The sequence below is a fragment of the Aptenodytes patagonicus genome, chromosome 20 (genome assembly GCF_965638725.1).
Source record: "Aptenodytes patagonicus chromosome 20, bAptPat1.pri.cur, whole genome shotgun sequence".
In the NCBI taxonomy this organism is placed as follows: Eukaryota; Metazoa; Chordata; class Aves; order Sphenisciformes; family Spheniscidae; genus Aptenodytes; species Aptenodytes patagonicus.
This window is the reverse complement of record NC_134968.1, coordinates 1,066,772-1,124,476: the sequence shown is the minus strand read 5'-3', so window position 1 is coordinate 1,124,476 and position 57,705 is coordinate 1,066,772. Positions and strand designations below refer to the sequence as shown.

Here is a 57,705-nt window from a genome sequence, read left to right as displayed (position 1 = left end):
AAGTGAAAGGGCCCGGCCAGGCTGCAGGCAGCAGGCGCTGTCTCAGTGATACCATTTCCTTGTAGCCAAGAGTGCAAGAGACTTTGGAACGAGTGTGCACAAAGCTGCAAGACTTAGAAGCAAGGGGCTGTTGTACCTGTCCATACTTGACAGCTGCCTTTGCAAACGAAAACATTTGTTGTGGATCTAGATCCTGCAGGAACATGGCAGTCCTGCAGCATGAAGCCCCTCAGAGAATTCAGTCCACTAATTTCTGGTTCTTGTTTTGGATTCTTCTCTATCCAGCTATTTCCCCCTCTTATCTTCATCTAACCTCCTGAAAATGTTATATTATGCAGGTGGAGATGATTAATTTCCAGAATTAAGAAACTCAAACACACCCGAAGATTATAATGCACAATACCTTTGGTTGCCTTTGGAAATAACAGTACAAAATGTGAGCATCTCCACAGTCCCCCCTACAGGCCTGTTTTTTAAACACAGCACCATTTCATTGAACCTCATTCTTAATAAAATTCTTCTCCTCTTCACTTGGTAATACCAGGCTCCCTGTCTGTCTGTGGCAGCCACTGTTGCTACTAAATGAGTTGAAAACAGAGACGAAACAACTTCAGCGCTAATTAAACACATGCAAGAACAATCCAGGAGGTTTTGACTTAATCTGCATTTGCTGATTTCATGTGGAATTACCTCAAAACCTTTAGGCAGAATTATGTGAAACAGATACTTCCTCTCTTTCTCTTCCTTGTCCTTTGTAAAGAATTAATTTCCAACGTTTTTACTCTTTATCTGTTAATTTGGTTTATTACCCAATCTGGTATCACAACGTTACCCCTGTGAAAACTGTATTTATTTTATTATTATTTAAGCTGTTCTTTCCTTGGCCTAACCGTTTCCCAGGTCTGAGCCTTGAATTTAATTTTGAGACTGTATTGAACAGCTTCTGTCACAAACCCTATTGTATATTTTCTGAATTTGCCACTAGAGGATGCTGTGCAAACCGACACGCTGTATGGACTGACATGCTGCATTGTCAGCTTCAAAAAAAGCCTATCCCTTGTGCCGAACTGTAGGACATATTTCTGCTGTGTGGTTAGCCAAAGGAACAGAACTATACTGCACCACAAAAGAGCAGAGTACGGTATTCCCTTGTGTTGACACTGCAAATGTAGACTGATTTCAGCTCACCCCATCTTGTTTTGATGGGCTTTGATATTACGATGGACAAATTATGCTTGGGTAAGTCCTGCCTAATAACTCCATCCAGCAAAGTCAAAGGAAAGGCAGAGGCGGGTGTGCTCGGCTCAGCGGTGGACGCAGCCTCAGTTCATTACTGTTAAAATGCCCTGCAGAGACTGAGGGCAGCACACCCGGCACCGAGGTTTCTCCCCTTGCCCACTTAAGACTTGAGACCGCAGAAGAGAAACGGGAGACGTGAGAATGTTCCTGACAGACAGCCCAGAAAACAATTGGCTCCTTTCTGGGATCAGAAACATTCTTTCTATTTAAACTGTCGTCAAATAAGGTATTTCATCCCAAAATCCATTATAGCTGGCTAATGCTGAGGTTTAGACCTTTTTTTTGAGGTAGTCTGCTCTGGTTGATATGAGAAGTAAAATGGAGCATAAGGCAGAACATGAGTCTCTGTTAGCTTGTACAGGAGCATGAGAGTCCTGTTGTGACTCAAGGGAGAGGTATTTTTGCTTTGACTTTACAAATCTCCTTTGTTTTCTAGGGAAATAGTTTCTCTGACTCCTCTCTCTCTTCTGCTGTGCTGAGGATTCGGCTTTGGATTGTAACATGTAGACAGTTTGGTGCCTTTTAAAATAATACATTGTTATCCAAAAAGGTGATATTTTACCTGTCCTGAATCTGTTTGCAAACCAAAGTGCAAGTGAAAAGCTATTTGACAAAATAAAAAATGTTAGTGATATGTGTGCTGTTCAGAGAACAATGAAGGCTTGTGAGACTCACCCTTATTTGTTACAGGGCAGCAGTTGAATCACTCACCTGATATGCGGTAGACCCTGTTCAGCTACTTTCTCAGCCCATTGCAAATCAAAGACTGAAATACAGATTTGTAAGTTTTAAATGAATGAGGTATGACACCAATTTTTCTTCCTCTAACGTAAGTGTGTTACATGAAGTGGAGCAGTTTTAGTAAGAAAGATTGAACCGTGCTGCCACCCCTCCATCCTCCACCCATCCATCCAGAACGCTGTACAACCATGGAGCTAGGAATACTGTCTTATGAAATAAGAGTACACACTTCTTTTGTTTTGAACCATCAGATAAAACACCTGAGCCCAGATCTTCCAACATGTCAGGAGGAATAATCCTATCCATTGAACTTTGTGTTATAAGGAGAACTTCTTTGCATACTCATCACTCATTTCCTGATCTAATCCTTTGCTTTTATTGAACAAGATTAGATAGAGCCCTAATCTAAAAGTTGGGAGAGAGGGCTGCCTGAATATCATTGTTGTCTCATTCAGTGACCCAAAGGCAAATGGTTTTGATCTGCCAAAATTTTCATGAAATTTTGGGTTTAATTAATCCTGATTGTTTCAGTTCAGCTGCTGAACTGGCAAATCAACTACTTGCATATCCCTTGCAATGTACGCTATGAAAAAGGGTTTCACCCATCCTTTTTTCTTCCCTATAGGTGTCACTCTTGAGTTTAATGTGAGGGTATTTGTTCATCTCCAATATTTTATCCAGACATAGTCTGATTAAGTTAGGATACACAATTTTCTTTGGAGCCATGTTACATAATACACCCAACCTTAATTTCTCTGTGAAGTTGTATCTCATTTGTTCCACCTAAATTTAAATACAATATTAATATACCAAATAGATTGTTGGACACACAGGTTTTTTTGCATTGCAGAAAAGTAAAGTTTTATTAGAGGCATTGTTATCAGCAGAAAGTAGATCACCAATTGCACCGCAGATAAGTGTATGTAGATACAGTGATTGCAGATGAAGAATAACGTAAAAAGGAAGAAGTAGATAATTTTAGGAGAGTCCTAGGAATTTTTCATCTCGACTTCATGAATAAAATATGTAGAGCAATCTGTGCGTTGGGTAGGTACACACTGCATGTGCTGTGTGTATTAGCGCGTTGTAGGCTGGGCTGCTCAGATGGCAGTAGGTAGGTCAGGGAAGACCAACGCATCGGTGGTATCTTAACACACTCTTGACTGCCCTGTGGAATGAAAGAAGAAACTATTACTCTGATGGGGAAATCAAGAGTCTCTTGCAGCACTGGCATTTCAGATGTATCCATTATTTAAATGTCCATCTGTGTTAGCGAGAGCGTGGGAAAGGAGCTTAGCCTGTTTCTGTAACTGAAGCTAAGACACCTTGAAATTAAGAGATTTGATTGTGAATGGTTTAATCTCTGTTGCAATTGCAAATGTGGAAGCCATAACACAAGGGATAATATTAACAGGAAAAGAGATGAAACACAAAATATGAAAGCCATGGGGACAGGATAAATTAGGATACTCTTTGGAAGATGTTTCTTACCTGTCTTGTCACCAGATTGACCATGAGAGTAGGAGTTAGAAGAATAAGAGTGGGAGGATATTACCCCTCCTTGGAGAGCTCCTTGAGATGTTCTGTGCAAGGAAAGGAGTTTTTAATGAAAGGAATGATAAATACATTCATAAAGAGACATACTGTGACATAATGTGCAGTGCATGTAACTGCTCAGCTTTTCCTGGACCTTGCAAATATTTCTTTATATTTTTTTATTTCATTCCCTTTAGCTATATTTTCCTAGAAAGTTGTAGAAGCAGAAATAACAAAAGACTGTGGAAGTATAATTCTTCTACTCTCACAGTCCAGCTGTGCTTGCTCATCTGTTGACAGAAGGCAGTATATTATTACCGTTTGGTTTTGCATGGTGATTCCTCTCATGGAATTCACCCTGCACAAACAGGCCAAGAAGAACTGCTTAACTGAAAATATGTCAGCAACTATATGCTCTGTGTTTCCCTTTGTGTTTGATGTGCTTATTAAGTTTATTATATATAAAATTCAATGCACATGCTGTGAAAAAATCTGTTGTATTTAGATTTCAACTACAGACTGCTAAAACATTCTACTCTGTCTTCTGTGAGTCCCAATAGAAAAAAGACTGTGATAGAGTTTATGCCCTTATTTGCAAACAGAATACGTACACAATGTCTTGCTGTCCCTCCTGCAGCAGTGCCCGGTACTGAGCAATCTCCTGTTCCAGGCGAGTCTTGATGCCCAGGAGCATTTTGTACTCCTGGTTCTGACTCTCCATCTCACAGCGGATGCTGGCCAGCTCCTCCTCTACGGAGTTAATCTGCCCTTGGATTTGTTGCAGCAGGCAGCCATAGCGAGATTCGGTTTCTGCCAAGGAGTTTTCCAGAGAGTTTTTCTGGAAGTGGAAATGCAGGAGTTTAGGCCCCGAGCTCTACCCCTCCCTGCCCGTTCCGAGGAGGGAAGAGCCCTCAGCGATCCTGCCCTACGTACCGTGCTGAGCTGTGCCTGCAGTTCGATCTCCAGGTTCTGCATTTCGCGTCTCAGTTCAGTGAGCTGGTGGCTGCTTGTCTGGATGTCCTGGCTGCTGGAAGTGACCTGGCGGTTGACTTCTTCAATCTGCAGGAGTCAAACCCCAAACGCACTTTCTGAGTGAGAAAAGCCCCTCAGGGAGCAGATTTGCTGACTGAGAGCTAAGATAGCCAGGGAGCCTCTCCCTTTCATCCTGTCCTCATCGAGGACAGCCTAGTCATTGCTCCATAGATCCTGACGTTCCACCCACCTTTGCACATCAGACCTGGCCTGCTCCCCCTCTGCCACTGCAGTCTTTCCCCAGCAGCTCTTCCCTTCCCATTCCCTAGCTGTGCAAGTGAGGTGCAGGTGAGCAGCCTCCCTCTTTTAGCCAAAGGCATTGCACGCCCAGTACCAGGGTGTCTGGGTTTTCCTGCAGAAGGAGACTCCACTTTGTGCATTGCTCCGTACCTTGACTTCATACCACTGCTCAACCTCTCTGCGGTTCTTCTCGATGATCTGCTCATATTCGTTTCTCAGGTCGTTCAGTGTCTTTGTCAAGTCTTCGCCAGGGGCAGCATTGACCTCCACGCTCACGTCGCCACCAGTTTGAGACTGCAGCTGTCTCATTTCCTGCAGAGAGTCGAAAGAGGAAAACAAGGAGCACAGGTCATTTCTTCTGCTGGGGAGAGTGGGCAAAGCAGTATCAAGGTACAAAGGAATGACAATCACAGGACATAAGGCGGAATTTACTTGATATGTAACTTTGGGAACCCTGAAGAATCAAAGGACTATGTCTTGGCCATGCTATTTATCATTGGACCGTACCTCCTCATGGTTTCTCTTAAGAGCAATCAGCTCATCCTTCAAGGACTCTAGCTCGGATTCCAGTGAAGACCGAGTACGAGTGAGATCATCCAGGAGATTTCTCAAGCCATTAATATCAGCCTCCACAGTCTGACGGATGACCAGCTCATTCTCATACCTGTACCAAAGAAAAGAGAAGCATTACACATTCGTTTCATTACAATGCGTAGGCTTGGTCATACCACTTGGGACAGGGTATCATCACCTGCACTCATGAATCTCGTAAAATTGATGACATGAATGGTGCAAGGTTCACAGAGAGGTACTCACTTCATTCGGAAGTCATCAGCAGTCATCTTGCTGTTATCGATGTCCAGAAGCAGTCTGTTATTGTCCACAGTGGCAGAAATGATCTGCAAAAGGGGAAGTTGGAGAGGAGTCTTTCTGTGTTCTAGACATCCAGGACAAGAGGAAAGAAGACCCAAAGCTTTGGTAGGGTGGTGTTGTGGGTCTTGGAATTGTTTCCTGCAGTAATGCAGGGGCCACAGAAAGTTGTTGAAATGCCATGCCACAGGAAGTGGTGTGTGCAAGATTTTGACTTCCCCAAACATTCTGGTGAAAGAGTATTTTGATGGAGGAAAGAATGGAAGAACATTGATGCTGGGAGATCACCGACACCTCTGGGTTTGTGCGCTCTGGGTGTGTAAGGAAGTGTAGCCTTTGTCCCTGGTGCTGTAATTCGTCTCATTATAAAAAAAGCTGATTGTAAGGCAAGGCCTTGGTCCTTCCATCTGGTATATGTAGGGGTGTGCAGAGGCAAAGGGAGTCCAGATCTTGCAGTCCAGGTGCTTTGGCTTTGCACTCCATCCAGCTGAACTGGGTGGGAGCAGAGGGAAAGACTGGAAACCACACATGCCTGGTTTGGAGCCACCTGTACAATGTGGGATTTCAGTTACGTGCGCCAGCGTGTTTGGGCCTGGTGGAGCACTCCTTGATGCCTCGGGCTGTGCCCCAGAGCACATCCCTTTCGCTTGTGGGGTGGTGTGGGGGTCTGCTTACCCAAGAGATGGGAGGCGCAGCTCAGCAGGTTTCTGCCTGCGGTACCACCAGCAAGGCCACCCAGTAGCTCCCTCCCAGCCCTTTAGAGCCAGTGCCAGAGGGAAGGAGGAGGTCCTTACAAGTGAGCATATTGTGCGGGAGATGGAGCCACGTTAGTCGGGGCTCTCCTACCTGATTTTGGAGTTGTTCGATGGTCTGGTAGTAGGAGGTGTAGTCCTTTGAAACACTGGGAGCTTGTTTCCTGTACCACTCCCGGATGTGGTGCTCAAGCTGAGCATTTTCTTCCTCCAGCCTTCGCACTTTGTCCAGGTAGGCAGCCAGGCGGTCATTGAGGTTCTGCATGGTGACCTTCTCATTGCCGCTCAGAAGGATGTCCCCCCCAGCACCAAAGCCTCCTGCAAAACCGCCACCAAAGCCTCCTCCCAGGCCACCACCAAAGCCACCACCAAGGCTGCCAGCGCTCATGCCCCCTCCGTAGCCAATGCTGCATGCTCCCCCACCATAGCTTCCACCGCCTATCACAGAGGAGGCATATTGCCTGCAGGAGACGGAGGAACTCCTGCCACTACCGCCACCACAGACGCCTCCACCTCCGCCGCTCCTGTAAGAGGTACTGGATGTTCTCTTGATGCTGCAGCTCATGGTGGAAGTAATCAGATATCCAGCCCCAAATGCAAAGCCCGCTGCACAGCTTGACACAGACAATCAAACTGCAGCCTTCTGTCCTCGCTGATGGCTATTTATACCTTGTTGGGTGGGTGTCACCTGTAAGGCAGTCCAGCTTCCCATGAAGTTTGCCAGCCTTAGTGCTCATACCAAAAGTGATGTGCTAAGGGGAATTTCTTTTGGGGCTTGGGACAGCCCTCCCCATAGGTATTGTCTTTGCATGCTGATTCACACAAAGCATGCACTATAATTTCAGGTGGGTGGCTGTGTGTTAGATTTTGTTTCAGATAGAATGTTGCTGGCAACTTAGTGAGTGAGACTCATTTTAATAGTTCCTCTTTGTTCTTTGTAGTCATTTTTTGTCCTGAAAACAGGTGGTGAAAGCACCACCTAGTTACTCTTTTAATTTCAGAGATGGAGAAATATGAACTCAGGCACCCTGTGTGTGAGTCTTGTTTCATTTTGTCTGCAGAACTGTCAGTAACTGACACTTTTGGAAACAGAATCTCTAAGAATTTAGTTCCTTCCCTACAAAGAAAGCTCATTGTGGGTACTGTCTTTCAGAATGCTTTGTGGTAAATCTCAATAGAATAAGCTTTAAAGAAGCAATGATATTTCTGTTTTCACCAGACTCTGGTAGTATCACTTCCAGGAAATAATCCTATGTCTTGCACAGATCGATGGACATGCAATGATGTAATTTTAAAGTTGTGGGTTTTTAAAACTTTGTGCAAATTTCCAGTCACTCAAAGATTATTTTAAACTGAAATAGATGTGTAGAATCTATAAGGCATCACTGACTCTGTCTTGGGAGAGGAGAACAAAAGGATTCAGCTTTTCAACTTAGCAAAATGGAGGCTAAGATGATTATCAGCTTGCTCTTGAGGAAGGAGATACCAAGGCTATTTAAAATAAAGGACAATCCTGTTGTCCACATAGGAAGGGGCATAATCTGGTTTTGAGTGTATTTGGGCTGGATACTAAGGGGAGCTTTTTATCTATGAGAGGCATAAGGGTCTGGAAGGTGCTTCCATTGTGGGAGCTTTGGATGGAAAAGAGAAAGAGTTTTGAGATTGACCTTGATCAATCAATTGATGGTAGGGATTTTATCCTTGTACAGTAGAGACTCAGCTGTGATGACCCTTTAGATCCCCCTTGCCTTCTATTTTTTGTCTCTCTAACACTGCAGAGGTCTCTAACGCTGCTGCACAATTGCAGCATTTCTGTAAGAGAACAGGATGTGATGATCCCTTCTTTGGAAATGAAATTTTGCCTTTAAATAACTTTTGGAAAACATAAATTTTAAGTCTGAACAACAAGGGGCCTCTTTATGTGAGAGTTAAACTTTGATGGGAATTCATCTCTATTTGGAAGTTAAAAATCACTAGTTCATTTTGTTGTTGGTTTCTTCATTTACGATCTTACTTATACACAGCTTGCAGTTGTGGCTGGAGCAACATTTTCACTCTTAGCCACGACGATTATGAGACCAATAAAAGTCACTAATGCATGTTATGGCTGACTGAAGAATCATGGAAAGCCATTTACCCTCTTTCTTGATACCCCTACACACATTTTCATAGATATGCTGAAGATAATGTAATACTTTGATCTTCATAATTATGATTGTTCTTTTATTGGTAGCTCTCTAATTATCTGCACGTCAGAACCAGTTGCTTTGCATATGTTATTGAAACTGAGTCATCATTATTAAAAAATAAAAATTATTTTCTCACAGGGTGTGATTCCTTAGTCATATTTTCCTCATTAGATTGTTGAAATGCACCTTTATTCTTCCCTATGATATGTTTATTGCTGATAGGCATTAATGCCAGAGGTGTTGATTTTATATCTCCTTCTCAGCATTGTTGCGTCGTTACATCTGACCCAACAATTCCAAACATTTCCCAATGCTGTAATTTCATACCATCAACAGATGCCTTTTCCCTGTCTCTCTGTCCCTCTCTTCTTTTTTTTGAATAGCTGATCTAACTATGCTTACTGCTGTAACTGTATCACAAAGACTTAAACTTCAGACTTTCTATTCTGTAACTCATGGGTATTTCCACGTCTCCTGTGCAGTTTTGGTCCACCATCCTATGGACCTCTTTGGCCTGAGATGGCTGTTGTGAGTCAATTTGGACACACTGGTTTATTTCACAAACCAAAAGAGCCAGGTCTTTTAAGGTGCCATTAACATTCATAACCCTTGTGATGACAGAAGAAGGTCAGACATTTTCTGTTGTAGAGGGTATAGAGGCTGCTCAGCCATTTGAAGAGGCTGTTAGAGCTTTGAAATCGTCTCTTCCCCTGGAAGGCTTTTTGCTCATAATGCACCCCATGAACCCCTGTAAATCAGAGATGTTTGTCTGAAGTAACGATGTTATGAAGCCTTTCCAAGTGCTGTTTACTCACTGGTGAAATTGGATGCAGAGCCACAAACAGATACTCTGAATTGGCAAAAGAACCAAAAGTAGTCAGTGGTTTTCACAGAAGCTATGATGTCATTACTGGATATATGTCTTTAGTCACACAAGAGGGAGAGGACAACCTCAGAAACAATTACAGGTAATTAATTGTTCTACAACAAATGAGTCAACTGTGGTCTTGGTAAGAAGAGTGCTACTCCCATGAGTTTCATCAGGAGCTCCATCTGTGCATTCCTCATCCGTCGCCCATCACCCTTCAGCATCACTTACCTGGGCATTTCTTCAGAGATGAATGATTTCCATAGCCCCAGATTCTGTTCTTATTTTTCTCTTATGTGACTCCCTGGGATGGACCTTTATACCTTGTACACGTGTAGACCTACAGAAAACCCTATTAAATGTGAGCTATTTTAATTCTACAGTCTATCATCTAAACTGTTAGTTCAGTAGTCCTTCCTACTACTGAAAAAGGAAAAGTTTAAAATCAATTCCCAAGAGAAATTAAGCTCTCCCAGTATAGCAATCCTTTCCTGTTCTCTTTCTCTCTGCGTGCTAGAATATGCTGTAATTATCAATGATGCTAACTAATCAAATTCTAAATTCCTCCCTGACAAAGCCCTTTTTTTCCCTTTCCTGTAGATCTTTTCAGAACAGTAAGCAACTGTATTGCTTTTTCTAAGAACCATGGATGAAGTGAAGTGAGTACCAGGAGCAGACAGTGATATCAAGATACCTGACTGAACATATTACAAGGTTTCTGGAGCATCTGCCAGCCTTAGATGGAGGCAGCGAGGCATGCTGTGCTTTTGGCATGCCTATGGCATGTTCCATGCGTTTTCCCCAGTACAGCCCTTGCCCCATACTTAGATGGAGGTAAGCGCCTCATGAATCAGTGGTGATATGCAAGAGGTGGTGTACTGTCAGCAGCAGGAGGACTCCACCAGTGATCTAATCCTGCTGCAGTGACTGGCAGTTTTGCAGTGCGTCCACTCCTTTCAGTCTGAAGATTTTGCATAGCTTTGGTTTTGCAGATTTAACTTAAGACTCTTCATAGTGCTGCCTATTTCACAAAGACCTTACACTCTTACAAATTAGTTCAGAAATGGGGAAAGACATACTGCAGCTCTGGTGTTCCCTTGAGTTCTCTGGATGTGGAAGACTGTATTTTTGATCATGACACTTCTCTGTGCTTCTGGAAGATTAGAAGGAAGCAAAATAACGTTTCAGCACTTATTTATATACACTAACTGTAGTTCAAGTTTCCATAGTCCTGCCTCAAAAAAGATGTCTTCTGAAGCTGTTTTGGTTATGTTAAGTACAGCTGAGACGTGAATGAATTCCAGCAGCCTTTGGAGATGAAAGTCATGTTTGCATTTGCTTTACATCGCTTTCTATACCGTTAAAACCTGAAATGAGCTTTTTTTCCTTTGGAGAAGGGCTTTTGTTCATACAAATTCCTGCTGCTGGACTGAAAAAAGTCAGTTTGGAAACCCAGTTTTTCAACATGAATAGAAAATATCTCTTCTTTGTGGATACTTACTGCAGACTGCAATTATGGTATTGTGATGGCAGAGCCAAGCCACGTGATTACTGAAAGAAGACCTAACCTAAATAATACTCCTGTAAGTTGTTTATGATGAGAAAACCTTTCATTTCATTACCCTAACAGAACAATACGCTCAGTCTTAGATGAAACAGCAAATACTAGAGACCAGATTCGGTAGGTGGAGAAGGGATCAACAGGCATTTATAATTGAATGAAACCTGGCTGATTTTGTGCATCTGATGCACACAGTTATAGATTGAAAAGGGGCTTCACTGTCATCTTCAGAAAGCAAGGTATGTATAAAATAGCTGTTCTAATTTAGTATTGCCCTCTCATCTCCAATTTTATTGCATATTTTATCTTCTTAAGCAGAAAAATAAAGTATAGAAAATACGTTCGGTGGATGAAATGTGTCTCTCATTCCTCTTAAGGCATAGCATCAGCCCACTGAGTGTACTGACAAAAATTGGGTTCTTGGTATTAGTGGTATTTAAATTGAAATTTCTATCATAAAACATAGGAATGTTTTTGGTGCATGACACCGAAGGGAACAGGCACATTGCCTTGTTGGCTGTATTTCCTAACAGCAGTTAGCAATACATAATTCTCTGCATAGTCAATGGTGTAGAAATACTTGATGTCAGGAAACCCATATGTACTGGGACAACCTATACTGAGTCACACCTTCCACAGGAACTCTAGCTATGATGAGCTGAGTAAAGCCAAAGATTAATGGACTCAGATGAGTCGTAGTAGTGGCATTGAGCACAGTTTAGTACATTAACAGTTAATTAAATAATCTTCAGAGAGTTACCCATCATTGGTATTTTCTTTCTCCTTTCACTCACATCATTCAGAGTGTCTTTAGTAAAAAGCAGCAAGGCAAGGGGCCAGAAAGCAATCCGTTAGTGGCCACTAGAAAACAAAATGTTAATGATTTGTAATTTCACAGGAAGGAGAAAAATTATGTCAAGAATGGATTTCTGTTTTCAGCCTTATACCTCTTGCTTTTGAGTAGAGAGTTCCGACAGTCTTACCTGACTGACAGTTCCCATAGGCAGAGCTTGGAAGATGTCACATTTCATACAGCCTTCATACAGCCATGCTCAGAATTAGTGACATTTCCATTTACTCAGTGATATTATCTCGGCATGGTGTCCATTTTCTTAGGGCAAAATAGATTGTTTTGAGAATATGTTACAAAGTATGATAGGACAACCAGTTTTTGATTGGTTAACTTGATAAATACCCATTCAAAGTTTGTTAAATTAAATTTCTCAGACACATTGTTTTTATTTGCATTGCAGAAGTAAAGTTTTATTAGAGGCAGTGTTATCAGCAGAATTTAAGCCCTTAAACAAAGAACTAGTTGACAAAGACAAGTTGAGGAAGGCAAGCATTGCAGAATGGAAGAAGGGGTGAGGAGGCAGGTGAGCAGACACTCCTTCCAAATTGTTCGAGTTGCATCAGCTGTGCTGCAGAAGTCTTCGTTCAGTCTCTCATTGTCCATGTTCAATGCCTCTTAGTTGGAGGATGCCATCACTGCTATTGCTCTAGCACACTCTTGACTGTCCTGTGTAAAGACAGAACAAATCATTGCCTTAAGGGGAAATCTGATCTTTCCTGCTGAACTGAATTCTTTCACCTAACATGCTGTGTTAGCAAGAGAAGCTCAGAGGCTCCAAGCCCAGCAATATCCTAGGCACTTTCTCAGAACCATATTTTTTTTATTCCAATGAGCAAAAACCCATAACTCATCCTGTAAAGTTTATAAACTGTGTTTTATATTTAGGTAGAGAGAAGGGCAAGACTTATTGTATTTTAACCCCTGATTCCTCCATGACAGAGTCAATGAGGTTCTCTCACTCCTGGGCTACTGGACCTGGGAATGTTGCCCAGCCCAAAATACAAAACTTTTTTCTGACAAAAAATATTGTAGTCATTGGGGTAGATGTAATCCATTAATAAACATGTTCTTACAAGTTGTCTTACCTGTCATGTCACCACACTGGGAATGAGAGTAGGAAGTAGAAGAATATGAATGGGAGGATTTTCCACCTCCTTGGAAAGCTCCTTGGGAGGCACTGTAAAAGGAGAGTAATTAGTTCACCAAAAAACCCCTAAGCACTGCATATTCAGTCAAAAAAGACGTTGATGCAGCTCCATGGACAAGAAGTATCTATTAGTAATTAAGTACACAAGGATTTCTTTTTATTCCCTTGCTATAATATGGAATACGTACACAATGTCTTGCTGTCCCTCCTGCAGCAGTGCCCGGTACTGAGCAATCTCCTGTTCCAGGCGAGTCTTGATGCCCAGGAGCATTTTATACTCCTGGTTCTGACTCTCCATCTCACAGCGGATGCTGGCCAGCTCCTCCTCTACGGAGTTAATCTGCCCTTGGATTTGTTGCAGCAGGCAGCCATAGCGAGATTCGGTTTCTGCCAACGAGTTTTCCAGAGAGTTTTTCTGGAAGTGGAAATGCAGGAGTTTAGGCCCCGAGCTCTACCCCTCCCTGCCCATTCCGAGGAGGGAAGAGCCCTCAGCGATCCTGCCCTACGTACCGTGCTGAGCTGCGCCTGCAGTTCGATCTCCAGGTTCTGCATTTCGCGTCTCAGTTCAGTGAGCTGGTGGCTGCTTGTCTGGATGTCCTGGCTGCTGGAAGTGACCTGGCGGTTGACTTCTTCAATCTGCAGGAGTCAAACCCCAAACACGCTTTCTGAGTGAGAAAAGCCCCTCAGGGAGCAGATTTGCTGACTGAGAGCTAAGATAGCCAGGGAGCCTCTCCCTTTCATCCTGTCCTCATCGAGGACAGCCTAGTCATTGCTCCATAGATCCTGACGTTCCACCCACCTTTGCACATCAGACCTGGCCTGCTCCCCCTCTGCCACCGCAGTCTTTCCCCAGCAGCTCTTCCCTTCCCATTCCCCAGCTGTGCAAGTGAGGTGCAGGTGAGCAGCCTCCCTCTTTTAGCCAAAGGCATTGCACGCCCAGTACCAGGGTGTCTGGGTTTTCCCGCAGAAGGAGACTCCACTTTGTGCATTGCTCCGTACCTTGACTTCATACCACTGCTCAACCTCTCTGCGGTTCTTCTCGATGATCTGCTCATATTCGTTTCTCAGGTCGTTCAGTGTCTTTGTCAAGTCTTCGCCAGGGGCAGCATTGACCTCCACGCTCACGTCGCCACCAGTTTGAGACTGCAGCTGTCTCATTTCCTGCAGAGAGTCCAAAGAGGAAAACAAGGAGCACAGGTCATTTCTTCTGCTGGGGAGAGTGGGCAAAGCAGTATCAAGGTACAAAGGAATGACAATCACAGGACATAAGGCGGAATTTACTTGATATGTAACTTTGGGAACCCTGAAGAATCAAAGGACTATGTCTTGGCCATGCTATTTATCATTGGACCGTACCTCCTCATGGTTTCTCTTAAGAGCAATCAGCTCATCCTTCAAGGACTCTAGCTCGGATTCCAGTGAAGATCTAACCAGAGTCAGGTCATCCAGGAGATTTCTCAAGCCATTAATATCAGCCTCCACAGTCTGACGGATGACCACCTCATTCTCATACCTGTACCACAGAGAAGAGAGACAGAGAAATGGGGAAATGGGATGATGACAATCAATAGCACACATCCTTCCAAGGCCAGTTTCCCAATAAAACATGAAGACTCAGTAACACCACTTGGGGCAGTGCTGCCTTGTCTCCTTCGGTTATGAGCAGGATTTGAAAGACATATAAGGTTCACAGAGAGGTACTCACTTCATTCGGAAGTCATCAGCAGTCATCTTGCTGTTATCGATGTCCAGAAGCAGTCTGTTATTGTCCACAGTGGCAGAAATGATCTGCAAAAGGGGAAGTTGGAGAGGAGTCTTTCTGTGTTCTAGACATCCAGGACAAGAGGAAAGAAGACCCAAAGCTTTGGTAGGGTGGTGTTGTGGGTCTTGGAATTGTTTCCTGCAGTAATGCAGGGGCCACAGAAAGCTGTTGAAATGCCATGCCACAGGAAGTGGTGTGTGCAAGATTTTGACTTCCCCAAACATTCTGGTGAAAGAGTATTTTGATGGAGGAAAGAATGGAAGAACATTGATGCTGGGAGATCACCGACACCTCTGGGTTTGTGCGCTCTGGGTGTGTAAGGAAGTGTAGCCTTTGTCCCTGGTGCTGTAATTCGTCTCATTATAAAAAAAGCTGATTGTAAGGCAAGGCCTTGGTCCTTCCATCTGGTATATGTAGGGGAGTGCAGAGGCAAAGGGAGTCCAGATCTTGCAGTCCAGGTGCTTTGGCTTTGCACTCCATCCAGCTGAACTGGGTGGGAGCAGAGGGAAAGACTGGAAACCACACATGCCTGGTTTGGAGCCACCTGTACAATGTGGGATTTCAGTTACGTGCGCCAGCGTGTTTGGGCCTGGTGGAGCACTCCTTGATGCCTCGGGCTGTGCCCCAGAGCACATCCCTTTCGCTTGTGGGGTGGTGTGGGGGTCTGCTTACCCAAGAGATGGGAGGCGCAGCTCAGCAGGTTTCTGCCTGCGGTACCACCAGCAAGGCCACCCAGTAGCTCCCTCCCAGCCCTTTAGAGCCAGTGCCAGAGGGAAGGAGGAGGTCCTTACAAGTGAGCATATCGTGCGGGAGATGGAGCCACGTTAGTCGGGGCTCTCCTACCTGATTTTGGAGTTGTTCGATGGTCTGGTAGTAGGAGGTGTAGTCCTTTGAAACACTGGGAGCTTGTTTCCTGTACCACTCCCGGATGTGGTGCTCAAGCTGAGCATTTTCTTCCTCCAGCCTTCGCACTTTGTCCAGGTAGGCAGCCAGGCGGTCATTGAGGTTCTGCATGGTGACCTTCTCATTGCCGCTCAGAAGGATGTCCCCCCCAGCACCAAAGCCTCCTGCAAAACCGCCACCAAAGCCTCCTCCCAGGCCGCCACCAAAGCCTCCTCCCAGGCCACCACCAAAGCCACCACCAAGGCTGCCAGCGCTCATGCCCCCTCCGTAGCCAATGCTGCATGCTCCCCCACCATAGCTTCCACCGCCTATCACAGAGGAGGCATATTGCCTGCAGGAGACGGAGGAACTCCTGCCACTACCGCCACCACAGACGCCTCCACCTCCGCCGCTCCTGTAAGAGGTACTGGATGTTCTCTTGATGCTGCAGCTCATGGTGGAAGTAATCAGATATCCAGCCCCAAATGCAAAGCCCGCTGCACAGCTTGACACAGACAATCAAACTGCAGCCTTCTGTCCTCGCTGATGGCTATTTATACCTTGTTGGGTGGGTGTCACCTGTAAGGCAGTCCAGCTTCCCATGAAGTTTGCCAGCCTTAGTGCTCATGCCAAAAGTGATGTGTAAGGAAATTTTGTCTGAGGTAAGTAAAATGCATTACCATTCTGTTCAAGTATGTCTGTGTTGATTCACACAAAGCATGCACTATAATTTTATGTGGGTGGCTCTTTGTTGGGTATTTTGTTGGATAATATAATATCTCATAGCTTGCATTAATCTGGCAATATATCGCTAGTAATAGGATTTAATGAAGGCTCCGCCTTGGTTGTCTGTCTCCTTCAGTCTTCTGTGTGGCGAAATTCAGTATTTCACCTTTTGTCTTCCTCCTGTGATCACAGACAATGATTCTTAAGGCTAGCAGCCTCCATGGGACTCTTCATTCATTAATTTATTCAAAAGTTACCTTAGCTAATTAGAAATCTACTTTAATTTACTAAAATAAATTTTTAAAACTGCATTCCCATGTCTGTTATAGAAGAGAACTTTACAATGATTTTTTTACTCTGTTGTCACTGCTTATTTTGAGGAAGGTCCTGCTGGTATTTAACTTTTTCTGAAAGTGCAGGATGGTGATTTCAGTCATTTTCCTTGTTGAAGAAAACTGGGTGACAGCCACAAAAGTAGTATTTTGCAAGGGAAACACATTAAATCTTTTCCTACCAAACAGCCATTAATTTTATTTTAGCTGGTTTAAGTGAACTCAGAAGAAATTGAGAGGAGAAATTTATGATATTTCATATTTTCATAATTGTATTAAAAATAGCCATTTCTCAGAATATGTCCTTGAATTATATAATGCAGTAAAAAAAAGTTTGATGAAAAGATACAGTGCCAAAGATTAGATCTGAAAAAATGCAATCATTATCTGCACTCGTTACAGTGAATTGTGTTTGCCAACGGTGAGAGAATATCTTGCAACATGAAACACAGAGTAAGAAACAATTGTGTATTTTTTTCCACTGCCTATGCAACATGGGATGTTCAGGGACTTGCTTTTTCCATGTTTACTAATCCAGCTTCTATGAAACTGAGAAAAGCCTTGAACAGAAACAAATTCTTGGGTTTCCAGCTGTGCATTAAATATTGGCACTATAAGTCCTACAGAAGAGTCATTTGGCTAGTACAAAGGAAGCACAAGGAGCTGGTGGAACCTCCTGTGAATTACCGCCTCAAAATCAGCTTATCCACAGTGAGGGATGATGAATTCAACCTAGAAGTATTTTAGGAACAGATTCCATATTACAGAAGAAGAAATAAACTCATTAAAATTAGCAAAAGAAGAGTGAGAAGAGATTGAGTCACTGTACACATGAAGGTACACATCAGAGGAGGGAGCAGGATTGTTTGAGTTTGAAGACAGCGTGCCTGTATGTGCCCCATGGATGTAAAAAGAGCTGGGGCTGAAGTCCTGAACAGGAGCAACTTTTGATTGTGCTTTGCTCTTGGCATGTAGCTGCTGCCATTCAGCTTCTCAAACACCCCATGAAACAGCACTCCTACCTGCCTGTCTCCTGGAGCAGCACAGGCGCCAAGAAAACTGCTTACAAACAAGATTCCTGCTCCCACCATGCCCCTGAGAACCAACAGACAACTACTTGAAAATAGTACAGCTTCACCCTGGGTAAGGCCATATTCTTGTAGAGTCTTCTGTTTTGGGGTTTTTTAATAGGTTTATGATTTTACGATAGGCCTTTGTATATCCATAGATCTAATTTTCTTCTTTTATCATAAGAATTATATAGAAAGGCTTGTCAACAAAATATTGTTGAGTTGGAAGGGGACAGGTGTGAACTGTTACCACTAGAATGTTATCTGCTATCTGTAGAAGTGCTTAGTCTTTAGAGGCTTAATATGCAATGAGATATAAACTTGAGGTGCTGAATCCCAGAGCTTGAATTCAGCTGCCTAAAGGCACGTCCTTGTAGGTACTGCCAGTGACTTCCAAAGAACCTAGAGGAGTTAGCTCTGACTCCAGAAGGAAAGGGACTTCAATATGTGGGAAATAGTCCTTAAGAGAGAAACAAAATTTTGAACTTAAAGTGAAGCTGAATCATGAAAAAATCTACAAAATTATGACTTATCAACTTTTTGTCAACTAACTTTAATTAGAAACACCTTCATGTCAGTCGTGATTTTACATACTGCTGTGTTTAGAGAGAATGCTGTCATATCCTTGGTCATGATGTGCCTCCTTCTGAGGCTGAAACACTCTAGGATACTACCTAGTGCACATGCAGAAGTTTTTTCTATACCTTTTCCACCATTCCCTGAATCTTTTCCAGCTCTATCATGTTATTTTTGAGACAGGGTCACCAAAGTTACAGCACTCAAAGTACAGCCCAGGGTATCCATGTGCCCTAGACTGATACAGTGAAATTAGTGATGTTCTTCATTTTGATCTTCTGTATATTGAATGGAGACTCATCTCTGTGGCCACAACCTTCAGAGGACATATCCCCAAAATGCATAGTCCTCCATGGAAGACCCCAGCTGTATTCCATTCATCCAGACATTCTCACTGTCTATATCCACAGGGTTTTCCTCAGTCTTTGTTCAAGATACAGTGAGATTCCTTATTCCCCTCTCATACTCTCTTTTAATTTCGTTAGCCACACCAGTGACTTTCTCCTGAAAATCCTTCATTCCCTCAAACTGGGTCTTTTACTAGGTCCTGTCTCCATTCTGCCTATTTCAATCCCTTCTGAACTTCACCATATGATGTGTAGCACTTAGTGCCTGTTGGGCAGCAAGGTAATTACGAGAAAATAAATACTCTTTAAATGTTAATTTAAAGTGTAGATTGACATCTGTGGAGGTAGTTGTAACATATAAGGTGCAAGAGGTAACAACACAGTACCCTCTACAGGGCTCTGGCATAAGCACAGTTGATTACTTTGAAATAATCCACATACCATTTACTATGAACAACACATTTCTTTCTAGATGATGAGTGTACTCCAAGTATCTAAAACAAAGAAATAGAAATCAGCATTACTAGAATCTCATTATTCCTGTTGTATGTCACTGAAAATATTTGTGTCGCACAAAGTCTGTTTAACAAGTCTGCAAAACCTAGTTCATGCAAGCACAACACAAACAAATACAGACTTCAGTTTGGTGTAGGTCAAGTATTTCTATTTCCCTGAATGGTTTCCATGGGTTGAGAAAGTTTGCATGGCAATGTGACCTGTATTTCTGGAAATTAATTTTGCATCTATTCTCTCGATCCACACCCTTGTGCATTGACTTGTTTTACCTTTAATCAATGGTGCTAGCTCCTCTTCCACACAAACCACATTTTCTTTGACTCTTTATTCACCACTAGAGGCCACTCCCTGAGCACACACATCAGCAGTTAAGCCTGCAAGTTCATGTACAGGTGAAATATACCCTTCACTTGTGCAGCCTCAGGGTAATTTTGGCCCCTCGTTTGCCCGGGATACTCTGCTAGCCTTTGGAGCTCGGACCGCTGTGTGCCTTTTTTTAAAACTTAGCTTCACCATAGACATCCTGTCTTGGCCAGGTTACGACAGAGCCTTCTGCAAACAGCTGTGTGAGCTGAACCTGCCTCAGGGGGCAACTCAGAGAGACTGGCATGCTGGGCAGGCACTAGTATTTTATGTTCCTTTCCAGGTTTTCCATTGCTGGGTTTACTTGCGAGCTGCACAGCCTATTGTTGACGTGTGTTCTGTGTTGCCTAGGTGGTAGCTGTACAATGGACTAAGACTTTCAAATGAGTCTTAGTTGACTTCAAATGAGGAATTGAGATGCTAACTTCTCATTAAAATTAATAAATCTGTGGTTTATGATCTGCCTACTTTGGCAGCCCTCTCTCCTCCAAAATATCATGCAGAAATTCCTGAGATTCCTCAAACGTGCACAAGAGAGTGCTTTGAAAGGCCTAGGACAATACATTTCATTTCCTTTGATCTCTGAGTTTGTTAGTCTCCAGAAGGCAAAGTTATTTTTTTCAACTAAGTCTCTGGAAATGGGTTTTATCCATGGGGGTGGGCTGCAATGAAACAAGCTACTGTTTGTTTTCATGAACAAAGTTGTCCCAGTCACTGGAGAAAGCTATACTATAATTTCTTTGAAATAATGACTATAAAAAAGCGTATAAAAAAGCCGGACAGAAGCAAATGCAACTCCCAAAAGATAGCTAATAACAAGAGAGTGCTTTCTGATTATTTGTTTGTTGAGTTGCTCTGAGCTGTTGCAGCAGCCAAGCAACCAAATTTTTTGCAAACTGTAGTCAGGAATGTTTTTAAGTAACAGTTGGATGTGGCTGAAAGAGTTTATGTTAATTTTCTTCACAGTACAGATCTTCCTATATCCAAAAGTAAACATTCCAGGTACTTTTGCATGTACTTCATTTGTCACAGGTAGAAGGCAAATATTGCTGTTAGGATTAACATTTTATGGAGGAGAACTTTGTAAAGATCCTGTAAATTATATTTCCTTTAAACTTCTTTTACTTGTCTGTTCAAAAACAGATCCCTAGTTTGTGCATTTCCAGTTTAAACTGATGAGTGTCAGATAAGTTTTTGTGAATCACAAATTGAAACATTCCGTTCATTTTACAATCATGGTTCTGTAATCATTCATGTTTCTTTGTGTCAGGCCTGGGTGGGCACTCATTTGATGCCAACTTTATTAGCATTCATACAGTGCTGAGATTCTGCAGTCTGTTCTGGGCTGATATTCAACTGCTATTGAGTCTTAGAGCTCAGCTCCACAAGAGTATATGGCACGTTATTAAAAAACAAAGGCGCAGCACAGGATGCTCCAAGAAGATTATGATCTGCCCTGAATGCTCAGAAATTGTGCTTTAACTCTAAATGTCATTATCAACTATTGTAATGTATCATCAGCTTTTCTACCTGGAGGCATGTGTTGGCATGGCTTTGTACTTTCTTTTTAAGCGTTTACACCTACAGAATGGAAGAAAACCTACACATAAGACTCTGGTTGCATCAGACAGAAATGAAGTTTTATTAGCGACATTTTCCTGATACAGAACAACCCAAGTAACAAACAGGTTGAATCTGTAAAGCAAGTAGCTCAAGTGCCAATGATTGAAGCCACAAAGCATTCCGGGCAGAAGCAGCGCATAGCATGCATGGCAGGTGGGCAGGTGGCCCATCTGAGTAGCTCTGATGGGCCTTTTTGGATAGATGGCATCAGCAACGTTGAGGAACTGTTAAGAGTATCTGTCTTTCCTCAGGAGCATGGGGAATGTAGAGGATTTGGGCCAATTTCTGTTTGAAAGGTCTTGCACTGTAGGATCCTCAATGTATATTCTTAGTCAAAAGATTTTCTTCCATACCCTGTTTAGAAATAAAGAAAGCATTAATTTCTTCAGTACTGGTACTGAATCTCTGAGGCACCAGTATTTACCAGACAGAAAAGAAGCTTGATTTTGTGATAGGTGACGATAAGCATTCCAAAAGCATAAAGGAAAACTTCAGCATGGTACAAAAGCAGCGGTATTTGTGAGGTTCTGCAAAAAATGAGAGGTGTGAAGAAAAACAGCTGGGGTTTTAACTACATGATTAGCTGATGTCACCCACAAAATTGAATAGAAATTGAATTCAACTCCACTTCTCTTTCTTAAGTGGAGTTGATCCTTTGCACACAAAGAGGAAAGAATTTTTAATAAAAGTAAATCTAACACTTCCCAGAAATTTTAGTTTATCCTCGGTACTGTTTACCTCCAGAAAAGTATGTTGATACAGGGTATAAATTAGTAAGGATGGGACTGAGAGAACAGTGTGACCATACAACAATTCTCACCTTGGCTTTCACCACCACTCCTGCAGGCCTGAGACTGGGAAGATGAAGAGTAGGAGTGGGAACTGCTGACACCTCCTGAGATCCTTCCTCCTCCTCCTCCTCCTCCAACAATACTACTGCATCCACCACCACTTCCCCCTCCTATTCCTCCACTTCCTCCTCCCATTCCTCCTCCCATTCCTCCTCCCATTCCGCTGCCGGAGGAAATGCCACCACCTCCATATCCACCACTCATGCTACCACCTCCTCCTCTTCCTCCTCCAGAAGAATAGCCACCACCTCCTATTCTACAACCTCCCACGCCTCCTCCCATGCCTCCTGGTGGGATTCTGCAAAGAGAGAGAAAGAAGGAGAAAAAAAGTTAATCAAATGCATTTTTCATCTCAGAAGGAAATCTGTCTACAGATACTGCACGGAAGTCTGCACTTCTTTTGTCTACTTCTCCTTTTTAGAACCTAGCACAGATCAGCAAGACAACCGATGCAGTGCCAAAAATCAACGTCCCTTTCAATTACAGCTTGAATGCAAGAGTTTTTGCTTTTCCCACATTCTGCTCAGATATTTCTTGCAAGATTTAGCATTGCTGCTTTATCAGTGTATGGTGTCACTGCTCTCCAAATTGGAAAGGCAGAAAATGAAGCTTTAGCTGTTCTTTCAGGCGCCACTTAAAAGCAGAAGCAGGCTCACTGCATAAGGGAAACCGAAGTAGCTTGAACTTTCAGAGAATTGCACCCTGAGACTTTTATGAAGGTTTAGAAAACTATGGTCATTTTCCTGCTTACAGTCTTTTCCAAGGTGACTTCTGTCTGTTCAGTTCCTGGCCTTTTCTGGAACCAGGGTAAAGGTAAGGTTCTGTATGTGGGTTTCCCTGTCCAGCCCCAAATCGGTAGTTCAGAATTCCTGCATTAATTTTTCCTCACATGATTTATATTCTGAACAGGTTTGCCAAGAAATGTATAGTACCTCAAACCTGGGAGGCGATTGGTCAAGATAGCTGAATTAGCCTCATTTCAGTACAAAATCTGTTTTGCAAATCTAGACTGTTAGTTTCCTGTCTTTGTGACTAAACTAGCAACCGTGGGTTTCACATAAAGCTGTGTTCTTTTGTCAGTTTACATACACAAGGTCTTGCTGCCCTTCCTCAAGCAGTGCCCGGTACTGAGCAATCTCCTGTTCCAGGCGGGTCTTGATGCCCAGGAGCATCTTGTACTCTTCATTCTGACTCTCCATCTCACAGCGGATGCTGGCCAGCTCCTCCTCCAAGGGGCCGATCATACACTGGATCTGCTGCAGCTGCATGTTGTAGCGACGTTCTGTGTCTTCCAAGCTGGACTGCAAAGAGTCTACCTGCAAATGGAAAACAAAATACAGTGTTTATGGGAATGTGGCAAGTTTAACTCATTTTTGTGGAAAAATTGGAGATCTTCACAAACCAGAAAAAAGCATATCTTTGAAGATAAGTATCCCATTCTCTACAGATAGAGTACTTTCTAGGTGTAACCATTCTTTCATTCTAGTGACACATACAGCCTGTGTCACAGGTGAAGCAGAAGCAAATACCTTTACTTACCATGCTGATTTGCGACTGCAGCTCAATTTCCAGGCTTTGATATTCACGTCTCAGCTCAGAGATCTGTTGGTTGCTTGATTGTATCTCTTGGCCACTTGAGTGGACTTGTTGATTAACTTCCTCCATCTGAAAAATTCACATACAAAATTGAGGCATTTTTGATAATAAGAAAACATTGTGGGGTTATCATAAAAGCATTGAGAAAGCAATCCATAAGAGTGAAGAAAGATCTAATGCAGACTGACCGTGTATTTCCCACATGCCACTCTGCTAACTCACTCTGTGTAATTCACCTTGCTACTGGAACACAGAGATTCTACATGCTTTACACATAACCTTAATACTCCAGAACTGACCTGTTACAGTAAACTGCTTAAAGTCATTTAAAGTCCCTTAAATAATACATGATAAGTTGTCTTTCCTCTGCTGGATGTAAATAGGTCCGGTTCTTTGTGAAAGATTTAGTAACTGAAAAAACGCTGTGCTTTACCTTGGTTTCATACCAGCTTTCCACCTCTCTCCGGTTGTTCTCAATAAGCCGTTCATATTCACAACGCATTTCATTTAATTTTTCCATCAAATTAATGCCAGGAGTAGCATTGACCTCCACGTTGACATCACCACCAGACTGTGTTTGCAGTCCTTTCATTTCCTGAAAAAAAACCACAGAAAAACCCACCAGGTTCTCAAGGGGTGAAGGTAAGGAGAAATGTAGTTTCAAATAAAGGAAAAGAAAGGGACACAAATCCTCACACAGCCGTATCGCTCCTACAAAGGGGGCCTCATCTGCCCCTGTCATGAAAGGGAACAATTTGGCCATTCCTAAGCCAAACTTTACAGTGCACAGTAGCCAGGCACCACATACAAATTGACCCTGACATTTTCTCCTCAGGGTCATAAGGAATTCTATGCAGCGTGCTCTTTGTGAAAATCCTTTTATGTGTTTTTCTTCTCAATGGGAAAAATCATTGCAGCTAGTATAAATATTTTCTTTTGACTCGTCCATATATTCTAACCAATTTTCTTTCCATGAGTTCATCAACAAAATTGTACTTTGTACTGAAAGCCATTCATTTCCCTGATCTCATTTTGCCACATGTTGACCTAGGTGTCTTTTTACATCATTTGCGGGCAGCTATGGATGCTACATACTCCTGAAAATCAAAGCCAGATTGTGTCAAGTTGTATGATCAAAGCCAGCGGCCAAAATCTGGTTACTGCTAGTGGAAGAAATCCACAGGAAATTCTCTGAGTGTTGAGTTTTCATTAGTTACTATTTTAAAGTGTGGAGAAACTTACCTCTTCGTGGTTCTTCTTGAGACAGATCAGTTCCTCTTTTAGGGATTCAAACTGTGTCTCCAAGTCAGATCTGGCTAGAGTCAGTTGATCCAAAAGCGGACGTAATCCATTAATATCACTTGCCACACTCTGGTGGAGAGTATATTCAGTTTCATACCTAAATGACAGACAAGAAAGATAGTAAAAGTGCTGCCAGACCTCTTTGTTTGTTATCTTGATTATGAACAGTTCCCATCAGTACGTCTTTGGTATTTAATCCCATTGCTCAATTCTTAAAAGAAAAGACCTAATTCTCTTTCCATCTCCAATAGCTTTGTTTGATTTCAGTAGAGTTTCTCTCTATGAGATTTATATGATGAGGATTATGCTTATAAATCTACATGCAAGGATGGAGGAACTTAAAATGTAGTCCTTTAAATGGCACTCTTCAATAACTTATCTGGAGAAAAATAATAATGAAAGACTAACAAAATCATTCTCAGAATGCTTTTCCCAATAATTGTATATTCTGTCATTGGAGCCAAAGGCTATAGCATCTACAAAGATTAATTGGCAATATGAACTCATGGAGGGTAAAGGGAGGCAAGATGGAATGAGACAGGAAGGGAAAGACTCACTTCAGTCTGAAGTCATCCACAGTCATTCTGGTGTTGTCAATGTCAAGAAGGATCTTGTTAAGGTCCACATTTGCACAAACAATCTGAAAGGGAGAGGGCAGATGTTATTTGGTCAGTTGTCTTTTCAGTCCGACACACAGATAGAGGGAAGAAATACCTGTGCAGAAACACATTTCAGAATATCTTTATGGTAATGTCAAGCCTGACTAGTGCTGCAGGAGCTATATATAGAGAGAAGAGTTATTGCTTCCAGTTAAAAGAAAGTGCCTTTGCTGTCAATTTTGGTTTACAAATATCCATTAAAGATGTAATGCCTTGTTGGAAAGAATAACTAAATAAACTCCTCTTATTCCAAAAACAGTGGGAAAGCATAATTACCATTGCATTTGGCAACAACCATATTCATGTAGGGGATACGGGACTATTAAATGGCTGAGGGCTAGAATTAGACTAAATGCACGTATTGGCTCATCCTGTATATTCACAAAAAGATGCAATTAATATGACCATTAGTAGCACAACATAAGCAAGCAATGATTATATCCTGTTCAAGAGAGTGAGGAAAAAACAAGCAAGAGCACAGCGTTGAAGGGAGCACTGGACAGGCCCCACAATGGGTGCCCTAGTAATGATCTGCCATTGCACCAAACAATGCTACCTGCGCCAAATACAAGCGTGCCAGAATATGCATATCACCCACAGCAGAGAAAAACTGGTAGTCAGGCTTTGTCACCACACCAGTCTGCTTCCTGGCTAAAACAAGGGAATATATCGCCCCAAATAGGGATATTGTGCTGCAGGAGGCAAGTGCCGTTCTAATGAGAATCTGTTCAAAGTTAGTCAAATTACATCATACCTGGTTTTGCAGTTCTTCAATTGTTCTGTAATATTGGCTGTAGTCCCTGGTACAAGTGGGACCTTGATTTTTATACCACTCCCTGATCAGTTGTTCAAGCTGAGTATTTTCATCCTCCAAGCGTCGCACTTTATCCAAGTAAGAAGCCAGGCGATCGTTAAGGTTCTGCATGGTCAGCTTTTCATTTGTGGAGAGCAAGCCGGCATCTTCACCAAACCCCATTCCACCAAAACTACCTCCACTATAGCCACCACCACCAAAGCTGCCACCACCAAAGCCACCACTACCCCCGAAGCCACTAAATCCACCTCCACTATAGCCACCACCACCAAAACTACCTCCACCGAGGCCAGATCCATAACCACATCCCATTCCTCCAAAACCACCCCCACCTGATCCAAATCCTCCTCCCATATTTCCACAGACCATTCCTCCTCCATAACTACCACCACTCATTCTCCCACCATAGCTACTGCGGCTAATCCTTCCACAACTGCCACTGCTAAAGCCCCCTCCATAGTTGTTCCTGGAAACTCCTCCACCAAAGCTTCTCCCAGAAAAGCCTCCGCTTCCTCCAGAAGAGGTGTATCTTCTAGAGGACACTGAGGAGTATCCACCAGACTTACGTACTCCACAGCTGCTGCCCCCTCCACCACCTCCACCACTACATGCTCCACCACCACCACCACCTCCACTGCTAATTCTAGTGGTACTAGTCGAAGACTTAGTGCCGCAGCTCATAGTGACAGCAGGTAAGAGTCTAACCACAATCCCAAATTTAGGTGCACAGCCTGATAAGATTCAGGACTGCAAATTTTCATCCCCAGCGCTCTCTATTTATACTTTTGACAGCGGGTGTCACCATCAGGGTGTTTCCTTCTCTCAGGGCATTTACCAACCTTGTTGTTTGTGCCAAGAATAATTTGCCGAACAGTATTTTTGTGCTGATATCTCAGGCAATCTAGCCCATTGCTGGGTTTATGGTGTTTGTTTAAGACTGAACATTTCATTTCTTTTGGGTGGCATTCTTTTCATTTAGCTTTTTCTGGAACAGGTAGTGTTTTGCCTCATGCAGCCTGGATCTGCTTTACGACAGAAAAGCCACTTTATACAGGATCCTGTTGGAGCTAATGTTGAGATAATGTATACCTGATGGAACTGTACAGAGAGAATTTTTGTTCTCAGTTCTTCCCTAAAAGAAAGATGAGGCCCAAATCACTCATGTTAGATTGTGCGTTTATTTGTTCAATTATTAATCTTTCTTTGCTAAGATTTTTGTAGCTGCTATTGTCAAAGACTATTGTTTTCTTTTGCTCTTTCATATTTTGTGCATTTAAGATCTTCTACACTGCTTATATTCTTTTTCTCACTATACATGATAGTGCAAGAGTTTTATTAATAGGACTGTATGACTTGTCTATTTAGATTGTTCAACTTGTGTATCCCTGCCATCACTTAGAGAACATATTTATTTATATGAGAAGCCTCTTTCAAGCAATGCAGTGGGATTCTTATTTAAAAATCAAAATCCTTCCTTTGTGAAGAAAGTGATAGGACAGTACACTAGATAGCTAAGTCCTAGAAATCAAAGAGAAAAAAAATATTGGATTTTTTTCACCAAAGAGCTGTTGATCTGAAATAGTAGGAAGATTAAGGATACTTTAATTGTATTATAAACTCAACTGTAGCACAATTGGAAGCTGTATTAATGCAGACAATGACCTATAAACTACTGTGTGGGAAGACCTTTTATGGTTTAATATAAAGCTGCTCATTCTCTCTATTGTTATTATGTTATATATTGCAGATGATAGAGTAATTATATGTACTGCTCATAATGCAGAGATCCTTGAGACTCTAAAATAGTATCCTGAGAGAAAAGTTGAAAGGCTTTTTACACAAATCAGTTGAAATCAGACTGTTGAGACCACAAAAGAAATTACACCATACTTCAGTCTTGCACCGATCCCCAGAAGTTTACCCAAGATGGACTTGTAAATGGTTTTCATTCTCAGTTGTTAGATTTTATGCTAAAGCAGAGTATCTGAAGACAGAATTGCATGTTTCTGAAAAATCTAAGAAGAGTCTGGGTTCGGGCAACCTGTGCCGACTGACTGACTGATTCCAGATGACTAACACAAAAAAAAATACGCTTGTGTTATAATGGTTCATCTTTGTCCTGGGTGAAAACTAAATATTCTGGTTCAAATGCAGAATCTCATTTCCTCAGCATCCACTTAGCTCTGTTCTTACACTGCAAGCTTTTATGAGAAACTTACATCTTTTTTTTTAATACAGTAGAGATGTCATTCATGCAAACAGCCAGTCCCTACCACTTAATTGCAAACAACAGCAAAACCATCAGCATTTGTGGCCTTGCTGTAGATGGACCCCAAACTGTTACAGTTTGCTTGGAAGAACGTGTACATTTTTTCAGTGACAGTTTTGTTCTGTGTTACTGAAATGTCTTCATTGCCTTTCTTCCTCTCTGGTTACTGATCCTCTAATGACTGTAAGGTATTTACGAAATTTAGCAATCTCCCCCTAAACCTCAGGTGCAGGGGACAAAGAAGGGCACATTTGAGGAACTATCGTTTGTTGTCTGCTGTCCTTTCCTCAGCATCTTCAGAAAGACCTCTTGTAGATGGCAATGCAGTGCAGTCCTTGCTTTCCAAAGGTCACCTTGATTTGGAAGTTGATTGTATGTTGCTGCTGCTTTTTACACTCTGCTATCAGTCTCCATGTGCATGATTCTTTTACAAACTGTATTTCTGCCTTTTAACTTCTGGTCTTTTTTATGTTAAATGAAGGATTATTTAACATTTTCTGACTGAATCCATTGCACTGTGCTTTTGCCAGCATTGCTTTATTGCTGCTTATGCAATCTCTTTCAAAAGCTCTCTGATTTTATCTTGCTATTTGATATACTCAATGGCTCGGATGATGAAAGATTTCAAGAAGCTTGATGATGTGATAATTTCTCCTTGATTCACAGCTGGAGGATGGTAGTGTCACCTCAGCAGCATAAACACAGTTTCTGGGCTTGTGCATGTTCTGTTATTGGTGCTGAAAGATGTAGTTTACTATATGCAAAATGTTTTTTCTTTTTAGTGGTGTTTTGCCTTTGTGTCTGGGTAATGTCATTTTGGTCAATGGGGGCCCTTTTTCACAAATTCCACTATGGTAAGTAAAATTGATTATCATTCAAATTTCCATCAGTGATTCCAGTGATATTCCTTATAGATGCTTTTCATAGACAAGCTAGAACAATCTATGGGTTTGTTAGTGATAATGAGCAAAAAATTCTCTGGAATTATTAAAACAGGAGTAAAAACATTTGCCAAAAGAGTCTCTTAATCTGTTTATGTACTTTCTGAGAACGTACATTGTTTCCTATTTTATTTATAGGTTGTTTTTTTCTATATGTACTTGTTCACAGCAGGGACTTGTTCATACTCGAAGGTTCTTCTGATAAGGGCATCTCTTATTGTATGCTTGGAAACTACTTTAAAAAATAAAAGCAATGAAAGAAAAGAAACAGTCAAGCCATTGAGGGTGGAGAACTTTAGATAGCCTCAAAATTTCATTTTAGTTCTATATTATTACCACTACTTATATATAAAGGAGGAACACAAAAGATTTTGCCTTTAGATCTTTGGGAGCTTTTAAGTCGTATGCTCATAGGATGTTCCTTTTTTGTCTTTACTGTTGCTATTATTTCATTTTTCTTAGTAGTTCAATCTTAGTGCTTTTTATAGAAATCCTGCTGGCTATTAGGATATGCTGTATTCTTAACAGCTGAAAAATTTCCCTTGTGATATTTTGTTTCTTTCACAGTCACTATGTTCTCAAAAAGGTAGTATGTCTCTCTGGACTATAATACTGAGGTACCTGAAAAAGACAGGTGAACTATGAGTACTTCATCCTCTTGTAAAATTGCATACATTGAATTCCCTCCTGGCATATTTTAATCTATTGACTATTAAATATTTAACTGTGCAAATATGTACAAACCAGAGAAGATCCATTCTGTGGACAGGATGAATTTTTCCTTTCTGAGCTCATTTAAAGAGCCTTCAAGAATTTTTGTTCTCTGATGCAAAGTTTATAATTTATGGAATTACCTAAAAGGAACTGGCAATTTTAGGACCTTTTCTTTCTCTTTCCTAATGTTTTTGTGTTGATACAGCATCCAGTATGCTATATAACATTGCTGTTTCCAAATCAGGCCAGAATAAGGACATTTATTACCACAGCTACCAGCATTACTCAGTCTGCAGAGTATCTGAATGTTTTGACATTGTGTACTGCTTCTTGTTAAGCTCAGCACATGCCACGTTTCAAGTACAGCCGACATTCTTTCACTCTCTCTCTGTTATTGTTTTTCTTTTAATCAGGCCTCCATGATATTTATCAAAGAAGTGACTGCCTAGCATCAGAATGAAGACAAACTCCGTGAGCAGCCCACGCTGCTATATATTTTAGCAAAACTGGGAGACTTTTACAACAGGCTGGAGCTGCTGCATTCAAAACAGACCTGGAGAAAATGTATTCTCACTTTTGTGTCTGCACCGAAAAATTAAAACATTTCCCCTTAATTCATTGTCATTCTGATGCCATGCCTCAGGCAAGTGCTGCAGTTTATTCTCTTGATCTATTTAATAATCTCTTCCCATCACTCTTACCAGAAGTTTTTGTAAGAAGAGAGGATCTGTTTTCACCTAGGAGTCTGCGCTCGCTCTTTATTCCTACTTTATCTCATAATATTCTAGTGAAATCACAATAATTTCCAAAGAAATTTAGATTAGACCCAGCAAAGGAAACAAGGACTACTAAGGCAGCAGTGAGCTTGCCTGTGAAGTTTAAAACCTCTAGCACTCTCCAAGCCAACACTTTGTGCAGGATAACGTGGATCTTCCATGCAAGTAGGTTGATGGGAAGAATGCCTGTTGCTCAGGTCCTGAAAATGTACACGCCATTTTTGTCATTTGGATGTGGCAGCCATGGTCAAGGCTTTTGTGACCTCCAGCTGACAGGCAGTTTACAGGCTGCTAATTACTGTCTATCAGCTGCCAGTTATCATTTCTATCACTTTCTGAGCCAGAATCAGAGAGTTGTTTTTCTGTGATTACCCCAGTCTCCTGCAGGGTCAAGTCAATTTGATCGGAATTATTTTTTTTTGTTGGTACCAAAATGGAACAGTGGTTTTTATATTGCCTATGACAGCTGGAGGGCATGATAAAAGCATCTGCCAACAAGGTCTCCTGCCTCTCTCTAGAGTTTAGGTGCCTCAGTCCATTTGGGGTAAGCAGCCTCAGCTCCCCTCCAGGCTGTGGGCATCTACAGCACATCTGCGGAGGATTTACACACTTCAGGGGTAACCTGCGTGGTCTCTGCTTGCCAGTGGGAAGTGGGAAGGAGCTGGTACTTGTTCCCCTTAGCCTCAGCCTGGTCTGAGCAAGTGCAGAAGCAGCCTATAGAACTTGTTAGTCAAAAAGTAAGATTTAGTGACTGTAATAATTCAAGGTGGTTAAATACCCACTGAGCCAGGATTTGGGAATCAGAGCTTTGGATTTCAGCCAGTCTAAATGTAGCTAAATCCTGTTTATGCCTACTGCCTCTGGGGATCTGGCCCCTGCTTGATTGTCCATATAAAGAATTATTATCACAGAAAAACCCCCAACACTTCAAGCAAATGACTGCCTAAGCAACCTGTGTTACCCCCTCATAAAAATGAAGAAAAACCACTAGGACATTCATGTTGAGAAGGGTGGGCTCTAGGAAGATTTGCTAGTTTCTTCCTTCCCCTCCAACAGTGCAGTGAAATGGAATACTTTGCTGTACTAATTCTGTAGCCCATGAATATAGCCCGTGTTTGACAATTAATAGGGCTGACAATTAATGCTAAACAAAAGACAGATCAGCAGAATATATGCATAGGCAATTTTGAAATTACATCTATGTCTTCAAATGGACAAATGAATTGCTCTGGGAGTACTGAAGCCAAACATACAGGAGTGTGTGTGCACATTTATTTTTGCCTAAGGTTGTTCTGAAGGTCTTGTTCTAACACGTACCACAATTTTCTTCTCAGAGCATTAATAGGAACACCAGATAAGTATCCTAATTGCAACATTTTGTGCTTATAAAATTAAAGCTTATTATGCTGATTAATGCCTAACAAAATGCATGCAAATAAAAAGTGCAGGGTTCTCCTCACTGCTCTTAATATTGCTGGAGTCCCACTTTAGGCATGCCTTAAGCTTTGACACCTGACACTACAATATTTGTATTTCTTACTCCTGCTTTGCAATAGTTTTGGTTTCCTAGCTCTGTTCCTCCACATAAGTTTTTTTGCATCATTGTTACTATCATGAGCCTGTTCTCTCAGAAAGCAAATGCTAGTGATAACCTAGATGCAGATTTTGTATATACAAAATGGAAAAAGGAAAGAATACTTAAATTGGCACTTTCTTCCAGGGTATGGTAAGAAACCATCTAAGTTCAGTCTTCTTTTTGTCTGTAATGAGCACTAATGCCATGATTAAGTAGGGGGTTTTTTAAGTTTATTGGTGGTTAGTATTTATTTTGTCATATACTGTAACGTGTAGCAAATAAACTTTATTATGAAGCTTATTTGCATTATAGATGCAGACTCATTACATGCAAGGAACATTACAAGAACACCTTGTTAAGAAAGGTACAGATTTTAGGTAAGGAAGAAGACAGTACGATCAATGCTGAGTAGTAAAAGTAGTAACTAATATTGTATTATTTATCCTAATTGCTCAGAAATTTTTCCTTATTTCTGTGCGTGATTATAGCATATGAAAGCAAGCATTTAAATCAGCAGCAGAATTGCATAGCCTGTTACAACACATTGCATTCTAATGTTTGCATGTTTGTACTGCAGTGCCGGTTTCTCGGACACAGTACTGAACTGCCTCGTTGCCGTGTGGATTCTCCTTCCCACACTTTAAACTCTTCTTCAAGTTTCATTCTGCTTCGCTCTCACAAGGACTTGTTTCAGTGGAATTTCTTCTGCAAGGTTAGGTGCATAGATGCTAGATAATTAGATAACTGGCAGTAAAAATACTAAAAGTAAGTTATGTTTTTGGAAAGAGGTACAGGATCAAGGAGCGAGAGGTATCGGTAGTCCCCAGAGCTGCTACAATGGTGCAGAGCAGCGAGCTCCAGCACAGACAGACTACTCCTCCAAGTAAATTGTATCTAACCTCCTAATACCCTCCCAGTGTTGCTATAAGGCCAGAGGTCAGGTGATGGCCTGTAAATCACCCTATAAAAGCCAGGAAGCATGCACTCAGCAGAAACATTTTTGAGATTAACTTGGCAGGCTCTTAGAGGAGGTGTGAGAAGCAGAGGGGCTCTATTGGGAGTATTCTTTAATTTGGGCTGTTAGTTTGGTATCCTGAATAGACAGGTCTAAGAAAGAATTGTCACAGCCTGCAAGAGGTGTAAAACTAGCAGAGCAAACAGGGAGGGGAGGTTTAGGGGATAGCTAGCAATATAGAGAAAAGTATGATTTGATGCTGCAAGGATTTTAAAAATGAAGTAGGCGATTTTGCAGTAGGAGGGAGATGGGGGTATCCTTGCAAATGTAATCAACACTGCCTCTTAGCATGTCAGGTCAGGGATATCAGTGCATGCTTATATATAAAGCAGTCCTTCATGAAGATTAGCCAGTTCCTCAGGCTCCCATAGAGACACTGGTCAGAAAAAAAAATTTCTTCCTAGATTTTTTTTTCTTTTCGAATACTAATCACATTGGCTGAGCGCCTGGCATAAGGCAATGCAGTGAATCACTGGCACAGATCTGCCTAGAACTCGGGCGTTCAGGATTCCCGTTCCCACGGTCTCCCACTCAATCTGTGTTTCTCAACCTTCTCCAGTGGGTGATGCCCTCCTCAGAGTGAAAAAACAGAACTCATGACTGTAAAACTGAGAGAGAAAAACCTACAGCAGTGATACTCCTATCTGGTTCCCTTTGTTTGTGTTTAAGGAGGTGAGTTGAGAAATGCGAGGGATAAAGAATGTATTAGTGAAGAGGTGTCATGTGAGAAGCCCTCTGAAATATTTTCAAGTGAAATTCCCCATATAGTTCATTTCAGCAATTCAGCCCATAGAAGTTCTGCTTACGCAGACCCCATGTTTAATTAACCTCAACAGAAATGGAAAGCACTGTAAGGGATACAGCATGGGGGAGCGGGCAGAGACAACCCTCTGGCCAATTAGCACCCATCCAGGGCATAAAGGAGGGGAACATGGCTATAATTAAAACAGAGAAAAAAAAGTTCAATCTCTATCTTTTAGGGCATCTGCACCCTTATTGGTGTGAGCAGTCCCTCTACTGTGTGATCTGTAGGCAACCCTTAAAATCGGCTTGGGAATCTTTTCTCTTGGGTATCTTTTTTTTTTTCCTCTCAACCTACCACTGGGTTTTGTAAAATCACATCCTAAATATGAATAATTTGCCAGTCGTCTTTGTAAAATGTATACCTGTCTGTACTTAGACATGAGAAATGCCCTGAAGTGGAAATACATAGAAGAGGCCAGGTATTGTACAGCTACCAGACAGCAAGGCATGGTTATGATCAGTAAAACTAGCCTGTGAATTCCTTCTTCTGTAAGACCATATGCATGCAATTTGGTTCATACTCCAGCTTTAGGAAGTTATTTTACAGTACGGGTAACTACTGTCACAAAGTAGGGATACCCTATTACTGAACTTTTATCCACTTGTTATCCAATGTGCACCCAAGGTAGCACTCAAAATGTGTTTATTTTGGATAATCAATTGTACGTGATTTGAGTTCTGCACTCAGGGGTGTTTTGGCACTGGGAGCTGAACATTTCCATCTTTAAATTCCATGATAAAAAAGTTTCATAATGCATTTTAGTGACTCCTTAGGAAGATTTTTTTTAAGAGACTTTCTAGGTAATAGTCAGTTCCTTAAACCCACCCTCTCTTTCCCTGATAGCAGTTAATAGCAGAAATGAGTAAGTTTTTTGACTGTTAGTTTTCCCATTGCAGGCACCACCAGAGCATTGTACCTGGTAGTGTATTCTTCAAAGTTTTGCCCAGTTAGTCTTAAATGGTGAATATGTCGCTGGAAACTTTTGGGTCTTATGCATAATCTGACATGTTATTGTGTATTCCACAGGTAGGACTTAATATTTGTAGCTGATTTAAACAAAAATATCCGCTAAAGGAAATTTCTCCCAGACATGGCTTTCTGATTGCATCAAAGAGAAGCAAAGATTTATTAGCATTTATTTTTGGGGGGGTTTTTTTGGTTGGTTTTTTTTTTTTTTTTCCCACAAGAATACCAATCACGGTAGAGATTAACTCAGGTAACAGTGATTAGGCACAGAAATTCAGATGGAAGAAGCGGGTAGGCCATCCAGAGAGTTCTGATGAGCCCCTGGAGTGAACAGTGTTGAGTAACTTGAACAAGTCTTTCCTCTTGCTCTTCGCAGAGGCATGATTGGACATGCTAGGTCAAGTCTTGCTTGGTCTGAAGGCCCGCTGGTAAGGTCCTGCAGTGGAAGATGCTGGTTTTGCCAATCAGTCCTCAGACTTTCTAAAACTCCCTGTTGAAAGATGAAGGGAAGCAAGAATTTCTTTGAAGAAGTGTTATCTTATTCAGCATTTTTAATCTTTTTGTTACTTCATAATTATAAACTGTGCAGTTCTCAGTGGACTAGATTTTTTTCCCAGCATTCTGGAAAGGTTAGAACAGTGTCACACTTAACATTTGTACAAGCATGTGTGTTTGCAGCTTTATCATATTAAATACATGGACTTGCTTCTAGTCTCAACTGCATAAGTGTAAATCACTCTTTAAATTTAGAGTGACTGTAGCAGTATAAATCAAATACAGATGAACTTAGAATCTGTATTTATGTGGGTATTTACAACAAATTTTTAAAAGTAGGATGGCACATAATATATTTTAATCTTGCCTACCAAGTATTGGCACATGTAGGACTGTTGCAAGTCAGATAGGATGTTTGATCAAAGGAGTAAATTTTTACGGAGGAGTTCACAAAGCCTATTAAGTTTTAACAACTAGATCTCATCTGCACCAAATCTTACCAAAAAATCTTACTCATTACACAAAAGCCTTCTGAATTCACTGCCTTTGTTTTCAGCATCAAGAGAGTCTGTGTAGTATTCTTACTTTCTACATTGATGGCTTCAGGCCTTTTGGACTAGCCAATGCTTTCATGACCAACTGTCAGTCTGTGATGGAAAACAGCATGTTTGTGAGACAGACTACATCTTTAACTAAGATTAATATCCCTGTTACTTCCTTGATAAGAAGGAATAAATGGAATAAATAAAAGGAATAAATCAAAGCAGGATCATTTTCCATCTTTTTTTAAAAAATCAGAAGTGGAAGAGAACCTTTCTAAAAATTATAACTTCCTGTTCATTTTCAACGTTTTCAGGCATTTGTCTGAGATGCTGTCAGGACCTGGAGCCTTACCCAATCTCATTGTTTTTATGGCTTCGGACACTTCCTCCATTGTTGCTCCTCTGTCCAATGTTTTATTCCCTTCCAGGCAGAGCTTCGTGTTCCCAGCACCTCCTGGAATCACAGCCGTGAAATCAGACATGGAAAAGACCTTTTGGTCACTCCCCATCTTTTGCTACTTCAGGAGTTTGCAGCTGATACGCCTTATATTTTAAATGTCTTGAGTGTTCCAACTATTTTACCCATCTTTAACCATTTTGCCCCCTCAATACAAATTAAATTTCTAACATTTGGCTTCATTCCGAAACTACTGACTTCCCTGGTTCCCTGCATACTTTGGATTGGGCATTATTTTTCCTTTCCCCCCTTCATTTCCTCTTTCTACAAGTCCTCTGATACAATTCTTCAGAACATCCTCTTCATTTGAGTCACTTGTGAAAATACTACCATGTTGATAATGTTACTGTATAAGAACAAATGTCAGAGTGGACTTAAAACATGATTGGCAAAAAAATAGCAAAAATATCTCCAGATTTCCAAATAAAGAAGGAAGCTGTCATATCCTTTCCTGCTATTCAGAGAAAAAAGTTAATGGAAGGATGTACTCTTTTATTCCAGTTTTTACCTTGGCTTTCACAAGAGTTGCCAGAGTGGGACTGGGAAGATGAAGAGTGAAAGAGGCAGGATTTGCCCCCTCCTCCTCCACCACTGTCACTTCCTCCCCCTGAAGTTTTACCACAGGCTCCACCTCCTGTTCTTCCTCCACTCCCTCCTCCTCCGCCTCCGGAAGAGGAAGTTCTTCCGTAGGATCCTCCAATTCTTCCTCCACTGCTTCCCCCACCTGAGGACCAGCTACTTCCTCCTCCACTACTTCCTCTTCCAGAAGACCAGCTAGTTCCTCCATGACCTCCTCCTCCTGAAGATCCACCACCAGCTCCTCCCTGTGAGATGCTGTAAGGATGAAAGGGCATGTATGTATAAGATTTATAGCAACATAACCACTGTCTGTCATCCCTCTGAGCTCCTCGTATGACTAAGAAAGTACTACTGTGTGAAACACGTTCTAGAGAACTGGTTTTAAACTATCCTAATTAAAGACAAATTAACTGATCTGCGCAGAAGAAGAAAAAGAAAGATAAGGGATGGCTTTAGAAGTCTTTCAAAATATGTGCGTTGAGTATTTATAAAAGACAGTTATTTTCTTGCTTACCTTTCTTTTTCATATAAAACTGTACTTCCTGATTGTACTTAGGAGAAGAAATGGCAAATTATAGTTCTAAATACTTTTGTAAACTTTTTTGTCCAGTTCATAAGTATAGAATAATACAGCTTTGTACACTGCCAGCTAAGATTTAGATTCCGTATGAATTCTTGTGATTGTAGTAAATATGTTGATGATGAATCAGTTGCACTAGTTCCTAATATAACTATTGCTACTTTCATCTTCACCCATTTGCAGAGATGGCATGTTAATTAATCTGAATGTACATACCTAATATCATGCTGCCCTTCCTCAAGCAGTGCCCGGTACTGAGCAATCTCCTGTTCCAGTCGGATCTTGATGCCCAGGAGCATCTTGTACTCTTCATTCTGACTCTCCATCTCACAGCGGATGCTGGCCAGCTCCTCCTCCAAGGGGCCGATCATACACTGGATCTGCTGCAGCTGCATGTTGTAGCGACGTTCTGTGTCTTCCAAGCTGGACTGCAAAGACTGTACCTGAGAATGAAAGAAAAAATAGTGTTCATGGGAATGTAGCACATTATGGGAGTGTAGATCATTCTTATGCCCAAAATGAGAAAAATCTTACATGGTGTCAGATACACCAAGCATCTTCATTAAATGGAGTGCTAGCTATAGCTGATCTCCTGTCATTCCGGCAACTCACATGTTCTTCGCATATCAGAGGATCAGAAGCAATCGTTACCTACCATGCTGATTTGCGACTGCAGCTCAATTTCCAGGCTTTGATATTCACGTCTCAGCACAGAGATCTGTTGGTTGCTTGATTCCACTTCCTGGCCACTTGAGTGGACTTGTTGACTCACTTCCTCCATCTGAAAAATTAATATACAGAATTGGAGTTTTTGGGTTTTACTTACAATGTCAACATGGTAGTTTAGCATGGAAGCTGGCAACACAACAAGTTGAAGCAGGGCCGCTTATAATATGGGGGCTGTTTAAACCCGCTTATATGGCTCTACCAGTGCAGTTCAAGCCCACTTATGATTTCCTTTATTTTAATCAAGGGGATTCCACCATTATATCCTAAAAGCAATGGATCTTGTCGTTCAAAGTGTCATTCAACTACAGGAAATTCTTACCAAAATTTGGTATTGTTTTGCTTTTGTAATGTGAACATTCAAATTGTAACCATTTACCTTGCTTTCATACCACCTTTCAACCTCTTCACGGTTTTTCTGAATAATATTTTCATATTCTTGTCTCATATCATTCAGTTTTTTCAGCAGATCCTCTCCTGGAGCGGCATTCACCTCCACATTCACATCACCGCTGGACTGTGTTTGCAGCGATTTAATTTCCTGCAGAGAAAACCCAGGCCCAAGGCAAATAAACAAAAATGGTGAAATTACTTTGCAAAAGAGTTTTGAAGTCAGTTAACTTGCTCTGACATCATAAACCATCCTGGATCCTTTCAACAACATATATATGTATGTTCGTTTGTTTTTCTTGTTGCAATTATTTGGCCTTGACTTCCCAGTCATTGCTTGTTGAGAGGGACTGTGCTAGGAGATGCCCTGGAACAGCCTGGGCCTGGCAGTCAGCCTGTCTCAGGAGGCCCCTTGCCCAGCTGCCGTGCGTTAGGAGAGCAGGGAAGACTATTTAGTGCAGAGGATGTTACCTGCGAAACCTGCCCACATTTCCGATATTCTAAGTGTTCTTGTTTTCCTCTGCAGTTTGCCTTTCAAGGAGCTGGCTCTTACCTCCTCATGGTTCTTCTTGAGGTCAATCATCTCCTCCTTTAGAGACTCAAACTGCATTTCAAGGTCAGACCTGCTCAGAGTCAGGTTATCCAACAAGGGTCGCAAGCTATTAATGTCAGCCTCCACATTCTGCCGGAGACAATATTCTGTCTCGTACCTGCGTCAAGGACAGTGCAGAAAGGTCAGTCCTGGTCTTGGGTTCTCAGTCCTTCTCCTACTGACTTTATTTATGAAAAAGTTCACATATTCCAGTATCTCAGTGTCTGCTTTTTTGTCTATACTTTGTAGCACATAGCATCTCTCAACCAGCAGAATTATGAAATCAGCAGCCACTACTTAACATTTAATATTAATATTAAACTTTAATGTTAAAATGTATTCTGTGGCCTTTTTCATTGTCTCCTCTTGCCATAGACTTTGTGCAGGTTTCATCTATCTGTTTCATCTGACTTTCAGTGAGAGAAAATCACAATTTTTCTTTCCTTAAAAATAAAGCTTTTTTTAAGCTTTGACTCCACAGCCATAGGGAGTATTCCCATTGAAGATCGTTATAGAAATGATGAAGAATTTTGAAGTCTTACAAATTATTTCAGTTGTGCTGCCATGGAACCAGGAAGAACCCTAGTCTCTGTGGAGTGATATTTGTTTATGGAATGAATTTATGAAACTAAGTTAAGGAAAGTAGGAGAAAGGAAGTCGGCGCCTGGAAAAGAGGAATATATATTTACTTTATCCTGAAGTCTTCTGCAGTCATCCTTGTGTTATCCAGGTCCAAAAGTACCTTGTTGGTTTCCACAGCTGCAGTCACAAGCTAGAAGAGAAGACAATATGCTGAGGAAAATCTTCCTGTGAATCTCCCAGGTTTGCACAAGGGACAGAAATATGAATGCGATCTTCTTGTTATAATTCCCAGGTGTCTGAGGGGAATAGCATTTCCTACATACAGAGGCCGGGAAAGGTCATCTACAGTGCAAAACAAAGAGGTACCTGTGTGAAAATAGCATCAGAACAGCAAAAACTGTTTTGTGAGTAGGAGAGTCCTGTCAAGAGGCTTGGTGTCACCGCCATAGCTCTGTCTCACCTTCCATGCCTGCAGGCCAAGGGCTGTACTCAAATGTCAGACACTGCACATCCCAGAGGGTAATTGTTACCATTTTCCCTATGCTCTAAGATCCACTACAGGCGTTCTGAGAGTCTGCCAACAAATGGTCTGTGGGGTGTGCTATAGGGGATGTGCATCCTTTCTCCACCTCTAGTTGGAGATAGTTGGATGCGTGCACAGAAGGCAGAATTTCAAGTGCAAGAGGCACTTTCAGAGTGACACTTAGTGAGTTTAGAAGTATCCATGCTGGGTGCCTCAAAGATTTTACTCAATTACAAAAAGTCTGTCAATGCTTAAACTTCTCTGTAGAAAATCCTACCTGATGTTGAAGGTCTTCAATTTTTCCATAATAGTGGCTGTAGTCCTTTGTACCAGTAGGACCTTGCTTCTGGTACCACTCCCTGATTAATTGTTCAAGCTGAGCATTTTCCATTTCCAAATTTCTGACCGTATTCAGGTAAGAAGCCAGGCGTTCATTAAGGCTCTGCATGGTCAGCTTTTCATCGTTGGAGAGAATTCCCACATTCCCTCCATGGAAGCCACCAATGCCAAAGTTGCCACCACTGAAACCAGCACCGCCTTTACCAAAGCTTCCTCCATAACCACCACCAAACCCACACCCACCTGATCCAAAGCCCACTCCCATGCTGCCACAGCCCATTCCCCCTCCATAACCACCACCACTCATTCCTCCTCCACAACTACCGCCACTCATTCCCCCTCCACAATAACCACCACTCATTCCCCCTCCATAACCACCACCACTCATTCCTCCTCCACAACTACCGCCACTCATTCCTCCTCCACAATAACCACCACTCATTCCCCCTCCATAACCACCACCACTCATTCCTCCTCCACAATAACCACCACTCATTCCCCCTCCATAACCACCACCACTCATTCCTCCTCCACAACTACCGCCACTCATTCCTCCTCCGTAACTACTGTGCCTGATCTTTCCATAACTACCACCGCTAGCTCCCCCACCACAGCTGCTCCTGGAACTTCCTCCGCCACAACTGCTGCCAGAAATCCTGCCACCACCACTTGTCCTAGAAGTGATTCTTCTTGAGGAGGCAGAGGAATACTTACTGCCCCCTCCACCACCACCACTGCTCCCTCGCAGGCAGCTTTTAGAGGTCTGCTTGGAGCCACAGCTCATAGTGGCAGCAGTGAATGACTCGGGTTGAAACTCAAAGCTGGTCTTACAGTTGTTCTGGAATCATGGCTCCAAATTCCACCCTGCTTGGTCTGCATTTATACCTGAGATAGTGGGTGTCACCATCAAAGGGAGTACCTTCTTCCCATGTGCATTCGCAAGCCGTAGTTTCTATGCCAAGGGTAATTTGCCAAAGGGAGATGTTTGAGAGTTGCAGGAAGCTTAACCTATACTAAAAGTGTTCATGACCGTTTGTTTATTAATACAAAACATGTAATTTCTATTGGGTGGCTCTGAATTAGGTAGATCTATTCTGTGATCTAATCCACTGACATACAGTCATCTGAATTAAACTCATCCCACTCACCTCATCCTGTTCACATCTCTTTCAGCACAATAAACTGTGATAACATGGGACAGCAATGAATGTTACTCTCTGTCTTTCAATGTAGTCATTCCTCATGCTCTTTCTTTTCAGATATTTGTCAAGGAATCCCAGCTGATTTTTTTATACTTAAGTGATGTTTTAATAGGTTCTGGTTTATGGTTATCTTATGCTGTATGCTCCTTATTTTTAGTCCTTTGTTGCTTTATGCCTTTTGAAAACATACTGCAGGATGTATTTTGTAGGTACACTCAACCACTCTGACGTCTTTGCAATTTCTCATAAAAATTTAGTGAACATTGGGAAATACTGTGCGTGTTGGCAATTTAAACATACATCTACAATTATCTTCTATAAATAACAATTTAGTTATGAAAATCTGTATGACAACAACTGGAAAATAGCTCTGTGTAAGACTATAAGGAAAGGAAGTGTGACAGGTTGTTGCAGGGAATAACTCTTCATGTGCTCGGACCAAATGCAGTTACAGGATGGTTGAGAGACCTGGGAAAGCATCCTGGCTCTGGGCTAGTCTCTCTTGACATGTCTGTGAATATGAGAGGCAACGTTCTCACTCCTGAAGGGATTTCAAAATTTCAGTCAGGAAGTTTTCCTTCCGCAGTGCAAATACAAACATACTTACTTGGAGGAGAAAGGTTAAGTTCCTGGTTTGGGGATTAAGTCAATAAGTTGTACATCAAAATAGCATTTTCCCTTCAGTTTTGTTTTCCATTCATGGACACAGCATGACCAAAAGTAGGAAATATTTGCTATCGTGCATCTTCTTCTTTTAAGATTGTATCTTTTTCAAATACATAGCAGTGGATAGTTCAGCTGAGCATCCGTCTTCTGAGCTCTTACAGCAACCTGAGCCTCAAACATTTGACATTTCTTTCCTGACTGCCTCTCACATCTGTCCTCCTTCCCAGGCACATGATCTTTAGCAAAATGCAGTCTGTTAGCTGTCATTCTTTTAGGTTGAATTAGTTGTGTGATATCCAACTTCCTGTATTGATTTGCTGTATTATTCTTCTCTTGCCCAGCCTTTGTGATGTTGGTTGTTGCTAATTTAGTGTTGTTTGTTATGGGTTATAGCAATTGTTTGTGGAAACATCTTTTTATAAATGCACCTCCCAGCACACCCTTGCCCACACAGTAGGACACACCTAAAGTTTCATCTTCTGCTAGACTTCATTTCTGAAATGTCCGAGGAAGCAAGGCCTTCTCAGCCTTGTAGAAATTTAAATCGTTCGCTACAAAACTTAGTGGAGTCTAAGTCATAATTTTAGCCTGTTCCAGTGAGAAATCCTTTTCTCTTGAGGTGCACAAAATTCTCGTCTGTACTAACAGCTACTTCGGCTCATGAAACCATTGGGTTATGTTCTGTTTAACTGTTGGCTTCCAGTTGCTGACACCCATGTTATAAGGGCATGGATAGGTTTCTATGTTGTTCTGTATAATTCTGCAGAAGTGTAAGGGTTTTCTCTTGTCTGGAAAGATGTTTATTACATCTTTTGTATGAGTCATTCCTTTCAGGTGGACTAAGCTTCATGTCTTCCGTTCACAAAAAGAACATGTTTGGATAGTTTGAATATCAGTGAGGATGCTTGTGTGCAAGATACTTCACAGCTTCATGTTTAATACATGAAAGGAAGATTTAATGCCATTTTTTCCCTAGAATTCGTGCAGGCAACACACCTCAAGAGTGAAGATTAGCTCCTTAAAAATGAAGAAGCCTGATGGATTCAGTGTATCTAGAAATGACTGGCCAGGATCAGGGATAGAAGTTATGGAACAAATGGTTCCTGAAAGCAATGTTTTATTTCAAAGTAAGATGGAAGCTGTTTTATGAAATGGTAGTTTTCTTTGCAGTTATGTCTCATAGGATTGTCTAAGCATCTGCAAGAATACTGAGCTAACTAGATGATCTTAGATAAAGTTTCCAGGAAAATCTAGAGATAAGTGCTGCAGAAGAGAACCCGGTGGGTTGGAAAAACCTTAACAGAAGAGAGATTTCAATAAACTCTGCAGGAACTGCAAGGAACTCCAGTAGTACCTGTGAAATGGGACAGTGAAACGTTATGAAATCTCAGGCTGGTGCTGCTTATTGCAGCATCAAGCTGCTGCTCCACAAACACATCAAGGCAGTCCACCCTAAGTTGGTGTGCCCTTTGCTGTCACAGCCTGCGGTGCAGCGAGTACAGCACAAGGAGCTGTGAAGGCTTCCTCTGGCATTGCCCAGACTCAAAATTGCCTGGCGTCACTCCATGATGCGATGCTCATAACCAGCAGAGCATCTGAATTCACTTTCCTCTACTTGCTCGCCTCAGTGGGCTTACCAATGCTGGAAACAGGCACTGACATATCTTCTGACCACACTGAGGACAGTCCTCAGTCATGGGCAGATGAAGAAAGCTGAGAAAACTTCAGTTGCTGCAACGAGCAGTGGCTGAGAGGCAGCTATGGCTGTGCTTAGGGAGAGGCTGAACAGTGTGACAAGTGAATCACCAGTGAATGTCTCTTACAGACTCTGTGTTGTGCATCCTTGGCCCTGGCTGCTCGCAGGTATTCAGGTAGAGTCTCAGGTGTGTTGGTTATGAGCATTAAAGAGCTCTTTTGGGTCCTCTTCTGCTTGAGAGACCTCTGAAAGGCTGAAAGAGAAGCTGCCTCTCTGCCTCTCACACTGGTATTAAAAAAAAAAAAGTGTGAATTGAACTGCAAGGTGAGATTTAAAACACGGGACTTGTCCTGAAACAGATTTCTTTTTTTTTTTTTTTTTTTTGCACTGGGTATAACTGATGGAGAGAACATACGGTCACAATGTACCCTCAAAGCTGAGAGTTTAATGGCATTCAGGAAAACCTGCCCTTGCATGACAAGCTTCAGCTCACAGCCAAGATAGGAGCGGGGTGGAGGAGGAGGAGGAAGATGCCTTGGGGACGGATGACACCATAGTTGTTTGCAGTGAGGCCTCTTCCCCTTTCCTGTGATAAAACTGTTACAAGCTCCTGCCCAGAAGAGGATGGTGAACTATTTAAGCCTGAAAGGCTCACCCACTGTGGGCATGAATTCACCCAGTGCACTTAAATGGCAGAATTATCATGTGCTCACCGGTAACACAGCTGTGCGTTGGCTGAAAGCAGAGGCTGGGAGAGGATGAAGTCTTCTTCCTTTGGGGTGTGTGTGGCAGCAGTAGGGGGTGAGGCTGAAATGGCCTCCGTGGTGGGCTGGGGTGATGGCACGGTGATGGGTGAGCTGAGCACACACAAGCTCCTATCAACTCCCGTGGCACCACCTTTTCTGAGCTCTGCATTTACAGCCTCCTTTGGACTGATGTGTTTGGGAGAAACTGCTGAGGCTGCTGAGCACGTTCATGGGGTACAACTGGACTGTTGCCCACCCTTTTCGGTGCTTCAATGGTCATGAATCTTCTTCCATCCTTCCTACCTCTGGTCAGTTCTTGTCAGGAAAATTCAGTTTGCTTCTGTTGCTACACAGAGAAAAACTGTGGAAGATCTATCTGGGGAATATGACTCACTCTCATAATTATACATTATAAACTAACTTCCATTATATGATCATCAAGCAATTTTATTAACGCCAGATAATCCCATAGAACAATATTTCTCCATAGTAAAGAAGAAACCCAGTCCCTGAAGTATGACTGTGTTGGAGGGAGAACATCGTTCTTGTTCTGAGGACATATGCTGCTCTTCCCTCCATTGAAGTTCAGCTGCCTAACACTTAGCATGAAACTGTTCTCCTCTCCACTAATGACGAGGGGCTTTTTTCTCATCCCAATAAAAAGCTAGATGTTTGAAAACTGAAAAATCTTAAGAAAATTTGATTCAGATTAGTTGAAACATATTAGGGCTTAATCATGTTTATTATTTTAATAGTGCATTAACTGAGAGTTCTAAACAAAAAGTTATTCCCACCTAATGATTCGCAATTGTTTACTCTGTGATGAGGGCACGATGTGCTTTGGAATCTTTTTTTCCCACTAACTCAGCTGTTGGTGCCTGGCAGCAGTTCCACCCAGAAATATTTGGGGTTGAAAGTGTTGTCAATGCCAACTATTTCCAGTGAAAACTTTCATTTTCTCTAAATGCATTTTTGTAATTAGAAATAGTTGTGTTAAAAAACTGTGCCCCATTCTTCTCCTGGCAGTGGGACACTCAACCAGTGGACTTTGGTTTGTTCCCACAGCAGTTTGTACAATTGTCACGAACGCCTGGTGCCCAGTGGGAGCATCTTCAAATATATTTAGCATTACTTAGTGGAACAGTACACAGGATGTGTTGTTCATTCTGTTTCTTTCTGCCTATGTATATTTATGGCCACATCTAATAAAATAAAGCAGTGCGTTTCTAGAGCTCAGTGAAATTCTGTGTAAACCATCTGATTATGATCATTCCCTGCATGCCAAAACATACTTAGGCTTTTTTTAAGTGAAGGTTTTTAAACTATCTGTTTTGAAATGAGAGGGTAAGTCCCCACCTCTCCTGCTCTCTTCTGCAAGACAGGGTGTAAGTTTTGACATCCACCCACACCCCGAGATGTGTGGTCACAGGGAATAGCCCTGGAACATATCCTCCTTGTTGCGTCTGATGGCCCTAACACAGCACATTCACCCCCCGTCAGTTAAAACTGGACTGCCGCCCTGGGAGGTGATCTGCTGCCCTCCATGTAAGGGTAGTCAGTAGTATCCAATCCAGCAAACATCTCTCCTTTAGGAAAAAAATCACTCTTGCACACATTATACTTGATCTGTTACTCAGTCATTATTGCAGAGACTAGTACTGATGAAACATTAAAGGGCACCTTCAGAAGATCCACCACCCAATGGAACAATGGTGATTATGATAGGAACAGTAATTAGGTGAGTCAGAGCTGCAAGAGACTTTTACAGTACAAACCCTTTGGTCAGGAACTTTGTCATTTTGGGTCTAAATAGCCCCTTGTGCAGCTGACTCTTTGGGGTCTCAGCTAATGCCACTTCATTGGCAAGCCCTTCATCAGCAAAGGGTCACTGTAACACAGTTACAACCCCTGCAGAGAGCCTGGGTTTCACTGTGCTCCTGCCTAATGACATGATGCAAAATATTCCAGTGCCGTTTGAGAAACATAAACAGGTATTGGCAAATTGGTGCAGCGAGTTTCAGCCTGACGTCCATTCTGTGCACTTACTTACACACAGGAGAATCAGCTGGGGTCTTCAAAGAGACAGGGAGGAAGCCTGTGTCGTCTCCTGCAACAGTCACGCACACAGAATCAGGCCATGTCAACCTCACTACAGATGTGACCACTAAATACAGGTGAGCGAGCTGGAGCAAGATGTCAGGGCTGATAGCTTGTTCCATGTTTTCAGCTCGCAGGATCTCCCCAGCACATACCACAGACGCTACTTCATCTGTTTAGCTGCGTATTTCTGTTAGAGGAAAATTAAAGCAATCAGAGCTGGGTTTGCAGCACGCCTCTCCCCTGGGCACCCTTCGGCAGTTTCGGTGAGAGCCGAGTGCCCTCTAGAGAGCAGGCTGCAGACTGTGGCGCTGGGCCTGTGATGTCCGTCTCTTCCTGCATCTCCAAATATCCCATGCAGTGAAACCCAAAATGTGTCTGAATCGCCCGGCACGGTGGGCGCAGGGATCGGCAGCGGCAGGAGGGAATGCTTCCCCGCGCCACTGCAGTGCAGTAATTGCAAATATGTCTTAGAGGACTGTCCAGTGCAGGTGGCCCAGGACAGTACTGAAATTACTGTATATTGTGTATCATTACATTTTTATATGATATTATTTTAATTACATATTATTGTACTTTTGTTGTATAGTCTAACAGCAACTTCCACTTAGCCACAGATAGTATTAGCCAGACTTACCTGCATCTCCCGGCCTCTTAGTAAAATGTAAGTCCCATTTTAAGCAGAATATCTGATCTCAGTCCCACGTACTGCAATAATGCACTGTTTTACCCTCCTTGGGTAGGCTGGAGCAAGAACAGGAGAGAACTGTGCCAGACCGGGCACTTGGGAGCAGAAGACCGGCAGGTTGGCATGTTGTTTGGATCTGCCAGTTAAGAACAGCTGACACCTTATGGAGAGATCTGGAAAGTACCAAGATGTCTGGTCTGCCTGTGTTTACCAGACACTTTCTCCATTTCCTTGTTCTTTGGCACAAGCAGCATTTGCATGTAATGATAATTTATTATTCCAGCTCCTCCTCAGTTTTTATCTGAAATAAATGCAGTGCTCATGAGAAACTTTTGCTTGAGTCTTGGTACAAGCCGGATAGACTACCAGTTTTGCCCTTTGTTCACAGGCAAATACACATTCAATTTCTCTTTCCTCTGGAAAAATAACCTAAAACAAAACAGTATAAATATTTTCACAAGTGTTTCAGGCCGATATTTCCTTATGTGGCAGCGAGAGGGAAATGCCAGTGCGATGGCAGTTAGAACGTGAAAACTCAGACGCCAAATTCACAGGATTCTAGTTTCGATGAGAAACCGCCTCTCACTTCAGGGAGGATTTGATTCATTGCTGTTGAGCCGAAATCCTCGGCCGGGCGGAGGGAGCGGCCGGCGGCAGGCCTGGGGCGGGCAGGACGCGGGCGGTTTGTACAAGGCTTTGTGCAACGGCGGCAGCTGCCGGCGAGAAATCAGAGTCTGGGAAGAGCACCACGGCCAGCCTGGCACGCCGCCAGAGGTGTGCCTGCTGCTGGCATTCACCTCTCCCCCCACCCCCGGTGCGCATCAGCCAGAAACCGAGCGCCAGCCGTCCCTGCCGGCATTCCTTCGCCCGGCGCCGGCTGGAGCCGCGAGAGGCCGCCCTGGGAGCGCGGCCGGGCCGGCGCCGGGGAGCCGGCGGTGCCGCTCCGAGCTCCGCCTTCTCCGCACCCCCACTGCTTCTCGCAGCCCTGTCCGCCAGGGATCAGCCTTGTTGCTTCTCTGCTTCAGAGCCAAAATACCATCCTCCCTTTGCCCCCCGTCCCCCTCTCCCTGCTTACTGCAGTGCATAAACTGACCGTGAGCAGAGGCAGAAATGCTATTCTTCCAGGTGTGTGGTATATTCAGGAGTGGGATTTGGGGAAACGCACTTGCTTTTATGCTTCAAATATTTTTTAATTTCTCACGAAGGACTCCAAAATATTTTACGTGTGTTTAGGTGTGAGAAACGTTTGTGCCATGTTATAAAAAGGGCTTTCAGGCCATCCGCTTTTTCCACCCGGTGGGTGTCTCTGCACAGCTACGGATGTCCAACCACCCCTTTGCTGTCTCAAGAGAAGAGGAGATTCATGAGAAAATTTGAATGCTGTCATCTCAGCACCTGCTCTTGGCTCTGCTTACAGTCACCCGAGAGAAGAGGCACTTGTGTTGCACAGTCCCCCTCCCCAGGCAGATGTCTGACACAGAAGAGATGAGATTTGCTCTGCAGAGAGGCAGACTCACTCGGACATGCTTACATTACAGAAGTCCAGAAGACACGTGAGGTCAGAAGACACCTCCCTCCCCCCAGATGACTGCAATGCAGATCTGTTAAGAGGTGTATGACTGACATCGTACTCCCCAGCAGCCAACGCATCTCAGTTTAATGCCTGACACATCTGGAGAGCAGCTGGAGATATGCACCAGGGATGGCTGCTAAGCAGATAACTGTGTATGGATATACACCATCCTGACCTTGCTTTTTCATGGAAATTTCTGTCACTGATCTCTCTGTTGTCCTTTCATTAATGACCTCCAGCTTCACTTACTTCCTCCTTTGTTGTTCTGCAATGAATTTAAGCAAAATGCTCTGTGGGAAGCACACAGGCATCTGCCTGATTAGGCTGTCTATGTAGACCACGGAGGATGTCATGCAGGAACGGGCAACGTATGCTACAGGCTTTGACAGGGAGGAGGTGGACAAGACCTGCAAGGTCAGCGAGGCCATTCTCTGGCTCCCACTGGCAAAGCAGCTTTGTTCCCAGTGGAGTATGTTCCTGACCAGTTTAGCTGGCCCTTGTGCATGGGTTTTTGTGCATGCTTTTCCTGCTGGGGCCATTGCAGAGGCTATCTAGCCTGGCTGCGGTTGTGGTTTGCACCTGGATCAGCACCTGGTTTTCTAAAGGAACTCAGTTTCCAGACACAAGTTTCTTGATTGCATCAGGCAGAAGCAAAGTTTTATTAGAGAATTTTTTTCACCAGTGGGTACATTAGTGATCCTGACTAACTCAAGTAACTTCTAGAGATTACAGCATTACAGAACAGAAGTAGCAGAACAGAGAAGAAGGTGGCCCCCAGTAGGCCCCTTTAGATACATGGCAAAGCATCGCTGAGTTACTTCTACTTTCTCTGCATAGAGGCGTGCAGTGAACATGGAGTGTTCTTGTTTTGTCTGTGGCTTTCTCTGTATGTCATCTTCTAGTCCATTCCTCCTTAATCACAAATTCTCCTGCAGGTCACTGGAGAAAAAATATAGCAGCGTTATTTGATTGGAACAGAGATAAAATCCTTCAAATAACAAAAATTTGGATTATGTAGTGCCCTTATTTCAAGAATACACTCTGTTAAACAAGAGCAGTTGGCAGACAACCCAGGAAACCCCAGAAATTCCCTAAATAATTGTGTTTTAATGGGAATTTGCACTTGTAAAGTTACAGCTTTGCTCTTCTTTTCACTCCTTCCAGACTCTTTTGCTAAGCTCTGTTTGGCTGTCGTCTTCGTTACTTCTACTTCAGATCTTTTCTTTATGCCTCATTTCCCCCAGCTTTCTCCTTTTAGTCCTACTGCTCCCTCTTGTCTCTCATTTGCTTTCTGCTACTCCGCATTCAGTCAGAGCTCTCTTCAAACCTATTTTTTAGTGACACAGCCAATTTTGCACTGTTGTTGGATCCATTGTAACAGATCATACCTATAACACAGTAACTCTCTGAGAAGATACCAATAACTCGTCCTCAGAGAGTGTGTTGTTTCCTGGCCTTATTATGAAGGAACAAACTGAAAAAAAAGTTTCCCTTTTGTGCAAAGACGGCTCTTACCTTGTATATCTCCACTCTTGCAGGGTGGGACTTGGGGCTGGCAATGGGAAGATGAACTTGTAGTATAGCTGTGGCTTGTCCTAATGACTCCTCCTCCTACACCAGTTCCTACTCCGATTCCTCCTCCATGACTAGTGGGATAAATTTGGGGAGAGAAATAAGGAATTTTAGAACTTAACATGACACTGCTGACTGACTAAATGACACAAAGTCTCAAACTATGTCTTTTATAGGGGTTTGGGTATTTTACGTTGTGTTCTTTTTTCATTTTCAGAGTTACTTTGCATTTGTGCCCTCCTTTGGCATGAAAACGCAATGCAGAGCTTTGCAATTAATTCTTATTTTGACAGTTCTCGCCCGTCTTACTACAGAAAAGAGATTGTTACGAATAATACGACTTAACACCAGTAGTTGCAATGTTGTAACTAGCAGTTAACAGATTTGGTTTCTCTGCTTTGCAAATCCCAAGGAGTAACATTTAGTTCAGATTTGAATGTTCATCACAGTAAAGTTGCTCAGGAGACAACTTTTTCATCTCAGTGAAAGCATTAAGGTGGACTAAAGATTATGTCGGATTCCCAATCCGTAATACAGATCCTTGATATTTTCATTTATTCATTTATTCATTTAGAGATCTACATACATCAGGTCCTGCTGTCCTCCTTCCAACAAGCACCGGTAGGTCTGAATCTCCTGCTCCAAACGGCACTTGACGTCCAATAAGGTCTTGTATTCTTGGTTCTGGCACTCTATTTCTGCTCTTATTTCAGCCAACTGCTGCTCCACGCATGTGATCTGGTTCTGTAGCTCACCGAGGAGGGTGTTGTACTGGCACTCAGTCTCAGCCAGAGAGGATTCCAAATTATTTCTCTGATAAACAAGACAACCAAATGAAGAAACAACATTCATTAAGTGTCACCCTGGAGGTTATTATTTCCAATGCAAAAATGAAGGAGCTATCCACCACCGTCATGCTGATTGGTAGGTCTGGCTGTTCATGTTAAGAGATCCAGCAGTAACCATGCCACAGCTGTAAGTAAGCTCACCACCCACCTGGCTGAGCTGAGCTTGAAGATCGATTTCCAGAGCTTGCAACTGGCGTCTCAATTCGGTAACCTGGTTGTTGCACGTCTCTACCTCCTGACCGCTTGTAATAACCTCCCGATTCACCTCCTCAATCTGAAAATCACCAATCCAGAATAAAGAGCTTCAGAGAATATCTGTGTAAATTGGACTTGCTTATACAGAAGCAGAATACAGTGAGTAGCTAGCAAAAAGAAAAGTGAGCAGGGTGAGTTCTCTGTGCACTGGGCGTTAACCGCCAGCTTCAACTGCTTGCTCTTTTTACAAATTGCATTAACCTTGTGGCTATTAAGTCTCTTTAATCCAAATGTGGAATATCTCAGTTCCAGCAACACACCACAAGGCCTTGTGGCAAATGCTGCTGTTCCAGATGGGACATAACAAACTGGTCAGACAAGCCTGTGTCTTCTGTGGAACACGGGGTATAATGAGTGCTGATCTCAGGCTTCACTGTAAAGGAAGAACTGCTTATTGTCTCCACGTCTGTTTTCTGAGACAATCCTGTGCCCTGAAATGTGCATGTCAGTTTGTTTCGCAGCAGGTGTGCGTTGCTTACCTTGCACTCATACCAATCCTCAACTTCCTTGCGGTTGCGCGCTATCAGTGTTTCATACTGGCATCTCAAATCCTCCAAGATTTGCCTGAGATCTGGTCCAGGGCAGGCATTGACCTCCACACTCACGTCTCCAGTTGATTGTTTTCTCAGGCAATTCATTTCCTGGAAACATAACCCAGATCAGATGCATACTGGCTTTTGAAAGACAACAAAGAAAAGCAGAGCTTGGTGGCTAAGAACAGCGCTCCCTGCGAGGGGTGCCTCCCAGCTGTGGCTGTAAAGCACTGGAAGATGGTGCAAGTGTTTGTTTTCCCCAACAAAACTGTTGGGTAATTTCTTTTCTCATCCACTGGACTCAGCAGCAACTTTCACCCCCCTCTGGCATTCCCAGTGCCAGCGCAGCCCCGAGAGCAGCAGCCGCCTCTCTGCCAGAGCTCCCGCACCACCCACGAGGCAGACAGGTCCGAACCCTAGAAGTGTTTGATGGGAAAGCTGTGGCGTGAAAGCGGTTGATCTTTACTTTTAAATTTAGAGCACATTCGTGTAGGCAAAGTTTTATGTCAGGGCTATGGTGCTCCTAGGGAAAGGGCAGGACCCTACCTCCTCGTGGTTCTTCTTCAGGCAGCAGAGCTCCTCCCGCAGCGACTCCAGCTGTGCCTCCAGGTCAGACCTGCAGAGAGTCAGCTGATCCAGGACTTGGCGTAAGCCATTAATGTCAGCCTCCACGCTCTGGCGCAGGGCCAGCTCCGTCTCGTACCTGAGGGTGAGAAAGAAAGCAGAAATTCAGAATGGTAACATCTCACATGTGCTCAGTTTATGCAAAGATCTCCTTTCCCACCTACTTGCTCTAAACGGTATTTTGTTGTCTAAGCTGAACGTACTGTGCATTAGATTTCTGCTCTGCAGTGATGTCTTGTTATGTGAAAGCTTTTCTTCCTCAACTATTTTTTTCCTGCTCCTGATCACTGTATGTTTGATATCACTTATTCAGCTGCATTTCTGGTTCGCTGATCCCAATCTGCACTGGTCTGTGATGGAAATGCGCCAACTACACCACTATGGACCACTCCCTCCAATGTCGGTCCCCAGCCCTCACCAACAAACACTTGCCAAATGTTTTACCCGAGAATACTAATTAAGGGAGGGCTGGTGACCAAAAGCAAAATGCATTTCGTCACTCCATCCTGTCCTAATGTGGTGTTGTAGTGAGACTTGTCTGAAGTCTCTGTAATTAGTGCACTGAGACTCCACAAGTGAGATGTAAAGGAGCAGGGAGGAGGCAAGGGAGTTCATCTACACAGAGGGGCACTCACTTCACGCGGAAGTCGTCAGCAGCCATCCTGCTGTTATCAATGTCCAGAATGATCTTGTTGTTATCAATGGTTGCGCAGACAATCTGGAAAAGAGCAGACCATGAGAGATATCTCACTTCTCTCTGCTGTTATAGTCTATAGGTGTATCTAGATTGCAGTTAGGTAGTAAGTCTTCACAATTTCCTTTTTCTGATACCATCTTACTTAAGTAACCTTGTTCCTTGAGCGGAGCAGGTGCAGGAGGTAGCTTTGCCTCCTTAACTCACAGTCAGTAAAGAAAAGAGGTTGACTGTGTAGAGGTTGGGAGTTAAAGAGTTGTGAGGTGGGACTTCCCAATTTCAAGGTCTGAAGGCAAGTTCTAAAGATGCTTCACAAAGAAGTGAACCTAAAGAACCTTCCTTGAGACATTAAGTCTCAGCTGACATTCAGGCTGGCGTGTTCTTGGCTTCAAGCTTAAGGATCTTCAGGGAGATAGTTGGAAGGTATCTGTGAGCCTTAAGGTCAGCTGTAACTTTCATTGTGGACATATTAGTATCAGGCTCTTTTTGCCACTGCAGCAATCAATTTTAAATACTCAACTTTTCTCACCTAGAATTTATAATGCTTCATTTGATACAGCATTTGATATGCATGTTTTGCTCTTGTTCTATAGTTCTCTTTGCTTTGCTCTTCCTACTGGGCTGACACCACTACATTTCCTCAGAGCACACTTGGTGATATCATATTTATAATTGTATAGTCAAAACACAATGTAACAAAGCATCCTTTTCCTTTTTAAGAGTAATATCCCACCTGTATCCCCTTGCAGCATGCATCTTTAATATGCACCCACGCTCAACAATATCATAGGAGAAAGTGCCAAAATTTATGTTTGCAAAGAAATTTAACATCACCAAAGTTACCTCTAACAATTGGAGTAGGTTCTAAACACAAATTCAGAAATAAGCTTTAAATAGAGGAGGAACAACTGAAAAAGGGGATTACCTGATTTTGAAGATCTTCAATTTCTTTGTAATAGCAGCTGTAGTCCCGGGGCTCACAGGAGAGGCCCTGTGTAGTATACCACTCTCTGATTCTGCATTCCAGTTCAGCATTTTCCTTCTCCAAGCACTTCACCTTGTCCAGATAGGAAGCCAGGCGGTCATTGAGATTTTGCATGGTGACCTTCTCATCGCAGGATGAAAGCAAACAGTCGCCACCAAGACCACCAACAACCACACCGCCTCCAAGGCCAAAACCAAGGCCATTGCCATAGCAGTTGCCACCTCCATAGCTCCCACCAGCCAAGCTACCAACACTCAGTCCCCCTCCATAATTCACTCCACTGCAGTAACTCCTTCCAGAAAAACCTCTGCCACTGCCTATCCCATAGGAAGAAATCCGTGCTCCACCACCACCACCAATGATACAGCTGCCACCACTGCTCCTGCCTTTGCTAGACACAGTAATAGTCTCCTTAATGTTGCAACTCATGGCGACAGCAGTTGGAAATGCAAGCAGAAGCCCAAAGCAAGATGCACAGCTTGATATTAAATCAGACTGCGAGTTGTCCGTGGCCACGAAACTCTATTTATACCTTCCACAGTGGGTGTCACCACTGTTTCTTCTTCCCATAAGGCTGGCTACTCTAGCCATTGGTGCCAAGAATAATTTCTCAAAGGGAAGTTTCCTTTCAAGAATCCTGGTAGACAAGGAAGATACTTTACATGTCTCTTGCTAATTTCAAAAATACATTAGCAATAATGTTTTATGAATCATCAGCTTTTTGTTTATGATGCAAACTTTACAACATTAAGCCAGGAAAAACACTGTCCTAAATTATACACCAGGAAGAAATCATTAAAGGTTATTGCATCAAAGAGCTCTTTATCTCTAATTAATTTATTTTCATTTTATTTTTGAGTTGAATAAGCAGTTTTCATGCAAGGTGCTGATGTTGGAATATGTAAGATGAAAAAGAAAAAATAAATCTGAAGTTTGACTCTCGAATGATGTATGAGGAATGATGTAAGAAGTTTGTGGAAAGATCAGAGACACAGAGATTAACCTTTAAGTCTCTCCATTGGCAAAATGACAACTCCAGAACACTCTGCTACGGACAAGTGAAGCCAGGGAGTGATCTTTAATGGACATGGATAAAAGGTTCTTCATATATGATCGTGGCTCTCCAGCAATTCACAAAGGATTTGTTTCTTTATGTGGACAGTGTAAAGTAAGGTAAAAGTACTTTAAATATTTCCTGTTGTTCAGTGAAAGATGTTTCTGCAGTTTTCCTCATTATGGATAGTGATCGTTGCTGGGGAAGGGTGGGTGTTTTGAAACAGTGAATGGGAGTGGAAACATCCTATAGGCAATTTCTCTGTCAATATGTGCTGCATTCTAATAAGAGGTCTGGGACTACTGTCCTAGGAAATATAAAGACAGAATTGCTGATAAAGCTGGCAGAGCAATCGTCCAATACAGTTCTACACTGGTTTGGAGAAGATGGATTAAGTACAAACTAGAGGTTCTTCTCTATCACTAATGTCTCCAAATCTTAACTAGGCAGAGAAATTAAAAAGTAAGAATCCTTTCACTCTTCTGACGTCAAAATTCAGGCTAAGCTCATTCTCATGAGGTGTTTTGCTACGACTCAAGAGCAATGGCCGTCTCTTTGGGACAACCCGTTTCTACTGGCCGTTGAGCAGGAGACAGGTGTTCCACAGCTTTCTGAAACTAACCGTTCACTGTAAGAAATTCTCCAAGCCTGCTTCACCAGGGAACAAGTAAGGTCAAACTCTTGCTCAAATCCTCACTCTGCGTCATGATGGTGGATTGGACTAGCTATTATTATGGCAAGTAAATAATCCCATTTACTGGACTGAATTATCCCAGTATTCATGGATTTGCCCATCATTTTATTGCTCTTATCCTCCTTATTTCTGTTGAAAAGATGTTTCCCCTTATCTTGGCATCCTTGGATGTTACTTATACAGTACAATGAAAGCCAGCAGCATTCCTGTGATATCTCCAGCAGGCTGGAGACAGAGGTGTGGAAAGACTTGCTCAAAGTGATTTACTCAAAGACAAGGAGCACGCCTGTGGCGAAGTCTGCAGTTGAACCTAGGTCTCCTGTATCAGACTGCAGTGCCTGAATGTCAGCCTGCCCTTCCTTCCAAGTTGTGCTCCACTCAGTCCCTAAATACAAAGGAGCAAA

General features: G+C 42.6%; 5 protein-coding genes and 2 long non-coding RNA genes across 7 annotated transcripts; 2 read left to right on the top strand and 5 right to left on the bottom strand.

The window, feature by feature from the left end:
* Positions 1-2,874: 2,874 nt before the first annotated feature.
* Positions 2,875-7,108, bottom strand: LOC143169354 (keratin, type I cytoskeletal 17-like). The gene is made up of 8 exons (XM_076356682.1): positions 6,565-7,108; positions 5,665-5,747; positions 5,356-5,512; positions 4,999-5,160; positions 4,510-4,635; positions 4,188-4,414; positions 3,532-3,623; positions 2,875-3,208 (listed from the first exon to the last, which is right to left on the bottom strand). The coding sequence occupies exons 1-8, from the start codon at positions 7,033-7,035 to the stop codon at positions 3,189-3,191; spliced, it is 1,338 nt and encodes a 445-aa protein (XP_076212797.1). The 5' UTR covers positions 7,036-7,108; the 3' UTR covers positions 2,875-3,188.
* Positions 7,109-12,320: 5,212 nt separating this feature from the next.
* LOC143169364 (keratin, type I cytoskeletal 19-like) lies at positions 12,321-16,262 on the bottom strand. Its single transcript, XM_076356697.1, has 8 exons — positions 15,694-16,262; positions 14,794-14,876; positions 14,445-14,601; positions 14,088-14,249; positions 13,599-13,724; positions 13,277-13,503; positions 13,027-13,118; positions 12,321-12,607 (listed from the first exon to the last, which is right to left on the bottom strand). The coding sequence occupies exons 1-8, from the start codon at positions 16,186-16,188 to the stop codon at positions 12,588-12,590; spliced, it is 1,362 nt and encodes a 453-aa protein (XP_076212812.1). The 5' UTR covers positions 16,189-16,262; the 3' UTR covers positions 12,321-12,587.
* Positions 16,263-21,280: 5,018 nt separating this feature from the next.
* On the bottom strand, positions 21,281-27,239 carry LOC143169276 (keratin, type I cytoskeletal 17-like). Its single transcript, XM_076356580.1, has 8 exons — positions 26,448-27,239; positions 25,592-25,674; positions 24,975-25,131; positions 24,166-24,327; positions 23,676-23,801; positions 23,226-23,452; positions 22,106-22,434; positions 21,281-21,639 (listed from the first exon to the last, which is right to left on the bottom strand). The coding sequence occupies exons 1-8, from the start codon at positions 27,186-27,188 to the stop codon at positions 21,614-21,616; spliced, it is 1,851 nt and encodes a 616-aa protein (XP_076212695.1). The 5' UTR covers positions 27,189-27,239; the 3' UTR covers positions 21,281-21,613.
* A 2,193-nt stretch (positions 27,240-29,432) lies between these two features.
* On the top strand, positions 29,433-31,045 carry LOC143169277 (uncharacterized). Its single transcript, XR_012996872.1, has 2 exons — positions 29,433-29,630; positions 30,845-31,045. It is a non-coding gene; the product is annotated as an uncharacterized LOC143169277 (long non-coding RNA).
* A 4,653-nt stretch (positions 31,046-35,698) lies between these two features.
* On the bottom strand, positions 35,699-42,229 carry LOC143169507 (uncharacterized). The gene is made up of 9 exons (XM_076356921.1): positions 41,313-42,229; positions 40,620-40,702; positions 39,892-40,048; positions 39,328-39,489; positions 38,878-39,003; positions 38,439-38,665; positions 37,572-37,897; positions 36,959-37,060; positions 35,699-36,059 (listed from the first exon to the last, which is right to left on the bottom strand). The coding sequence occupies exons 1-9, from the start codon at positions 42,156-42,158 to the stop codon at positions 36,034-36,036; spliced, it is 2,055 nt and encodes a 684-aa protein (XP_076213036.1). The 5' UTR covers positions 42,159-42,229; the 3' UTR covers positions 35,699-36,033.
* LOC143169509 (uncharacterized) lies at positions 40,019-40,269 on the top strand. The gene is made up of 2 exons (XR_012996897.1): positions 40,019-40,072; positions 40,180-40,269. It is a non-coding gene; the product is annotated as an uncharacterized LOC143169509 (long non-coding RNA).
* An 8,440-nt stretch (positions 42,230-50,669) lies between the features above and the next one.
* On the bottom strand, positions 50,670-56,022 carry LOC143169508 (keratin, type I cytoskeletal 19-like). Its single transcript, XM_076356923.1, has 8 exons — positions 55,494-56,022; positions 54,510-54,592; positions 53,797-53,953; positions 53,197-53,358; positions 52,611-52,736; positions 52,201-52,427; positions 51,558-51,688; positions 50,670-50,981 (listed from the first exon to the last, which is right to left on the bottom strand). The coding sequence occupies exons 1-8, from the start codon at positions 55,980-55,982 to the stop codon at positions 50,956-50,958; spliced, it is 1,401 nt and encodes a 466-aa protein (XP_076213038.1). The 5' UTR covers positions 55,983-56,022; the 3' UTR covers positions 50,670-50,955.
* Positions 56,023-57,705: the final 1,683 nt, after the last annotated feature.

Coding starts and splice junctions, on each gene's coding strand:
- LOC143169354 (XM_076356682.1), bottom strand. CDS start 7,035: ATGAGCTGCAGCATCAAGAGAACATCCAGTACCTCTTACAGGAGCGGC. Junction 3,624..4,187: donor GAGGGACAGCAAGACATTGT/GTACGTATTCTG, acceptor TTCCTTGCACAG/AACATCTCAAGGAGCTCTCC. Junction 3,209..3,531: donor TCAATCTGGTGACAAGACAG/GTAAGAAACATC, acceptor TTCATTCCACAG/GGCAGTCAAGAGTGTGTTAA.
- LOC143169364 (XM_076356697.1), bottom strand. CDS start 16,188: ATGAGCTGCAGCATCAAGAGAACATCCAGTACCTCTTACAGGAGCGGC. Junction 14,602..14,793: donor GCTGATGACTTCCGAATGAA/GTGAGTACCTCT, acceptor TCTGTGGTACAG/GTATGAGAATGAGGTGGTCA. Junction 13,119..13,276: donor GAGGGACAGCAAGACATTGT/GTACGTATTCCA, acceptor CTCCTTTTACAG/TGCCTCCCAAGGAGCTTTCC.
- LOC143169276 (XM_076356580.1), bottom strand. CDS start 27,188: ATGAGCTGCGGCACTAAGTCTTCGACTAGTACCACTAGAATTAGCAGT. Junction 24,328..24,974: donor TCAAGAAGAACCACGAAGAG/GTAAGTTTCTCC, acceptor GTTTTTTTTCAG/GAAATGAAAGGACTGCAAAC. Junction 23,802..24,165: donor AAAGCTGGTATGAAACCAAG/GTAAAGCACAGC, acceptor TGAATTTTTCAG/ATGGAGGAAGTTAATCAACA.
- LOC143169507 (XM_076356921.1), bottom strand. CDS start 42,158: ATGAGCTGTGGCTCCAAGCAGACCTCTAAAAGCTGCCTGCGAGGGAGC. Junction 37,061..37,571: donor CAACTCTTGTGAAAGCCAAG/GTAAAAACTGGA, acceptor CTGTGATTCCAG/GAGGTGCTGGGAACACGAAG. Junction 36,060..36,958: donor CATAAAAACAATGAGATTGG/GTAAGGCTCCAG, acceptor ATCTTTCAACAG/GGAGTTTTAGAAAGTCTGAG.
- LOC143169508 (XM_076356923.1), bottom strand. CDS start 55,982: ATGAGTTGCAACATTAAGGAGACTATTACTGTGTCTAGCAAAGGCAGG. Junction 52,428..52,610: donor TTCAAGCTCAGCTCAGCCAG/GTGGGTGGTGAG, acceptor CTTGTTTATCAG/AGAAATAATTTGGAATCCTC. Junction 51,689..52,200: donor GGAGGACAGCAGGACCTGAT/GTATGTAGATCT, acceptor TTATCCCACTAG/TCATGGAGGAGGAATCGGAG.